This window comes from Cervus elaphus, chromosome 9 (genome assembly GCF_910594005.1).
Source record: "Cervus elaphus chromosome 9, mCerEla1.1, whole genome shotgun sequence".
Classification (NCBI taxonomy): Eukaryota; Metazoa; Chordata; class Mammalia; order Artiodactyla; family Cervidae; genus Cervus; species Cervus elaphus.
Genome location: NC_057823.1, coordinates 23,274,202 through 23,344,830, shown reverse-complemented (window position 1 = coordinate 23,344,830; position 70,629 = coordinate 23,274,202). Strand labels below are relative to the sequence as shown.

The following is a 70,629-nucleotide window of genomic DNA, read 5'->3' as shown; positions in this document are numbered from 1 at the left end:
GTGGCTCCCTGGCTTCAGTGTGTAGCCGTGCTCACGGCTCTGATTTCTGACCACGGGAATAAAGCAGAGTCAGCAGGAGAAAGGTGCCCAGGCCAGTTCCTGAGGAGACTGAGTGCAGGATCCTAAGGGCTCCCCACTCACCCCAACAGAATCACACAGGGCAGGCTTCCTTCCCCCACCGCCCACCCCCAGCCTGTGGTGACAACATGGTTGACATGCCATCCACCCGGGACACTAATGAGAGGCTCAGTTACCAGGGTTGTGTTGGGGTGGTCATGTAGACACCCTGTGATTAGTCTGAACTGAGATTCCAGACTCCCAGAAGGAAAGCTGGTCTTCAGCATAAACCGTATTATTAGCATAAAAGGGCAGAGGAGCCACTGCTGTCAAGGTGGTGAGAATGCTGCCCAGACCCAAGTTCCCACATGCCAGCAGAAGGCCAGCCCTGCATGCCAGACTGAAGAAAGACTGGACAGCCCCTTGCCCTTCGCTTTGTCTAAACTTTTGCTTCAGCTCTAGGAACTGGTTTTTTTTCCTCCTAATGCAGTACAGTCTTCTAACTTTTTTCCCTCACCCAAAGCTCACTTTTGGGAACTTGAGGGGCGTTTCACCTCCTGCCCAGAAGAAAGCAAAAATCTGAGATGTCACCTGGGCTGGACTTTGATTGTCCTCTCACTTGGCCAGCATGGCCACTGGCAGCTGGTATATTCAGTGAGCTGGCCCTCCTGGAGTTGGATCGCTCATTTTCACCATGATCAACTTTTAACCTCACAGCAGGCAGTTCAGTCACCTTTCATACCCCAGATGACCCCATCGTCATCCCCTCTTCCTTCTTCCTCCACTTCCCGGACAGTGCTTTTCCCATATTTTAGTGAGTCTGGATTGTTTCAGCAAATCCCACTTCTGATGTGTCTAGTGACCACAGGACCCCCTGTGGTTCTGCAGGTAGGACTCACATGACTCAGCACAGAGTTGTACTAATGATTAGAATTTATCACAACAAAAGGACAAAGCAGACTCAGCAAAGGGAAAGGGGCCATGAGGAGAAATCTGAAGAAAACCACGTGCAGGCTTTTAAGAGACCTTTCCCAGTGGAGTCACACATAACACACCTCACAGCCAAGGTTGTGACAGCACGTGAAATACTATTTCCTGGAGGCTCATTAGGGACTCAGTGCCCTGGGGTTTTTATTGATAGCTGATTGTGTAAGCATCCTCTGCCCAGCATGGACCCAAAGCCCAGATGCCCAAATAAAAAGCAGGTGCTCAGTATTAACTATCAGTTTACAGATAGGGAGTAATAATTTTGGCAATGTGAAACCTTCAAAAATTAAGTTCCCAGACGCCAGCCAAGGCCAGCGTTGCCTCCTCACCAGCAGTCATTGCCAGGGATCAAGTTAAGGTTTGCAGTGTCCACTCTTTTCCTGCACGTTCAATAGAGGAAACACTACAGGCAACTGTATCATGAGTAACTCACCTGACTCAAGAAGCTCCTGTACAATAGGGATATTCCTGTTTTGCTCTGCTGAATAGGTACTAAATTCTGGTATCAGAATTGTTGCAGGAGAGTGTTTTCTTTCCTCTGTTCATGGAATGTCACTGGGTTGATGAACTTTAAAAACAAAAGGAAAAAAAAAAAAGAAAGAAACATGGCTTAAGGGAGGCATGCAGCTCAGTGGTTCTTGTGCTTAGGAGTTGGCCTTACTTGCTCATGTGCCCACCAGGGGAGGGACGTGGACATAAGAGAAACTGAGAGTGCAGCCTCTAGGTTGGTTTGTGTGGAATCACTGTCTCCTGGAACTTGAGGCAAGGCAGTGTTTCCTTTGTAGGAAGGCACTGGACTCCTTTATGTATTTTATAGTCAAGGGTAAATTCGCTGTCAAATGTTTCTGATGTTAAAGTCCATTGCAAAGTAGGACTCTTAACCTTTGCCTCAAGGTCATAAGGGTACTCTTTTATGACTCCTGTAGAAGAGCATCATGGAACGTGTGTGTGTGTGTGTGTGTGTGAGCTCAGAACTGCTGAGCAGCAGCACTGGCTCAGGAGTGTAGAGAATGTATGGAGTTTTTACTTCCTATCATCATGAAAATAGAAAAAAAGAGTAGAAACTGGGCTGGTGATAACTGTTACACAGAAAAGTTAAAATTAATGCATATTCAAAAGAAATATTTTATTCAGCCAGTTGGACTGTCCTTATGACCTGGAGTTCTTTAAGACAATATGGCTAGTTGGCCCTTGCAGCACATTGGGTTCCCACAGGCCCATTGGCCTGTCATATTTGGTTGGGGGAAAAGAAGGAAATATGTCCAGTCCTTCATTGTATGTTCTTAAAAATCATTTATTTGTTTATTTTTGCCCACGCCATGTGGCAGTGTGGGATTTAGTTCCCTGACTAAAAATTGAACCTGTGCTCTTATGAATTGCAAGTGCAGAGTCCTAACCACTGGACTAGGGAAGTCCCACCTTCATTGTGCTTTTATTCCTTTGAACCTCATTCAGGCTGACCTTGAGCTTCATATGCTTATGAATGGTGTGCTGTAGGAAGAAACTATAAAGTCTCTTGTGTCGCAAGGGGGTTGACAGTTCTTAAAATGCAAATATTGTAATGGACACATGTATATGTATGGATGGGTCCCTTCACTGTTTACCTGAAACAATCACAGCATTGTTAACTGGCTGTGCGTGCATTCTAAATTGCTTCAGTCATGTCTGACTCTTTGAGATCCTACAGACTGTAGCCTGCCAGGCTCCTCTGTCCAGGAGATTCTCTAGGCAAGAATACTGGAGTGGGTTGCCATGCCCTCCTCCAGGGGATCTTCCTGACTCAGGAACTGAACCCATGTCTCTTATGTCTCCTGCATTAATAGGTGGGTTCTTTACCATTCGCAGCACCTGGGAAGCCCTTAATTGGCTGTACTGCAATATAATATGTTTTTGGTATTAAGAAAATAAATAAAAGTTTAAAAAAATGGAAATATTGTTTCATTTGTATAGTACTTTCATTTCTCCAACATGATTTGAATCCTTTGGTTAGAGAAGAGTAAGACTTGAAGTGGTCACAGTAGAAATGTAGAGGTGCCGGGCCTGCAGGCTAGATGAACGGGTCGAGGACGCAATCACCAGAGCACCTGAGAAATAAAAGACTAGGAAAGATGGGGTTGAGAGGGACGGAGTCAGCTTGTGACTGATTCCGACGACTTTATTGAGGGGTAACATACATATATATACTAACAGGATTCACCAAATTTTAGATCAAAGACTTGCATACGTGCAGAACTGCAGATACTAGTTTTAGGAGTTTTATCTTAACTCCAGCAGAGCATGGCACCAGCATCTTACAATCAGGTAAAGACTACCCTAGACATAAGCCATTCACAGGAGCCCGATAATCTTATCAGAGTCAGGAAAATAGACAAATGGTGGCTGCAGCGATTTCCTTGAGGGAGGTGAGAAAGGCCAATTTGCACTTTAACAAATCAGGGGTGGCGGGACAGAGAGGGACCTTTTGATCTCTCTCAGGGCCGAGAAGGGGCCTGAGCAGTCAGGCCGGCTCCCCGCATCTCCCCCTTTTCTTTTGACTAATGGCCATTATATCTCCCTCGAAGGAAATGGCCGCGTTTGCAAACGGGAAAACATCAGCAATCTTTTATTTATCATCTCAGATATGCATTGACAAATGCAAGGGCCAAAACACAGCAATAACAATATGCATATAATGATGAAAATTATAGATTTCCACCAACCACTATGAAACCAGGCAGATATCTGACTCCAAATGCTGGAGTCAGAAAAATCCATAGCGGCTACTTGTTGTTTCATACCTTCTAAAGCATCAGAAACATTTGAGGAATAATCAGGAATATATATACAACACTCCATTTTTATTAAGGCACATGTTCCCCCTTGAGAGGCTGTTAGAATATCCAGAGCCATACGATTTTGTAGAACGGCTTTTCTCATCTGTTTTTGTTCTTCATTAAGAGCCTCTAAAGCTCTTATAGTATCTGTCAATGCCTGTTTTGTAAAACTGTTCAAAGCCTCTACCCTGAGCATAATATCAGTGGCTCCTAAAGAGGGCACAAAAATTGAGGCTAAATAATCATACCAATGAAAAACAGAGCGTGACCACCGGGCTTTAACATAAGGTAAATTAACAGGTTGACTAATTTTTTGCTTATGAATTCTCCCAGGGGCAAACACAAACCCTAGGGTACATCTCCCCACCCATCCTACAGGGAGCCAGGGCCAAAGGTTGTATCCACAAATCCATCGAGTGTTATTTGGGGCTACCCACCTTATACCAGGGCTATTTTCCCAATCTGTCCCTGGCCAAATAACAGACTTGTTGACAATAAACGTTACATCCATTACAGTCTTACATTTGTGGGTAGGCAATAGTCCCATATGTTTCATGTAATATCCTGGAAATTCTCGGCCTCCAAATGTTGGTACATGAGTCTTTTGCTCCCAGCAAATGTCAGCAGGGGTCAGTAGCTGTCCTTTTTCAGGGGTCATCCAGAAATATTCATCCCAAACTTGGTAGTAGTCACCCTCAAATCGATTAAAATCATTAGGAGAAGAAACAGATCTATTTTCGTAATATAAGTATGCATTAACACTCATGCATCTGCTGATTTGTCGGGAGAAGATTCCTCTGCTGTAAAGTCAGCCGACCTAATTGCTGATTTCAGTAATCTTCTCCGTCTGGCGTACCAGCCTTTCCGGGAGCCAGCGCGGTGCTTCGGCATCCTGTGGAAAAACACATACCTGACCCCTCCCCCAAATTAACACGGGAACTGGGCCATGCCAGTTATTATCCAGCGGGTCTTTCCACAAGACCATCGGCTTTCTGCTGGAAATCTGAGGGTCCCAAAATCTCTGCGCGGCTGAATGTCCTTCTTTATCTAAAATTAAAAAATTTAAAATATATAAAGCGTGATTAAGGTAATTTCTGGGTAGAAGGGGGTAGAGCTCCCTCCTCTGTATTTTTTGAAGCTGTAGTTTCAAAGTTTGATTAGCACGTTCCACGATGCCTTGACCCTGTGGATTATAAGGAATGCCTGTTTTTAGGGTGATAGAAAAAGAGGAACAAAAATTTTTGAAGGCAGAGGAGACATAGCCGGGGCCATTATCAGTTTTTATAATCTTTGGCGTGCCTAAAATGGAAAAAGCATAAAGACAATGTGAGATAGAATGTTTTGCGGCTTCACCAGTCTGTAAGGATGCCACAATATATCCTGAAAAGGTGTCAATATATACATGAACGTACTTTAAACGACCAAAGGAAGGGACATGAGTGACATCCATTTGCCAAAGATGATTCGGTAGAAGCTCGCGAGGATTAACGCCAAGATGTGGAACTGGGAGAAACTTAGGGCAAACAGAACAAGATTTAACAATTTGTCATGCAGTCTCTCGAGGGGTTTGAAACTGCAAACGAAGAGTATTACTATTCTGGTGATGTAGCGCATGTGATTGCTGTGCTGCTTTCACCTGTGAAAGAAAAACTCTAGTGTGAGAATCAGCCATCTGATTTCCCATAGACAGAGGTCCAGGAAGCCCAGTGTGGGCACGTAACTGTCCAAAGAAGCAGGGTAAGGTGCGCTGTTGCAGCAGAGACTGAATTGAACGTAACAAATGTTGAATGTTAGAATTCACAGTAGAAATAAAGGGAACAGTTTCTATATATTGCAAAGCATGAGCAGTGTATTTGCTATCAGTAAACAAATTAAAAGACTGTGAGGAATATTGTGAGCATACTTTATGGACGGCTGAAAGTTCTACTTCTTGAGCCGATGTATAGTTCGTCTGCCAGGAGAAAGGGGTATCATTAACCACAAAGGCAGCAGTTCCATTGGAGGATCCATCAGTAAAGATCGTAAGAGCATCTTGAATAGGAACATTAGAAACATTCTTTGGAAAAATAAATGAATGCTGGCTGGCAAAATGCAAAAGTTTATCAGAAGGTAAATGATTAATAATTTGACCTGTAAAGGAGGAAAATGCCAAAGCCCACGAGTCATTAAACTGAAAAAGCCATTCCTGCTGTTCTTTGGTATAGGGCACATAAATGTAAGCAGGATCGGCTCCCAACATTTCTCTGGAAAGACGCCTTCCTTTGGCAACGAGGAGGCTAATGAAATAAAAAAAAGGAGTAAGAACTTTTGAAGGTGATACAGGTAAATGGATCCACTGTAAGGGAGCATTTTGATATAACACTGCCGTCGGGGTATGTTTAGAGGGAAACACATATAGTCCCCATGGTTGAGAAAAATCACAGTAGGCAGCAAAATGTTGAGAGAGGGCCTTTTCAACCAATGCCAGAGCAGCTCGCCCCTCATCGTTTAATATTCTAGGGGAGGAAGGGTCAGTTGTTGATTAAGGTCTCTAAATTGTCTTTTCCTCCATTAGCATGTCAAAAGTAACCTGCAGCCCATTACGGCGGTTACGGTCTTCAATGATGTTACAGACCTCGCTGTATTTTGAGCGCCACAAGAGATTAGGAGGCAAGTATTGAGATGAAAGACTTTCAATTATGGCTAGAGTAAACGGCGCAGTAGGCCAGTATTGAGCGCAAGCTTGTTTCAGTTGTTTAAAAGGCAGAGGCTCATGATACCTCCGATGATTAGCATCTTGAAAAACAGGGAAAATCATAGAATATCCCTCAAGATTTTCACCCTGTTCTCGGGCTGTTTTCACAGCCATTTGTAGTAGTGAAAGTACTGGCCTTTTTAGGCTAGATGGAACATATACTGGCGCTGTTGGAATCAAAGGCGCTTCTGCGAGAGGACGGGAGGGAGCGGGACGGGCGGCGGCAGCGGGTCAGGATCTAAACCGGCTATAACAGATGGCGTTTTAGAATGCAACGGCTTAGTTGTATTTATGGGCGATAAGTCTAGTTGTTCCATTCTCTGAGATATGGATGTTAGCATCTCTCTAAGTTCAGAAAAAGGGGAGCCTTGGTCTTTATTCTTTTGTTGAGTTACTATAAAGGCATCCCATCCTTCTTTGTCATGCTCAAAAGCCTGCTCTTTTAAATCGTCTTCCTCATCAGGAGAAAGTTCTGAATCTGAGTCTTGTTCTAGAGCAGTAGTCTCATTATCATTTTTTCTGGAACCTGAAACAATTGGGGAGTCATATATGTGCTCCGCTACCCATTGGGGGGCACCTGAACACTTGGGTGTTATAAATTTCAAGGCTGTTTCAAATTTCCTACTCTCGTGTTCTGGGTTTAAACAATCTCTTATTAGAGTCCATAGAGAATAAGCATCAAGAGGAACTTTGTCTGGTCCACAGAGGGTATAAACTGTTTGAATTTGTTCTCCCACCTTTACCCAAGTTTCAAGGCTAATAGTTCCTTCCTCTGGGAACCAAGGACAAGTTTCCTCCACAAAGACAAGAAATCTTTCTAGTTTCTGTTTAGAGACAGAAATTCCTCTAGCTTTTAGCATAGTTTTTAACATAGAAACAAAGAACTGTCTACTATTACTTTGCCCCATAATTTTTACTCTCAACTATACCCTCTCCACCCACAGTTTTCCAACGATACCTGAATAGGTGAGGCTTTCTCCCGGGATCACTTTCAATATTTTTGGGTGGCTGTGCTCTGGGATCCGCCCACGTTCCTCGTTCTGGCGCCACTTGCCGGGCCTGCCGGCTAGATGAACGGGTCGAGGACGCAATCACCAGAGCACCTGAGAAATAAAAGACTAGGAAAGATGGGGTTGAGAGGGACGGAGTCAGCTTGTGACTGATTCCGACGACTTTATTGAGGGGTAACATACATATATATACTAACAGGATTCACCAAATTTTAGATCAAAGACTTGCATACGTGCAGAACTGCAGATACTAGTTTTAGGAGTTTTATCTTAACTCCAGCAGAGCATGGCACCAGCATCTTACAATCAGGTAAAGACTACCCTAGACATAAGCCATTCACAGGAGCCCGATAATCTTATCAGAGTCAGGAAAATGGACAAATGGTGGCTGCAGCGATTTCCTTGAGGGAGGTGAGAAAGGCCAATTTGCACTTTAACAAATCAGGGGTGGCGGGACAGAGAGGGACCTTTTGATCTCTCTCAGGGCCGAGAAGGGGCCTGAGCAGTCAGGCCGGCTCCCCGCATAGAGGTAAGTTGAATGTGTTAGTGGTAGTGGTTTAGTTGCTAGTCATGTCTGACTCTTGCAGTCCCATGGACTGTAGCCTGCCAGGCGCCTCTATCCATGAAATTCCCCAGGCAAGAGTACTGGAGTGGGTTGCCATTTCTTTCTCCAGGGGATCTTACTGACCCAGGGATCAAACCCAGGTTTCCTGCATTGCAGGCAGTCTCCTGCTTTGCAGGCAGATTCTTTACCAACTGAATCACTAATCTATGAGGGCGGGAGTGTGGACATAAAGTTAGGAGGTATGACGACTGAGTCACAGGGTGAATGTTTGGTGACCACAAAATCTTGTTTGAGCTTCCTGTGACTTGAGCCCAGTTGCTCAGTGTCATGAATCACATCCAAGCTCCTGCACATATTTTGGTTGTTTCAGGACTCAGTGGTCTTCGAGGATGTGGCTGTGAACTTCACCCTGGAGGAGTGGGCTTTGCTGAATTCTGCTCAGAAGGAGCTCTACAGAGATGTGATGCTGGAGACCTTTAGAAACCTAGCCTCAGTGGGTAAGAATGATGTCATTCTTTCACTTAGTTATTTAGAGACAAGTATATCTGGCACATCACTGTTCTGAGATGTAGAATGTAGAAAGGAAGTATGTTAACTAATAAGACAGATGTGGTCACAACTGCCATAGAATCTACCCACAAAAAATGTGATTCTATGTATTAAACTGAAACTAAAGCTTTCTGTAAAGAAAGCTCCCTTAGTATCACTAGTAGATACAGGTTTCATGGGGCCTTGGAGATCCCAGTAAGTTCTATTTTAGAACCTTGAGAGAATTTTACTGTGTTTATTAAAGTGCTCACTATTTTGACCCCTTGTACTGTTTTTGATGAAGTCTTGACACAGATAAATGCCTCAGTTTCTTTCTTGGCTAATAGGTAGCTTCTTTCTTGTAAGATTTGTTCCCTTTTTGCTTTCAGATGATGAGACTCAATGTAAGGCCAATGGGTCAGTTTCTCAGCAGGATATTTATGGGAATAAAATATCCAAAGAACATAAAATATCAAAGTTCACTGGAAGTGATTCCTGGCCCTTTGTCTTAGGAAAAATTTGGGAAGAACTCAGCATTGAAGATCAGTACACATACCAGAGTAGACACCTGAGGTGAGTTGCACTCAGAGAAAGCAGTATTTCAGGAGGGAATCTTAGCATGTCATGAAGTTTAAAAAGCAAACAAAGCACATGTAAGTCTAGGTCAGATTTGTTTATTCATAGAGATTTTCATGAAGATTTTTTTAAATTTGACATTCATGTTGTGCTAGAAACAGTTGAAAACAATCAGCAGGAGAGATCATGTTTAAGAAACACTTGTTTTTGTAATGGTTGCAGTTGAGCCCCCTTTCGTGGCATTGAGTTCATTCCACTTTAAAGGAAGTCAAATCAGTGAGAAAATTTACCCATTCAGTGAAATCCATGATAGTGTAATCCTTGTGTGTATGTGTGTGTGTGCGCTCAGTCATGTCTGACTCTTTGCAACCCCATGCACTGTACCCCATCAGGCTCCTCTGTCCATGAAATTCTCCAGGAAAGAATACTGAAGTGGGTAGCCATTTCCTCCTCTAGAGGGTCTTTCCAACCCAGGGATTGAACCCATGTCTCTTGCGTGTCCTGCATTGGCAGGAAAATTCTTTATCATTGCACCACCTGGGAAGTCCTGTAATCCTTGTACTTACTAATAAATCATTATTAGTCAAACCATTTATAACATGCTTCTCATGTTTAACAGAAATCATGTGGTGGAAAGACTCCATGAAAGTAATGATCAATGTGGGGAAGGCTTCAGTCAGATTCCAAATCTTAACCTGTACCAGAAAACTCTCACTGGAGTAAAACAGTATGAATACAGTGCATACAAAAAAGCCTTCATGCATTGTTCACTCAAGAATCACAGCACTGCTCGCACTGGACATAAACCGTATCAATGTCAAGAATGTGGGCAGGCCTACAGTTGTCATTCACACCTAAGGACGCATGTGAGAATCCATAATGGAGAAAGGCCCTTTGTATGTAAATTATGTGGAAAAACCTTTCCGCGTACTTCTTCCCTCAACCGGCATATCAGGATTCATACTGCTGAGAAAACCTACGAATGTCAGCAATGTGGGAAAGCCTTCATTGATTTTTCAAGTCTTACTAGTCACGTGAGAACTCACACTGGAGAGAAGCCATATCAATGTAAGACATGTGGGAAAGCTTTCAGCTACTCCTCAACTTTTCGAAGACACATGATAACACACACTGGAGAGAAGCCCTATAAGTGTATGCAATGTGGGGAAGCCTTCAGCTACTCCTCAACTTTTCGAAGACACATGATATCACATACTGGGGAGACACCACATAAATGTAAGGAATGTGGGGAAGCCTTCAGTTATTCCTCGGCTTTTCGAAGGCACATGATAACACACACGGGAGAGAAGCCCTATGAATGTAAACAGTGTGGGAAAACCTTCATTTATCTTCAGTCCTTTCGAAGGCATGAAAGGATTCACACTGGAGAGAAGCCCTACGAATGTAAGCAATGTGGAAAAACCTTCATCTATCCCCAGTCATTTCGAAGACATGAAAGGACGCACGGTGGAGAAAAACCCTATGAATGTGACCAGTGTGGAAAAGCATTCAGCCACCCATCCTCCTTTCGAGGACACATGAGGGTGCACACTGGAGAGAAACCTTACAAGTGCAGTCAGTGTGGGAAAACTTTCAACTGGCCCATATCCTTACGAAAACACTTGCGAACTCACACTAAAGAGAAACCCTATGAATGTAAACAGTGTGGAAGAGCCTTCAATTTGTCTGCTTACTTTCGAGAGCATGTGAGAATGCATCCTGGAGACAAGTCTTATGAATGCAAGCTATGTGGGAAAGCCTTCTATTGTCACCTCTCCTTACAGAAACATATGAGAAGGCACACCGCTGAGAAGCTTTATGAATGTGAACAATGCCAGAAAGCTTTCAGTTGGCCTGAACTTTTGCAACAGCATGTGAGAACGCATACTGCAGAGAAACCGTACGAATGCAAGGAATGTGGTAAAGTCTTCAAGTGGCCCTCATCCTTACCAATACATATGAGAATGCACACTGGGGAGAAACCGTACGAATGTAAGCAGTGTGGGAAGGCCTTCAGTTGTTCCTCATCCTTAAGAAGACATGTGAGGATACATACTGTGGAGAAATACTACATATGTAATGGGGAAAATCATCCTGCAAATGAATTCATGCACAGTGCTTCAGAAAATTCACATGAGGAGAGAAATCTTATAAAAGTTGAAAATCTGGTATTGCCTTTATGAGTCCCTCGTCATGGAAGTGGATCCATATGGAGTGTATTTCTAGTTCTTTTTGATGAAAATTAACTGTTAAAGTACTCTCTTAACTATAGTACATAAATTTTGTAGGTAGTGGGTGTTTTTTTTTTTTTTTTATGTTTTAGGAAGTAAAACATTTATCTTTCCAGTTGGACTCATGGGTGATTTGCAGTGTATTTTTAATATATACACTATATTAAATATATAGTTTAGAGCAACTACCTAATGTGGGGCTCAAACCCATGACCCTGGGATTAAAAGCCCGATGCTCTACTGACTGAGCTAGCCAGGCAGTTAAATATATAGTTTAATATCTTAGTTGTTTAAATTGTCCTTTAGAGGGTCATTGGAAAAATGACCTTGTGGTATTTGTTGAAATTTTCCTACTGGCTTAGTGTGGCAGATACTGGATAATCAACTATTACATATTTCCCACCATGGTATTGAGACAGGCTTTATTTATTTAGGCCAGTGGAGTCTTATTCCATTTTTCTTAAAAATGGTAGAAATTTGTAATTATGCAGAGTTCTTCAAAGTGCGTAGTCTCATGTGAATTGTTACTTTCAACTTTTATGCTTTGCTTTGTCTTTGCTTATGATTGCAAATTAAAACTAGGTTTTTTATTTAAGAAACACTTATGATGTCACCATGAGATATCAAGTTCTGGATTGTGTTACATCAGCATGAGTAGTGTTAGGAACTACAGTTCCCCAGATCCCTTCCCTTTATGATTCTGTGTCCAAATATGCCAGAAGCCTATTGATGTGAGATATGGAAGGCAGAAGTGAAGCCATTACTAAGATTTTGCAGTTTGTTGTTGTTGTTTAGTTGCTCAGTTATGTCTGACTTTTTTGCGACCCCATGGACTGTAGCCCACCAGACTCCTCTGTCCATGGGATTCTCCAGGCAAGAATACTGGAATAGGTTGCCATTTCCTTCTCCAGGGGATCTTCTTGACCCAGGCATGGAACCTATGTGTCCTGCATTGGCAGGTGGATTCTTTACCACTGAGCCACCAGAGAATCTATAGATACATTTACTTACCACTAAAATAATCATTTTGGTTTCCTAACTTATATTTTGAGGCATATTGTTGGGGAAAGGTCAAAGAGCTGCTTCTAGAACTGTTCCTTAAGATAGTAAGCCTGAGGCAACACTCACTTATGGAAGAATTTCAGAGATTATTGCTGCTATCAAGTCCCGGGGGATACAGGACTTTTTTTTTTTAACTAAACTTTTCTTTCAGTTTGGTTGTTATAAAAGCTATGAAAGGGGAGTTTGAAATATCACAGTCCTTTTTAAGGTGCTTTTTAAAAACTTGTAGTTGATTTACAATGTGTTAATTTCTTCTGTATAACAGTGATTCATTTATATATATGTGTATGTGTGTGTGTATTCTTTTCATTTTCTTTTCCATTATGGTTTATCACAGTCATTGAATATAGTTCCCTGTGCTATAGTAGGACCTGGTTGTTTATGTTATTATTGATACATTATTATTGGCTAAAGTCCTTATAGGCTAGTGCTGAAGTTCCAACTTCAACCCCAGGTATTTTGATTGGCAAACAACCTGATACCCTATGAACCACATACACCCAAATCAGGTCATATGATTTAATTCTATTTGTGAACTTGCCTGACAGTGCAGTGATTAAGACTCTGCGCTTCCATTGCAGGGGCACTGGTTCATTCCTGCTTGGGGAACTAAGATCCTTCATGCCACATGGCACCCCTACACCACCCCCACCCAAAAGGTATTTGTAAGTCATGCTACCATGCCCACCCTTGTCTTCAGATTCTGCAAGTGGCTCAGCCTCTATGGCTGTGTCGTAGAACCACAAAAATCTGATGCATAGCAACCCAGGTTGGTATCCACTGGGGTATTACCCCAGGCCACATGGCCCTGAAACCAGGCCCTCCAGAAGCTGCAGGAGTCATCATTTAAGAAATGTATCTAGGGCTTCCCTGCTGGCTCAGTGGTTAAGAATCTACCTGCCAACGCAGGAGACACGGGTTTGATCCCTGGTCTGGGAAGATCCCACGTGCCAGGGAGCAACTAAGCCCATGTGCAACAATTACTGAGCCTGTGCTGACCAGTTAGTGAAGCCACTGCAATGAGAAGCCACTGCACTGCAACAGGAGAAAAGCCTGCCGCAGCAAGGGAGACCCAACACAGCCAAAAATAAAGAATTTTTTAAAAGGAAATTGTCTAATAAAAACAAGTGTATCTGATTTTTTTAAAAATCTATATAGACTTACTAAAGAGGAATCTTATTCACAGAGGGCTGCCAGAGGACCGGGGCCCGGGCCTGAGATGGGCCAGCGTCTCCAACCACAGAGCAAAGGGCTTTTCCCATCTGTGTGAAGAGGGGAAGCAGGATGAAAGTTGGGCTAGTGAGGGGCTATGCGGATTCTGAGACCAGTAGGACTGGACGGGGGCCTCCTGGGTACCTTGTCTGGAAAAGCTGACCCAGGGCTTGTTCAGAACCTCACTGTTGCTCAGACAGAGGTGGTGGGTGAGGGGCTGCGATCCAGCGTTCCCATTCCCTGTGGGGAGAGAGCCTGATACCGTGGGTTATGAAATAGGACTCAAAAGAACTTGGTCAAGCCCATATTGGGAGCCGGGTCAGGAGAGCGGGGCCTCCTGATGCCAAAGGCCACATGTCAAACACAGTGAGATCCTGGCTTATATGCGGACGTGAATGTCTTTGTTCTTAAAGAAATGGCACAGACTCACAATGACTTCACCCCCGGACCACTGGCCCCTGAGGTCACCAGGCTCTCCTGTCCCATCTCATCCAGTCCCGACCCTGGACAGGGGTCTCTCTGCGAGGCAAGTAAGTCAGGACTTCTCGATCCAGGTCCACCTGCCCGGGAACAAGTTCTGCTAGGAACCCACGTCCCGTGCTAGCGAGTCCAGGTATCTAGAAGGAGCCCAGGCAGGGATGGGCTGAAGCTGAAAACCGCACTTCCGCCCGGCATAAGCACTTGACGAAGGTTCAGACTAAACATTGAAGCCTGGAAGGACAGTAACACTGTCCAGTCAAGGGAGGCGGGGGCGAACCCAGGAGAATAACCAGAACTGCAGGGGAGGTGTCAGGGTAACAGGGTCTGAACAACTGTCCAATCAGGGCCCGGAATCTTGCCTGAGCATTATCCTTTCGGAGTCCTGGGGTGAGTGTCAGGAGTACCATCCAATAAGATCGCCACTTCCCGGAGAACCATTCAATCAAGGGCTGCGGGGGCGGGTATTACATACACAAGAAGCATCTGGGAGAGGAGTGCGTGGGACACCGTCCAATTAGAGGGCGGAGGCCCGGAACTCCGTCCAATCAGGACCGGCGGCGGCCACCCTCCCCGCCCGCGCAGGCGTCTCTCGCTTCAGACCTGGGCTCTCCAGCATGCCTGAGGGTTGCGGCCCCAGGTGTCCTGTTTTCGTGGCCTCGCGGGCTCCGGGAAGGATGCTCTGGAGATCCAGGAACTGGCAGATATGGTGAGTTCTCTGACCGGAGCCGGAGACCGGCTGGGGCTGATTAGGACCCGCTGGGAGTTGAGGCAGGCCCGGGTCTCCGGCGCCCGCTCCTCTAGATAGCGACCCAAGTCTCCCCCTCGACCCCGTTGTCCTGTCCCTTCCCGTCCCCTCTTGAGTGGAAGTCTCGGCCTGTGAATGCGCCCCTTGGGGATCCCGGGGAGGACCGAGTGACCCGGGCAGTGGTCAGGGGCTGGGGTAAGGGGACCCGTCCTGACCTGACAGATGCAGTCATATCCCTACCAGGTAAGAAGGTGTTTTATTCCCATTAAAAAACAGAATTCAACGAAGTAAGTTTCCAAGCTCTTACTGGTTTTATTCATTCATTCATGAATCTGGCAGCTTCCCATCCAGCACAGAAGGGCGCTGCGGGTTGAAAGTCTCCTGTAGGCAGAAGTGAGCGGGTCGAAGGAAGCAGCGAAAGTGGGTTTTGTCTGTGGCAGGTTCCTTTACTCTAGGGAGGGCGCGGGTCTGCCAGGCAGATCGCCTCCCTGTGCCGACCAGGTAATTCCTGATTGACTGCTTTCAAATTCCATTTCTGGGAGAGGCTGAAACTGAAGTTCAGCCAGCTCGGTGTCTTGGGACTCAGCATAAGTGACTCCATTTAGGGCTGTGGGCTTGTTTTAATATTCCAGAGATTTGGAGTAGGGACAGGACTCCTATCTCAACATATATCCCAGGGTCTCAGACGAAACAGAGACTGTTTTTTGTTCTGGGTGAGGAGGGTGAGAGCGAGGCTGTTTGACACCCTGGGGGCTCTCTGGGGTCAGTGCATTCTCAGCCCAGATGGGAAGAAGGGGAGCTTTATTCTGCATTTCAGTGCTTTTTGAGGATGGACAGGGGGAGCTGGTGACCAAAAAGTCAGGGGAAAGTTTGGGTTAGAAATGGGCAATTGTGAACACTTGGTCAAGTGAAAAATTCAGACTTCCTAAGCATGCACTTTCATACTTTCATTCAAGTATGTTATTGCCGGGTGCAGAGGTGGGGGGGGGGGGCGTCTGTAAGTGTCTCAAAAGGTAGACAGAGTTTATTTTACACAGAGGAGTAATTTGCTCTAGCAAAATAATGGAACCTGGGACTTCCCTGGTGGTCTAGTGGTTAAGAAACCTCCTTCCAATGCAGGGGTTGTGGGTTTGATCCCTGGTCTGGGGATTAAATCCCACATGCCACAGAGCAACTAAGACCCAATTAAGCCAAAAATAATTAATTAATTTTTAAAAAATAATGGAACCTCAGGAGACGGGTCGTGGGAAACTGATCTACAGCTGGTAGATCTGAAGAAGCACAGGTGACAGCCTGATCCTGAGACTGGCATCTGAAGTGTGTGTGTATGTGTCTGGGGGTTGGAGGCAGTCTTGAGGGACTGAGGTGATTCCACAGGTGGAATCCGATGCCATCTCCAGGTAGAGTGTGTCAGACCCCAGTTTCAAGGGTAGGAAACCCAGCTGGAGTCACAGAGAATTACCTGGTATAGGGAGAAACCACGACATATTGGTGACCAGGAGTTTCTGAAGTGATATGGTCTCCGTGAGGGTAAAGAGACACAGAGGGAAGAAACACACAGGAGGGAAAACTGAGTTTTCCTCAAACACGCAAGAAGGAAGAGCTAGTTTTCCCTTTACCAAGCTTCATCACATCACCGACCACATCCTCTGGGAGCTTCTCCTTGCTAACTCCATGTGTCTCCCAACTCACAATCTCTGGCTTTTAAAAGTTCTTTCTTATCTTTTTTCTTACTTGATGGGGCCATGTTGGGAGTTTCCACAAGAATGATATGGCTTATGGATGGTTCAGGATGGTAGGCGGACTCTTCTGCAGGCACTGTCCTTGGCTGATGCAAACAGTACACAGGTGGTGATGGGTGAGCATGGCTGACCCACTCTGCTTTAAGCCAGCACCTCCACGGTGGAGTGTGGGGCCACGTTTCTATCCAGGAAACCTCTATTAAGGCAACTGTGGGATCACCATTTTCACTCTGTAGTACTGAAAACAAATCAGACTGAATTCCCAAAAGTTTCCTTGCATTTCCCTGATGACTCATGTTGAACATCTTTTCATGAACATTTGTTTTTTCTTTTTTTGTTTTCCTTTTCATGAGCTTATTGATCATTTATATTTCTTCTTTGGAAGAGTATCTGTTCAAATGTTAGGTATCAGCATCTCCTGGATGCCCTTTAGCATTTCATTCACTCTGTTTCTAGTTTGCTGAGTATTTTTATCAAGAAAAGATGATGTGGGGTTGTTTTTCTTCCCTTTCTTAAAAAGCATTACGATGAAATATTTTGCATTTTTTTTCAAAAATTTTATTTATTTATTTTTGACTGTGCTGGGTCTTCACTGCTGCTGGGACTTTTCTCTAGTTGTGGCCAGCTGGGGCTACTCTCTAGTTGTGTGTGGGCTTATCATTGCGGTGGCTTCTCTTGTTGTGGTGCATGGGCTTATTTGCTCCACGGGATCAAACTAATGTCTCCTGCATTGGCAGGTGGATTGTTTACCACTGAGCCACTTGAGAAGCCCTTTCTGAGTCCTTTTCTTTTTTTTTTTTTTTTTTTTGATCTTTTTTTTTGCCTATCCACATGGCATGTGGGATCTTAGTTCCCCAACTAAGATCAAACCCGTGCCCCCTGCATTGGCAAAGCAGTCTTTTTTTTTTTTTCCCTTTGGTTGTGCTGGATCTTCGTGGCTGCTCTTGGGCTTTTTCTAGTCGCAGCAAGCAGAGGCTGCTCTTCATTGCCCAGGCTTCATATTGCAGTAGCTTTTCTTGTTGTGAAGCACAGGCTTTAGGCACTCGACCTTCAGTAGCTACAGCTCGTGGGCTCCAGAGTGCTGGCTCAGTAGTTACCCATGGGCTTAGTTGCTTCACAGCATGTGGGATCTTCATGGACCAGGGTTTGAACCCGTGTCCCCAGCATTGACATGCAGATCCTTTACCCCTGAGCCACCAGGAAAGTCCCAAAGTTGATGTGTTTTCACAGATACCTTTTCTGAGTCTACTGGGGTGATCGTGTGGTTTTTGTTCTTTATTAATAAGGTATATGATACCTTATTGGATGGAAGAGTCTGGTAGGCTACAGTCCATAGGGTTGCTAAGAGTCAGACACGACTGAGCAACTTCACTTTCACGCATTGGAGAAGGAAATGACAACCCACTCCAGTGTTCTTGCCTGGAGAATTCCAGGGACGGGGGGAGCCTGGTGGGCTGCCATCTATGGGGTCGCACAGAGTCGGACATGACTGAAGCAACGCAGCAGCAGCAGCAGCAACTTTGTTTCTTTGAACCAAACTTTTTATTCCTGGAATAATCCCACTGGGTCATGGTGTTGAATCCTTTTTATAGCTCTCTAGATTTGGATTGCTGACATTTTGTTGAGGATTTTTTTTTGTTTGTGTTTATATGGGATACTGCTCTGTAGCTTTCTTTATGTGTGATGTCTTTTTCTGGTTTTGGTATCAGCATAATGCTAGCCTCCTAGAAGGGGTTGGAAAGTGTCTCCCCACTATTCAATTTTGTATATGGATTCCCAATTATTAATACTATTGGTGTTTAACATCTTTTCATGTGGTTATTGGCCATTTGTATATCTTTGGAAAATTCTCTACTCACATTTATTGCCCCATTATTGGGTTGTCTTATTTGTCTTTTATTTTTTATTGTTGTCATGTTGTTTAGTCACTAAGTCATGTCCGACTCTTGCAACCCCATGGACTGTATCGTCCATCAGGCTCCTCTGTCCATGGGATTTCCCAGGCAAGAATACCGGAGTAGGTTGCCATTTCCTTCTCCAGGATTGTTGTTATATGAATTCTTCACATATATTTCTGATACAGTGCTCTCATCAAGTATGTGACTAGCAAACTCAGTTGCAACCCTAGTTGAAGTAACTTGGCCTTCTTTGTAGCTGATGTTTGGGATTTCTTTTTTCTTCACATCTTGAACTCATATTTTTTTTGCTTAAAAAAACTCTTAGTTTTTAGTTTTGTACTTGTTATCTTTTTATATCAATGTAGAGTAATCCCATATTTCTCTAAATACAATAATTAGGTTCTTCATTCTCCCTCTTAGAGTCACCTTTGGTTTGATCACCATCGGATTCTTCAAAAACTCTTGTTTGTGGACATCTTCCTTGAATTCCAAGCACTCTGGTATTTATCTGAGAGGCCCTGCTGGCTTGACAGCTTCCTAAGGAACCAGGCCCTTTCTTACCCAACAGATATGCTGAGCCCTGCATCCTGGATGGCCTGTATACCTTCAGTGTCCACCTCATCATAGGAGGGGTTGTGTCTCTGCCTCTGTCGGATATGAGGGGTCCAGACCAGACTGCTTGTTGCTGTTGCCTTCAGGTTCATGGTTATTCAGATCCAGAAGCACTGATGTTCTGATTCCAGTTCTTGAAGGTGACAAGACAGTGATAACTTTCGACCAAGCCAATGTCCATTTCCATGTTATCTGAATGACGGTTTCATTTATCAGTCTTTACCATGCCTCAGAATCTAGTATCTCAGTAAGAACAGTTCTTTTTAGTCCTGTCTGCATTAGTCCATGTCTACTGTTGCTGTCACATTTTGCTTCAGTGTCCAGCACTTTGCATCACTGAGGAACCTGCATTGGATTTGCTGGCGTGTGGTCATTTCCCACAAGAGTGTGAGTTCAGGAGTCCTAGAAATTGAATCCAGTTCCCACCTGTTGGTCTCCCCATCCTCCCACACTCAAGGGTGAAAGGGGAGCCTCACTGACCCAGAATATATGACTCTTTCAGGACTCAGTGGTCTTTGAAGATGTGGCTGTGAACTTCACCCTGGAGGAGTGGGCCATGCTTGACCCTGGTCAGAGGAAACTCTACAGAGATGTGATGCTGGAGACATGCAGGAACCTGGCCTCTGTGGGTGAAGACAGCTTCCTCCCCGCACTAAGTCTTTAGGGAACAGTTATTTCTTACAATGTCGTTTCTTACGAGGGGCAGGGATGGGAATATGTTGGAAAAAAGGCAGACATGGCCCCTGTCATTATAGAACCTACCTATAATCAGGTTTTGCTTTTCCATGAAAACAGTTTCATGCATTGATTGACTTTTTGTCACTCTTGAGCAGAATCTCAAGGTTCCCTAATTTGGGCAGTGAGAGAAGCATAATGGTTTCACCCTATGAAAGTTATACTTGTCAATACACATTTGACACGTTGATCTTGCTACAGTTAAACCCACACTGACCCATTGTCAGTGACATGAGGACTGTAGAATCAGCCCATCTCATGAACAGCTTGCTGTTCTCCACCCTCCCCATGAGGAACTTTCTCCACTAGCAGGATGGCAGCCACACACTATCCAACATCCCAAGGGCTGCTGGGTCTGTGGACACAGGCCTCGTCCAGGGCCTTTGTACCTGAGATCACCAGGGAGCTCACCTCTTGGGAGGAGCAGGTTCTGGATCAGGCAGCGATGTTTGGACATACCCATTAGGAACATGACTAGGTCTCTGAGAAGGTGATGGGTATAATTAACCTGGCTTCCCTCTTGGAGTTTTCATCCATCCTTGCCCACTCAAGAAGTCTTTTTGTACCTCTCTGTACAAAGGGAGGATTTGGGAAAGTGTGTTTTGCCCCATTTCTTCCTACTTTCCTTCTTTGATAATATTGATCAGATATCAGTCTCCATTCTTTTTGAAATATCTGAGTGAACAAAGCTGCCACTTTGACTCATTTTTCCTGTGATGGCCAAAATTCCAAATAGTCAAGGTCTTTTCTTTGTCCCCATGTCTATTTTCCCTTATAAAATTTGTTTACATTTTTGAATCTGTATATGGAAAGTAATCTACATATGGTTTCTTTTCTTTTCTTCATCCCACTGTTTCTTTCCTGAGAATTTAGTTACACTACCAATTGTTACAGGTTCTTGCCTTCAAGTTAAAACTAGATCAAGTACTCAGTGTGATATTGTGAAGAATGAGCTGTGCAGTGAAGAGAAAAAAGTAAGAATCACAAGAAATGATTTCTGGTCTGTTTTTGGAGAAAACTGGATGTTTCTTGACATCGGAGGTCACCAGACCCTAGAAAGGGATTGGAGGTGAGTGGCACTGCCATGGTGGCTGGGGGATACCTGCAGCCTGTTAGACTCACTTGAAACTAAAGGAAAGGTGTAAACCTAGCTAACCAAATTTGTACTTAGAAAAATTTCGAAGGAAAATACTTTCCTAAATTTGATGTTGAGTATCTAAATCATAATGAGGTTGGAAACAAAATGATGGCCAAGATACCCTGTATTTAAGAAACACAGAAAATGTTGACTCTGTTTTAGCCCTCAGCCAGAGCATTAAATTTGTTTCACTTTGTCACAATGCAGAGAGTATAAAAAATATGCTCATTCATTGAAAATGGCAAATATGTAGTCAAAATAATAATGAGCAATCATCAATAAATCATTAGTGAAGAAATCACTAATGAATGATTAGTTCATCTCTAATACTGTGTTTCCCATTTTGAACAGAAATCATTTGGTGGAAAAGCTCTTCATAGTTAATGAAGGTCATCACTGTCTGGAAGCCCTGAACCAAATTACAGATGTTACTGTGCATAAAGGATATTGGCCTGGAATTCAGCCCTGTAAATGCAGTAAGTGTGGAAAAGCCTACAGGGGTTGTTCTTTCCAAAATCAGCAGAGATCTCTCCCTGGATACAGACATTATCCATGTGAGGAATGTGGGGAAGCCTGCAGCTGTGTCTCATGCCTAAGCCATCCTAGGGGAACAGACATTGTAGAGGAACCTAATAAATGTCAGGATGCTGGGAGAACATCTAAGAGATGCGTGAAGAGTCATGGTAGTAAACGGTCTTCAGATTGTAAGAAATCTGGAAAAGCTCTCGCTTTTCCCTCATCCTTTAAGGGACATGAGAGAGGTCAGCATGGACAGAAAACCCACATGTGTAAAGTCTGCGGGAAATCCTTTACCTATCATTCGTACCTTGCATGGCACATGAGAACTCACACTGGAGAAAAACACTGTGAGTGTGAGGATTGTGAACAAGCCCTCCGATATTCCTCATCCCTGGTTGGACATATGACGATACACACCACTGACAAACCTTATGTGTGTAAGAAATGTGGGAAATCCTTCAGTTGTCCCAAATACTTCAGAAGACACATGAAAACATACAGCGGCATGAAACCCTATGAATGCACAGAATGCGGCAAAGCCTACAGCTCCTCCTTATCCCTCAGGTAACATGCAGGAACACACAGTCAGGAGAAGCCCTATGAATGCCAGCACGGCAGGAAAGCCTTCAAGCATCAGAGATATTTTAAAAAGCACGTGAGGATGCATGGTGGAGCAAAGCCCTACGAGTGCACAGAATGTGGCAAAGCCTACAGCTGCTCCATGTCCCTCCGGGAACATGAGAGAACACACACGGGGGAGAAGCCCTTTGGATGTCCACTCTGGAAAAGCCTTCATGCATCAAGCCTCCCTTTGTGGACACCTGAGGACACATAGCAGGGAGAGAGCCTAGACATGCACGCAGTGCCAGAAAGCTTTCTGTTGGCCCTCCTCCTTAAGGAAGCATGTGCGAATGCACAATGAGGAGAAGCCCTACGCATGTCAGCAGTGTGGAAAAGCTTTTTGGTACCCCACAAACCTGTGAGGACACACACCAGGGAGCAACTCTGAACACCAGGCCTCTGGGAGAGACTTCACTTTCACTTCAGACTTGGAATGTGAGCAGCGCCCTGGAGCAGAACCTTGTGAATGGGACACTGTGGGAAAACCTTCAGCTCTTCACTCATTTCATACACAAAAACTCAGGGCATGACAGAAATCTCTTAATGGATATAAATATGGTTTTCCCTTCCTAAGTGCCTCATCCTCAATAGGGATCCCAGGGTATTCATTTCTAGTTCACGTTGCTAATCTGAACACTTAAGGTAAATATCCCTCTGTCTCCTTCATCTGTACTAGTTATATTTCGTTACCTTTGATTTTTCATCATCATGCAGTCATATAAAGTTTATCTCATTTCTATTACAATGTGTTTTGGGTGGGAGGACTATGTCTCTTGGCTTGGGGGAATCTTAGTTTTCTAACCAAGCATGATATCTGTGCTTTTGCAGTGAAAGTGCAGAGTCCTAACCATTGAACTGCCAGAGAATACCTGTTACAATGTCTTTTTAAAAATTATTTTTGACTGTGTTGGGTCTCCATTGCTGTGAGAGGGATTTCTCTGGTTGTGGCGAGTGGGGGCACTCTCTTGTTGCAGAGCATGGGCTCAGTAGTTGTGATGCACAGGCTTAGTTGCCCCGAGGCATGTGGGATCTTCCAGGACCAGGAAATGAACCCATGTCCCCTGCATTGGAAGGAGGACCCTTAACCATTGGACCACCAGGGAAGTCCCTACAAAGTCTTTTGAACGCAGGGGTGTAAGTGGTTTTCGATTTTCATTTTGTGTGTGTGCATGTGTGCAACTTGGTATGTTTAGGTGAAAAGTTTTTGATTCTTTCTTTGTTTTATATTCCCAGTATGCAGTCATGATATGCGGTCTGTATTGTTGAAAAGTATTTCCTGGTCCATTGTTAGTCATACAAGAATTTTCTGGCTCAGTATTTACCCTCCCCTAGAGCCTTTATACTGAAAGTTGTGTCTTCTATGTTTCTTTGTAGACAATGGATACCGTATCTGTGTTCTTCACAGTAATTAATAATTGTGGAAGGTCTTGAAAGGCCTTCTGCCTTGCCTGGTAATGTTTGTAATTTGGCCTCTGTTCATTATCCTTGACCTTGGTTAGAAATTGGACACAAAACACTGAGTTAAGAAGAATGACTTGTTGGCATGGAGATGAAAGCTGCTGTCTAGATGATTCTACTGAACTGTGTTGTCATCTTGGGTAAGGTGGGAAACTGTATATCCAGAGTCCTTCTGTTAGTGATTCTGAATTAAAGTTCTTGAGAAGAGGAAGATGCATGAAGTCTGGAGCTGGCGTGAGGAAGCCATGATTCTCAGCTCTTCTGTACCATCAAGAGACAGAGCTGCAGGGCAGCCTGGTGGCCTGAGCTCCAGCACTGCTTTCTCACCTCTGGCTCTGCCTGTGTGGAACAGCCCCGGTCAGACACATGTTTGATGTTAGTTTACCTGCTGGGCAGCAGCATGGACTCTGCTCAGCAGTGTGGACAAGGCCCCTTATCATGGGTCCTCTTTGGTTTTCAGGTTCACACAGTTCCCTGCATGTTCCTGTGGCTCTTTGGGGTCCATCAGGCCACTTCTTCAGGCTTCAGAAGATCCCTCAGTGATTTTCTCATATCCTGTGACCCTCTTCACGTCCAGGGATTCTAATTACATGATTTCTGTGGGAAACATCTTGTTCCTCTAATAGGGGATGTTTCCTTCCTCCACCACGGCAGATGTAATATTGCAGCCACAGATGGAGGAAACCTACTTCCCTAGTTCCATTATGAGAGTCTGTAATGACCCTGCATTTCTTGTTCCTCAATACTTCCAAGACTGAGATAAGCTCCTGTGAATATATATAGCAGTTTGTGGCATTTTCTCTTACAGGGGTCTGCTCTCTAAGTGATTAGCCCAGTATGTTTAATTAGTCCATTTTTATATGTGATTTCCCGTTGCTTTATATGTGATCACCCAGGATGATTTAAAACAATGTGCATTGAAAAATCAAGTTCAGGAACTTCTCTGGCGGGCCAGTGGCTGAGATTCTCAGCTCCCAACACAGGGGGCCTGGGTTAGATCCCTAGTCAGAAAATAAGATCCAGCATGTCACAATTAAATATCCTGTGTGCTGAACTAAGACCTGGCACAGCCAAATAAATAATTTTTTTTTAAAATAATCTGATTTAAAGTGTTAGAGGGGTACCCACTGAATGCTTATTTGGAGGCCGTGAATCTGTACCTGTCTTGTGTGCCTTTAGGGGCTGGCCATGTGTGGCCACAAGAAGGGGATCCAGGAAGGCCCAGGGAAAGCTTACTGTACTGAGGGCCTAGTGACATAATCACTGTGCAACAAGACAGGGGTGTCACTCGGGGAACACCAAGGCAGCTATCTCACTTGAGCCACAGGGGAGCAGAGCATATAAGGACCCGTGGGCAAACATCTGTATTCGTCAGGGGCGTAATTGTTTGAGCCTAGAGTGCATGGCGTAAGAGGGACAGTCAATATCTAGCACCAGATTATGATTGTGGACTTAGAAATAAAGGCTTAATTGGAGTCAGGACCCTTAGAAAATGGAAGAGAAAAAGTGGGTGTTTGGTTTGAGGACTTGCTTGATTGACCTGCCTGGTGATCACAAGCTCCTTACTGGTTGCCCAACAAGCCCCTCTGCACTGGCCCGTCTGTGTATGGTGGCTCCAGATCCTGAGAGTAATTGGTTTCTTCATTCACTAGTACCTTCCAAACATCATACAAGTTAGGCTGCTGGTGAATTCTAGCCTGGAATCATAGAGACGGGGATTCTGGGAAATATACCTCCCAGTCACACGCACAATGAAAAAAACAATCCAGCACAAACATATCTACCTGTTGGTTTCATTGACCTTTCACAATCATACCAAGAAATGTAGCACAGTGATGGGGTGAGAGGGCTTCCCTGGTGGCTCAGACAGTAAAGAATCTGCCTGCAATGCAGATGGTGGGCTGCAGTCCGTGGGGTCACAAAGAGTTGGACATGACTGAGCAACTCAGTATGCACTCATGAGGGGGTGAGAGGGATATGGAGAAGATTTAATTAATTAATTCATTCAGTCTCTCCAGTGAATATTATAGCAGAAGAGTAAACTATTTCAGCTAACACTGGCAGTTGAAACCTAAATAGATTATTTAAACTATATACAAGGACATGTATGTACTGTGGCCAGCACAGCAGGTGAGGATCAAAAGTGGCTGACACAGTTTGGAAAAAAGAAACTAGAGACAGAATTAAAGTTTCAAAGATGAAAAAAAAAAAAAAAAGTTTCAAAGTTGGGAGTGGGGGACTCAAGACCTCTAGGATCAAGAACCTTGTTCCTCAGAGCCACATCCCTTTTATTTAGTGTTTTGGCAAGCAGGAAATATCTGTTGTGCTATGATAAAATCAGCCTCTTGTGTCCCCGGTCACGTCTCCCATTTTATTGATTACTTTGAACTACCTTTGTTATTTTTTTGTACAAGGGGTATCACCCAGCTGGAGGTCATAGACCCGCATATGCGCTGGAAAAACATCTTGGTATGTGCACAAGCAGCGTTCTGAACTTGCGCTGACCCAGCATTCCAAGGTCCACACTTTTTTCCCTTAGCTTAGCAGGGCGTGATGACCCCAACTAATCAACCCGATGTACTTTTGTTTGGATTATACTTAATTGTTATATCTTACTTTTATTCTTTTCCCACGGTGATTTTCTCATGGCTTAGCCAGAGCAACAGTGGCTGACTATTAACCCATGCGTGTATGCATATATACTGAATTCAGTAATATCTCCTCCCTCCCTCCTGCCTCATCACCACCAATTTCATGTCCACCTGGACTCTCTCATACAACCTGTGGATTTAAAAGATATTCACAACCTAAAAGTTGAGAGTTTTGTTTTATCCAGAGGGAATTTTAGGGACTTAAGCCCTGGAGGCAGCATCTCAAGTAAACCTGAGAACTGCTCCAAGGAGGTGGGAGAAGGAGCCAGGTTATATGGAAGTGTTGCAGCAAAGGGCAGGTAGTCAGAACATCAAAAACTGACTGTTAATTGAAGAAAATAAAATATCCCAAGTTAAGAAATTTAGCGCTTTTCTGTGTACGAGAAGATGCAAAAGTCTGGGCTCACTGAAATCATTCCTTTGATATGCATCTCAGCTACCTGGGGCCAGTATCCTGTGTTTTCACATCCTGAGTTCTTCAGGGCTCACTGTGGGGAGTGGATGCAGTCTGATGGCTGATAGATGGCAGATATTCTTCCTGATTTCCTTCAGGTTCAGTGGCTCTCATTGGAGGGCTGCAATCACTGACAACTGATATCCTTGTTTACTGATGTGGTAGGAAATACTCCTTTTCTCAAACCTGATTTAGAAATAAGGTATGTGCAGATGTAATCAGGGTGTGGCCATAATGGATTAGAGTAGGTCGTAATCCAGTGATGTGTATTGGGACACAGACACTTGCCCAGGAGACAGACATGTCTTAGCTGTGTAAAATCAGAGCAGAGGTTGATGCAATCTTCCTTTCGTTTATTTATTTTATTTTTGGCCGCGCTGGATCTTTGTTGCTTTTTGCACAGGTTTTCTCCAGTTGAGGTGAGCTGGGTCTGCTCTTCATTGTGGTACTTGGGCTTCTCATTGCAGTGGCTTCTGCTGTTCCGGAGAACAGGCTTTAGGACCACAGGCTCTAGGTACGTGGGCCTCAGTAGTTGCAGCACATGGGCTCGGTAGTTACAGCTCTCAGGCTCTAGAGCATGGGCTCAGTAGCTGTGGTGCTCTGACTTAGTTACTCTGAGTCATGTGGGATCTTCCCAGACCAAGGATCGAACCCGTGTCCCCTGCATTGGCAGGCGGATTCTTATGTACTGCACCACCAGGGACGTCCCTGGTGTGATCTCTCTACAAGACAAGGCATGCAAAGGATTGTCGGCAGTCTCCAGAAACCTGGAGACATGCCTGGAACCAGGTTCCTCCTCAGAGCCTCCAGAAGATCCAGCTCTGCTAACAACTTCATCAGGTAGGTCCAGCCTCCCAAACCATGAGAAAATAAAGTATTGTTGATTTCAGCCCCGCTGTCTCCAGAACTTTTTTGGGTGGCCCAAGCAGACTAATGCAGCTCCTAAGGCGGGAGTGGGCCTTGGGTACTTGAGGGACAGGGAGATGCCAGTGTTTCTAGAGGAGAGTGAGATGGGCGCAAGAACAGCAGGGGCAAGAAGAGAGCACTGTGTGTAGGCAGGCATGTCATATCCTGATGCCTGGCTCTGAAGGCACTAGCAACACAAGACAAAATAGATCAATTGGACTCCATGAAAATTAAAATGTTTTGTGCATCAAAGGACACTATCAAGAGAGTGAAAAGACACCCTACAGAATGAGAGAACCCATTTTTGAATCATATATGTGACAAGGTTTTATTATCCAGAATACCTGAAACAACTTTGTATAACAAAATGCCAATGATTCAGTTTAAAAAAAAAAAATGGGAAAAGAACTTGAATCTACTTTTCTCCATGTGAAAGTGAAAGTGATATTCACTCAGTCAAGTCTGATTCTTTGCAACCCCATGTGTTATAGCCACGCTTTCCGGGAAACAGACTCACTCAGAAGGACAATGCAGATAGTGGAGTGCAGTTTATTACACCGGTGAGCCCAAGGCAGAGTCTCCTCTTAGCCAAGGACCCCGTCCAGCATTTGTGAAAATCTTTTATACCCCATGTGTACATGTCCAAACCCACCACCTACCCCATCATTCACGTGTTATGTGTTCAAACAGTCAATAATCAATAAGCCCGCAGTTACATTCCAAATAGTTAATAACCGATAAGCCTGTGCTTACATTCTGATAGATAGTGTCCGGAGGCAGGGGTGATTAGTGTCTGTTTTCTCTTAGGTGATGAGTAACCTGGATATGATCTTCAAGATTCCCCTGTCTGGAGGGGGTCTTATCCTTCCATTGTCGTCCCCACAGGCACTAAGCAGAGAGTTCAGAGTCCACTGGAGAGGCAGCCTAGCACGCGATCAGCACAGACAGGCCTGAGATGGAGTCCAGGCCCTATGAATTCCTTCTTCATTCCCCCCTCTTGATGCTCTTAGTTTCCATAACGAGCATCACTCATTGAGATATATTGTACCTTAGCCCTCCTGTCACCCACATGAGAGAATGCTATCAACCTCTGGGTTACAAAATTCACAAGACATTGTAGGAAGCAGGGACCACAGAGCAGTATGATTAAGATTACTATAACAACAGTTACAATGGTTTTCCACCAGTCTCCCTTTACCCAGGAGAGAACTGAAGTCCAAAAGGGAATATTTTCATTAGACATGGCTTTCACTTGATTTTGCATATCCTTCAAGGCAGTAGATACATTTCCAGACAGGTCAGGGATGTACACACAACATTCGACTTTAATCACGGTGCAAGTCCCTCCTTGGGCTGCTGTATGTCTAATGCCATCCTATTTTGAATTACTGCCTTCCTCATCTGAATTTGTTCCTCGTTCAAAGCTTGAATGGCTTTTGTACTGTCTAAGAGGGCCTGTTTAGTGAAATTAGTTAAGGCCTCTACCTTAACCATGATATCCATTGTCCCTACAGAGGGTACAAACAAGGCAGCAAGATAGTCATACCATTGGAACACAGATCGTGTCCATCTTGCATGCAGATAAGGCAGGTTTACTGGAGGCTGGTGTAGGCCAGGCTTAATGCTGCCATGGGCGAAAGCAAATCCTAATGTGCAACGCCCCACCCAGCCAACTGGTAACCATGGCCATAAGTTAAGCCCACAGAGCCACTAGGTCCCATTGGGGGCTACCCAGCAGATTCCAGGATATATTTCCAGTCGGAACCGGGCCACTGAACAGACTGATTGGGGTGATAGGTAACTTCCAAGATTTGTTTACATTGTTCAGGGGGCAAATAACCCATATATTTTAATTCTTTTGGGTCTAGGGGGTGGTCTCCAAATCCAACTTTCTGTTCTTTTTGTTCCCAGCAAATAGTAGCAGGGGTAATCAACTGTCCTTTCTCAGGAGTCATCCAGAAATATTCATCCCAGACCTGGTAGTATTGCTCAAGGTACCGGGAGGCCTGTCCCCCTTTTGTTAAGGGAGCCCTTTTCCTCTTTAATTTTCATATATGAGGTATAAGCCTTTGTTATCTCCATAAGGCTGGTGTTCATGTTAAATGTAACCCTATGTCCCTGGCCCATTGATGGCTTCTTCTTACACCAGGAGAGCAAAGAAAGGTTATGGTTGGTGAGAGAGAGGAATGGAGTGGCGATACCCAGCAGGGGAGTCCGTCCATTACTGACAGGGGCATAGCCCCACATACCCAACAGTTGGCAGAGTTGTGGCCCACGAGATGAAGACGTTGTCCTGTGCAGGAGCAGTGGTCAGGTTCAGAATTGTATTGGTGAGGCCGAGCAGCAGGAGTCGTTTACCCAGCTCCATCCTGTAGAGGGCTCGTCCGGGACCTCGTTTTCTCCTTCCTCCTCAGAATGATCTTGGTTTCCCATGGGTCAGTGGGGTCCTTCTGGGTGGTCCACTTGGTGTCCTCCAGGTCAGCGTGGTATGCCTTCTTTGCTCTGGTGTGATGGATCAAGGGACAATACCTGCAACTTTAACTGCAGTAGGGGTAGTTAGAATAACATAAGGGCCCTCTCACCAAAGGGCTAGCAAATCATGTTCCCAATCTTTGACCCATACTTGGTCACCAAGTGTAAACTCATGAATCTGTTCCCCAAGGGGGAACGGCACCCTTTCTTGTACAAACTTGGTTACCCGATTTATTACCTTACCCAGTTCCATCTGCTGTGAAATCCTATCCCCCCTTACCTGAGGCAAATTTGTTGACACCTGTTTTATTATGGGAGGAGGCCTCTCATACACAATTTCATATGGAGAATAGCCTTGGGACTGTGGGGTCATCCTGAGTCTGAGCAGAGCCATCGGAAGCAAGTCCACTCAGGAGCAGTCAGTCTTTCTGATCCACTTGGAGAGTCTCTTTAAGTGTCCAGTTGGTTCATTCCACCATCTCAGAACTCTGGGCCTATATGCAGTGTGCAGTTTCCATTTGATGTTTAAGGTTTTGCTTACTTGTTGTACTAAATCAGCTGCAAAAGCCGGGCCATTGCCTGATCCAATGCTGGTAGGAAATCCAAATCTGGGAACCATTTCCCTAAGCAGGCACCGGGCTACTTCTGATGCTCTTTCAGTCCAGGTAGGAAAAGCTTTTACCCATCTCTGGAACATACATACCGTGACCAGCAGATAATGGTAGTGTCGGTGAGGTTTCATTTCAGTGAAGTCCACTCCCAGGTGTTCAAGGGGCAGTGTGCCTTTCAGCTGAATACCCGGAGGTTTTTGTCTGAATACCCGAGAGGCAGCATTAATCTGTAAGCAGGCAGCATGGCCTAGGTGGGTCGCTTGCTGTGTTTGGCTTACCAGAGTGTGTGCCAGCTCCTCCGGTACCAATAATTTGTCACTTGACAATTCCCACCATCTCTTTTCAGTCTTGATGGCCCCTTCTGCTGTGGCTAACCCAACAGCTGTTGTCCTTGTTTTATCAGGCTAGTGCCATCAGTATATAGGACCCAATTAGGGTCTGGAACCTTGAGCCCTTTTTAAAAACAAACCCCAGATACCTTACCTCCTCTTTGTAGATTCTGCCTTCTTTTTTAACACCCGGTAACCTGCTTCCATCAACAGCTGGAGCAGGGCATTTGTCTCTTTCCAGCATTTTTCCTTGGTCTCAGGCAGCCAGCAGCAGTTCATCCCCGTATTGTAGGAGCTGACATCCATACTCTTCCGGATGGAATGAGTCCAGATCAGAAGCCAAGGCTTTCCCAAAGATGGCTGTGGAGTTAGCCTTTGTTATCTGGTGCTCCTGACTGAATCTTCCCATTCAAAGGCAATGATGGGCTGTGATGCTGGGGCGAGGTGTATGCAGAAGAAGGCATTCTTGAGATCTAGGCAAGTGTAAACTTTAGTCCTCGGAGGGAGGAGGCTAAGCAAGGTATAGGGGTTTGGAACAGTGGAGTGTAAAGTCACAGTAGCCTGGTTGACTAGCCTGAGATCTTGTACAGGCCTATAGTCCTGTCCTCCTTCCCTTTTGACTGGCAGGATTGGCGTATTCCAAGCCGACTGGCACTCTACTAGAATGCCTGCTTGTTTCAATCTATTGATGTGGGGCAATATGCCAGTTCAGGCTCCATCCATAGCGGGTACCGGCGCCCTCTAACCGGGATGGTGCCTGGTTTGAGTTCCATTATCACTGGGGCGTGATGTTTAGCCAGCCTGGGGGGAGGGGGTGTTGTCTTCCACCCAGACCTCAGGGAATAATTGAGTTAACTCCCTCATGCTCTTCTGGCCCACCCGGTTCTGCCTTCAGAGGCTCATGCAACCTCCACTCATCTTGGGTTGGCACTGAGAGAGAGGGCAAATAAGTCATAGAGTCCGTCCAGAAGGTGGGCCTCTCCTCAGGGGAGAAAGTCACCTGTGCTCCTAGTTTGGAGAGCAAGTCTCCTCCCAACAGGGGTACTGGGCACTCAGGAATGTAGAGGAATTCATGAATCACTTGGTGCCCCCCCCCATCTGACATTTTCTGGGCTGGCAAAACGATTTAATCATCTCTTCTCCCGATACCCCAGTAACAGCGGTAGTCTTTTTGGAGAGAGGTACCACAGGTTTTGTTACTACCGACAGTTCTGCTCCTGTATCCACCATGAAGTCAATGTTTTGGTACTCCACTTTTAAGGTCACCGTGGGCTCTCAGGGACCTGATATCTCTGAGCCCTAGCAGCCCTAGTTAATTTCCAAGTCAGCAAGCCCCACAACTGCGGGAGCTTTCTCTTCCTTCCTTGCCTTAGGGCATTCATTCTTCCAGTGGCCAAAAGCTCGGCACTGGGCACACTGGTTTGGCTGTAACGGGCCCAGGGCCTCCCTTGGAACCGGCTGAAGGACTGTCCTGTCCCTGGGGCAGATGAGGTTTTCTGGAGGGCCCGAGATAGACTTTCCCAGAGCAGCAGCTTGCACTGTAAGTCTCTTGTCTGTTCTCTTTCGTTCCCTCCAGCTCTCTGGCAGAGCGCGGTCTCTGCTTAATTCCAACGTCTCCCTCCCCCTCTTGTCAGTACTCACCAGAAGAGGCGGGTATAGCTTGGGCGGTTCGGTTGGAGCGGGATCCTGGAAGTGCTGGCCAGAGGCTTCTGTCACCGGGATCGGAGCCTGCCCAAACGGCGGCTCTACGAACTCCGGGAAAGCTGGCGGAGGAGTAGCGGCTGTTGCAGAAACTTCACCTGGCCCTGGATCGGGCATTAAGGCGGCCTCCGGTCCTGGTGAAGCACTGGGAGGCAGGCGTGTCATTATCCAGCATGGGGGAGGGGTCAGGTCATCCCCGTCTAAATCCTGTAGAATTTCCTTTTTTATCATCAGTCAATTTTTGTGCCCTTAATATTTTTCCCTTTCCCTTCTGGATACAGAACCTTGTCCAAGTAGGAGGGTCTCACGCTAACCCTAGCCATGAGTCAATAGATGGATATTGATCCAGGTGTCCTGGCTCTCCTGTGACTACTGGATAGACTGCTTCTACTATTTTTAAGTTCACGGTGTTCTCTGGTGGCCATCCTGCTCCCATAGGGGTCCATTCGACCTCACAGAGTATGTGGAGGCAGTTAGGCTTCATCTTTACCCCATAGTCTCCTCCTAATCCCTTCTTTAAATTTTCACTCCAATACAGTTGCCTTAGATTCACTTCCCCCATCTTGCTTACCTTCTCAGACCTTCTCCTACTTTTTCTTTTCGTTCTGTCTGTGAAGTTTTCAGTACCCTATGTACTTCTGATATTTCCACTCAGTGACACTTAAATTGCCATTCTGCCTCCTTCCTAACTGGGGTGAGAAGAGCCTTACCTGCCATATCCCAGAGGGAGAAGGGGGATCAGCGTGTCTTCACCTGCTGGTCAGCACAGCTGAACCAGAACATCACATGGTCCGAGACTGTTTCTCCCTTAAAGTCTATTCTGCCTTGGTGGGCTTGATCAGGTGCGGATGAAAACACAGATGGGTTAAATATCTCATGTCCCAGGCCATCTCCGGAAAAGCCAATTCATACTCACTTCTGAATTCCCCTCCTTCTAGCCTAACAATTCCGAGGGGGTCAAGAATTTCACAGCAGATGGGACACCTCCTGGGAGAGGGCAGAATACGAGCATACAAGGACCAGTTTCTTATCCTAAAAATCCCCTGGCGATCGCTTGGTAATAATTTTCCCCGAGACGGCGTGGACACACCTCCTAAATGTCCTTCACAAATTTCCTTCCTAAACCCTAGCATGCTCGTCGACCTGTGTACCAAGCAATCGCCACCTGCCTATTCCAGGCTCCTGTGGGTCCCCGCTCCTTCTAGTCCCTCCCAGGGGGGTGATCAGGCCCCCTCTTCCACCCTGCTGGGTGGGTTCCTCCTCACCTGAGCGCTCAGTTTCCCTGCTGCCGTCCACCACCTGCTAACGTGAAAGGTCCGGGCGTTGAAAAGCAGAATCCTTCCAGAGGGGCGAGGCGCCTTCCCCCCTCTAGGAGATTCAAGCTACAAAGCCTCAGGGTGGCCTCAAATGAGACCTGTCTCCTCAAAGCGAGGAGTTTCCCGGCCAATGCACCAAATGTTATAGCCACGCTTTCCGGGAAACAGACTCACTCAGAAGGACAATGCAGATAGTGGAGTGCAGTTTATTACACCGGCGGGCCCAAGGCAGAGTCTCCTCTTAGCCAAGGACCCCGTCCAGCATTTGTGAAAATCCTTTATACCCCATGTGTATGTGTCCAAACCCACCACCTACCCCATGTATACGTGTCCAAACCCACCACCTACCCCATGTGTACGTGTCCAAACCCACCACCTACCCCATCATTCACGTGTTATGTGTTCAAACAGTCAATAATCAATAAGCCCGCAGTTACATTCCAAATAGTTAATAACCGATAAGCCTGTGCTTACATTCTGATAGATAGTGTCTGGAGGCAGGGGTGATTAGTGTCTGTTTTCTCTTAGGTGATGAGTAACCTGGATATGATCTTCAAGATTCCCCTGTCTGGAGGGGGTCTTATCCTTCCATTGTCGTCCCCACAGGCACTAAGCAGAGAGTTCAGAGTCCACTGGAGAGGCAGCCTAGCACGCGATCAGCACAGACAGGCCTGAGATGGAGTCCGGGCCCTATGAATTCCTTCTTCACATGGACTGTAGCCCACCAAGTTGCTCTGACCATGGGATTCTCCAGGCAGGAATACTGGAGTGGGTTGCCAGGGATCAAACCTTCGTCTCTCATGTCTCCTGCATTGGCAGGTGGGTTCTTTACCACTAGTGCCACCTGGGAAGTCCCCTAATCATTGTACTACCAGGGAATTCTCAGACAGAATGTATTCTAGTGGTGACCAGGAGGTGGGGTTACCAAGGTTATACTGGTCTTATCATTTGTTTTTAAATGAATATACAATTCACATTCTGTAACGGTTACCCTCTTAAGAGCGAAAGTCAGTGGCTTTTTGTACATGGCATAGCAGTACATCCATTGCTATACAATTTTTAAAAGGAAGTGCAGCTGTTCACATTTCAAAATTCACAGACTGACTAAAAGCTGGTATGATATGAATTTCCCTGCAGTATAACACACATACCTGAGGCTTGTGATATCTCAGTGACACAAAGTTGATAACCTTACATTGGACATACAAGCCAAAATTATTGGCATGCAACATGCATCTTTAAGCTGTTACCCCATACTGAAACCTTACAAGGTATAGCTGATGGACTAAAAGCACTGAATCCTTTGGAATGGATAAAAGGTATAGATGGCAGGCTTATAGGCTGCTTATAGGCTTATATCTTTTTGTTGTTTTTTGATAATCTTGTGTTTAGTCTTCAGATGCACAAGAAAAGTCCTCAGAAAATTAATGAAGAAAGAAGTGGCCCAGTCAGCCTACCTACTGTTACAAAAACAAAAAGGGGGAAATGTGGGGAAACATTCTCCAGATGTCTTTGCAAAACCATGAGAAAAAATAACAGGAAACAGCAACAAAAAATAACCAGAGTACATGGGCTGATTGGCTGGGGTCAGAGTGACCTGCTTGAGCAGATGGAGAGAGAGGAGTGCGGACTTAGCAATGCCCCGTCAGCGCAAGTCAGAAAGCTGCTTGCATACGCACTGGTTGTTTCTCTAATGTTCCTGCGGGGATCTTTGGTCCCAGCCATATGGTGCCCTTTGTACAGAAAATAAGATAGAAGTTCAAAAGAAAAACATAAACTGGGGACGTGACCGGGAACATGGGAAACTTATGTTATCTTAAAAAACAGATGCTTTCTGCATACCAAGAAGCTCAATATAAGTGATGTGACATTGAATGTTGGGGCTCTTGATCCTCGAGGTCTTGAGTTCCCCGGTCCCATCTTTCTTTCTATTCTCTGTGTGTGTGTGTGTGTGTGTGTGTGTGTGTGTGGTTTTTTTTTTTGGTCTGTGTTTTCTTATGCCCTGCCGGCACCTGTCTCTCGCTCTATGTTGCTGAGCTGGACTCAGCAATGGTGACCTTAGTCCACGCTGTGTCCTGACACTGAAGGTCGCCAAATTGATGAAACAGATATTCATCTATTGAGGTCTGGGGAAGTCATTCTGATGCATACCTGATTCAAGTCAAAAGTGAAAGTGTTAATGGCTCAGTCATGTCCAACTCCCTGTGACCCCGTGGACTATAGTCCACCAGGCTTCTGTCTCTGGAATTCTGGATTGGGTAGCCTTTCCCTTCTCCAGGGATCTTCCCAATCCAGGGATCGAACTCTGATCTCCAGCATTGCAGGTGGATTCTTTACCATCTGAGCCACCAGGGAAGCCCGATTTAAGTCGAATTTTTTGTTAAAACAATGTTTGTGGCCTATTTAACATGCATTGTCCATCTGCTTTAAATTATTAAAGCACCCACTGACCAAAAGTAAAATATGTTTTAAAAATAAAGATTAGGGGCTTCCCTGGTGGTCCAGTGGTTAAGAATCTGCCTTGTAATGCAGAGGACACAGGTTCAATCCCCTGTCTGGGAAGATCCCGCATGCCCAGGGGCAACTAAGCCCAGGGGCCACAACTAATAAGCTGGAGTGCCCGAGAGATGCCACTACAATGAGAAGCCCTCGAACTGCAACTGAGAGTAGACTCCACTTGCAGCAACTAGAGAAAATCTGCAAACTCCAAGGAAGACCTGGCACAAAAATAAAAATACAACAATACTTTTTTTTTTTTTTTTAATGAAGATTAGCTGCCTCCCTTCCTGGGGCATCAATGCTGGTTCTCCTTCAATATAAGACTGTTTGCTTTTTGAAATCTTGGAAGAATGTTGCCCTGACTTGTTTGATGTACTATGTTCTGACAAGAGAGGAAACTGTGTTAAAAACCGTGCTTCTCCTGAGCAGTTCCTCTGAGTTATCCGAGAAGCTGTCTTAAGGGCTGTGGTCTTCAGTTTGGCTTAAATAAAAGTATTTATTCGCTTAATTTTATTTCCATCAGCAAAGCGCTATGACCCGTATTTTCTCGTCCACATTCCGTGAACGGAGCAATCTGCAGGGAAACTGAGTCTGGACTTCCGGGTGCAGGAGAAGGACACCGGGGAACCGCGGAGCGGACACCATGGGGTCCGCCGCCCCCAGAACTGGCTGTGCGCGCAGCCCAAGTCCCAGGTGGGCAGATCAGCCAAACATGTCTCCGTGGCCTGTCACTGGGCAGGGGCGGGGTCTTGTTGTATTCTCCAATTAGCAGCGGCTGGGCGGAGTCCAGACAACCAGAATCAGGATAGGATGGGACCAGGAGAACTGTCCATCAAGGCAGGGGCGGGGAAGAATTACTGTCCAATCAGAGCGCGGGCCCTGGAAAGCCGTCCAATGAGGGCACGCGACGGGTGCGCTTCCAGCCCCGGGAAGTTTCTCTCAGCCTCCGCAACACTGGTGTGAACGAGTCCCGGCGTTATCTGGTGTCCTGTCCCAGTCGCTCTCACTAGCCGAGGTCGCAGGGCATTCTTTGGAGAACCCGGAACGAGGAGAAGATGGTGAGTGCATGGCTCAGGGCCCTAAGAGAGAAAAGTTCCGGTTTGCACGGACCGGAACTTTCCGAAAATGACGGCTGGCCGGGGTCTCTCCCACCCACGGGGTTCCAACCCAAGTTCCCTCCTCGACCGCGGGGTGGGGACCCAGAGTCCTGTCCCGGGGTCCCGACCCGAGTCTCCCTCTCGGCTTCAAGGTGGGGTCCTGACGTCCTGTTCCGCGTCCCGACACAAGTTCTCCCTCGGTTGCGGGGTGGAGACCCAGCGTCCTGTCCCGGGGTCCCGCAAGGAAGGGACCCGATGTCCTGTTCTGGGTCCCGACCCATTTCCCCCCTCGGGGGGGGGGTGCGGCGGGGACCCGGCGTTTTATACCGGGGTCCCGACCAGAGTTCCCCATCTCGACCGTGGGGTGGGGGGACATAGCGCTTTGTCCTGTTATTGCGCGGGGTCCAGGGCGTCTGGACACAGCCTGTGGTCCCGTGGGCGTCGGAGGGAGGACAGGACGGCTCCCAACGGGCCGTTAGGCTCAAAGGGCGGGGAATCCTCCCTGAACCTCACAGATAAAGTCAAGCCCGGACTAGTAGAGGAGACTGTATGATAAAGAAACACTGTTGCGATAGGGCAGACGCGCCAACCACACCGCAGAGGGCTTTCGTCTTCAATGAGAGGAGGGGGACCAGGAGGGAAGCTGGGCGAGTGAGGCGCACGGATTCCGAGACCAGCGTGGCTGTGCTGAGTCCAGCTCAGCAACACAGAACGAGAGACGGGTGCCAGCAAGGCATAAGAAAACACAGACAGAATAGAAAGAAAGATGGGACCGGGGAACTCAAGACCTCGAGGATCAAGAGCCCCGACATTCAATGCCGCATGACTTATATTGAACTTCTTGGTATCTGTTTTTTAAGCATCTGTTTTTTACGATAACATAAGTTTCCCATGTTCCCGGTCACGTCCCCAGTTTATGTTCTTCTTTTGAACTTATATCTTATTTTCTGTACAAAGGGCACCATATGGCTGGGAGCAAAGATCTCCCCGCAGGAACATCAGAGAAACAACCAGTGCGTGTGCAAGCAGCTTTCTGACTTGCGCTGACGGGGCATTGCTAAGTCCGCACTCCTCTCTCTCCATCTGCTCAAGCAGGTCACTCTGACCCCAGCCAATCAGCCCATGTACTCTGGTTATTTTTTGTTGCTGTTTCCTGTTATTTTTTTCTCATGGTTTTGCAAAGACATCTGGAGAATGTTTTCCCACATGGTTGGACTGGATAGGGCTCCTGTTCTCTGATAGGTTGCTGTTCTCTGAAGAAGCTGACCAGGGGCTTGTTCTGAACCTCAGTGTTGCTCAGACATGGGGGCGACCCAAAGTTCAGGAACCTGTGGGGAGGACTGTCCTAATGTGGGGTTAGAAATGGGACACAAGAGAACTTGGTCAAGCCCAAATGTGTGGGACCACGGACCTCCTGGTGTCAAAGGTAAAATGTCAAAGTGGGGCTGGCCTCTGCATTCCTGCAAGGAGCACCACAGAGTATCTTGTACTTTGGGAACTGATCCACAGTGACTTTCCCCACAAGTTGATTTCTGCCTCAGGAGGTCCCAATGCTCTCCTGTCTCCTGTAGAACAGCAATCAGTATTGAGTCTGCAAAGAAAAGAGTTTTATTTGGGGTCTTAAGAATTGCAATTTGGGGGAACATGGGTTTGATTTGATGGAATACTATTTATGTTTTTGAGGCATGACAAGAAGATGTAAGCATATTGGGCTCTTCCTAATGTTGATTTGTGTGGCTTCCTTAACCAGCAGACCTTCTCAAAGGGAGGAGTGTCTGCTCCACAAGAAAGACTTTAAAAAAAGTATTCCTCCTCCTCCCACCAGCAGTGTAACTCCAAGATAATATTCCTTTCCTAATCCTGTCAGGGGTCATGCTGATCTCCTGCAGATTTAGACTGTATTTTTGGTGAACTTGATGAGAAATGTCATTGCATCATTTTGATGTATGTTCCTTTGTCTCAGAAATGTATATGACTTATGACTTCCCTGGAAGTCCAGTGGTTAATAATCCACCTTTTAATGCAGGGCACTCAGGTTCATCCCTGGTTTAGGGAACCTAAGATCCCACAAGCAGCAGAGAACGACCGAAAAATTAAAAAAAAAAAATTTATATGACTGCCTTAGACTTCTAGCAAGTGGAACCGTCCTCAAAGTTTAATAAGAAACTATCTCCTGGGTTATAATCCTCAGATTGGCTTAAATAAAATTCTCTTATCTTCTCTATTCGATTCACTTAATTTTTCATCAACAGCGTAAAACTGAAAGAGTGTTGTAGGGAGGAGAAAGAGTATCAGGCTTATTAAAGGAAAAGCCACAGGGTTGTTAAAGTTGCCTGGAATGAATTATGGTAGACACTGACACAGGGAACCAAATATTTGTCCTTGAGAGACAGGCTGTCATGAGTTATTTAGGGGAAGGGTCCGTTTAAGTATCTTGACTTTCTGAACCACTGGGCAAATGTTCTGGAGCCCTGCATTAAGGCAGTAAGTAGTGAAAAGTTCAGATTCCATCTGGGCTGATTCCTGCATAAACCCCAGTTCTTCAGTGGCCTCCTGGCTCCAGTTTATAGCGCTCCCTTAGTAATACTGACTCCATTTTATTTTTCCTTTCATACCTGTCTCGTCCTTTCCTGGCTCCCGGACTTTGGGGGTAGCCCTGAACAGGGAGCACTGAAAGGAACTGAGTGGCACTTTTATGTTCAGGAAAAGGGGAATGCAACCTGTGAAGTGATGCTGTGTCCGTCTGGCCAAGGGTAGATTCGGCTTGGAGTTCACCGGCGCTGCCAAGTGTCCCGGAACATAAGCCAGGCAGTAAAGGGCTGAAGCCGACTACCCGTACTTCCGCCCTGCTTGGCCACGTGGCCTCCAGCCGGCCTGTCCCTCACAATCTAGTCCTTCATTTGTTGTCAATCAAGGCCCGGAAGGGGGTGTTCCCAGAGGTATATCCAATCAGGGACGGGGGTGGGCACGTTCGCTGACATGGTGACGTCGCTCTTTGCCTGCCGGGGCGTCCCATCGCACCTACCTCGCTGGACACTTGGTGTCCCCTTGCTGTCGCTCTGACCTGCCTGAGCCATTGGGCTGCAGGGCCACGGAGAGAGCCACCTGAATGCGGGGGGAGGGACTGAAATGGTGAGTGTATGGGGCTGGCGCTGAGACTGGCTGGGGCTGGTTTGAACTGGTCGGACGGGACTCCCCGCCCCCGGCTGGACGGTAGTCTCCACCGTCCACTTCGTTTCGCGTGCCGGCCTCCTATCCGGTGCTCGCGGGGCTCCCGGGTCCCGACAGCGATGTGGGGTCTCGTGAGTTCCAACCGGGTCCTTGGTCTGTTGGATGTCTGGCTGAGGACGAGGCAACGTCCGGAGCGGGTCGTCGGGTTCTGGGGTCCTTCCCGGGACCTGACAGATGAAGTCAAGTCCACAGTTGGTCAGAGAGACTCTATTGCAAATGCTGTTGCCAGAGCGCCGAGGCTTGGGTCTCAGGGATGTGCCAGCGTCGCCAGCCACACGGAAAAGTGCTCTTCTGTGTGAGGAAGGCTCGCTGACAGAATCAGAGATCCTGTGGTCAGGGCATCCTCGGCCCAGGTCAAGGGGGAACTTGATCTGCCGCTCAGTGAACCTCAGTTTGGGAGTTGTAGAGGGGAGTGACCCAGAGTTAGGGGCATTTGGGAAGAGAAGGTTGGAGTAAAGTTTGGGTAAAAAAAAATGGATTTATTGGGGAACAACAAAAAACTGCAATTAGGGACAGACGAGGTATAGCAAAAGCTATAAGCAAGTCCAACAAACTTATGTATTGGGGGAAAAGGAGGGAATTGAGAGGGGTTGTATTGGTGTAATAAAATCCGTGGGGAAAATGGAAAATTCAATTTTTCTCATTGGCTAGTTGCTGGGATAGCCAGTTTCTTGAGAAGATGCAGTGTATGTACATGTTTTTCTGCTGGGTGCTGTAATTGATGATTCTTTCTTGTTTTCCATTTTTCTCTTGGGGTCCACAGTCCGCATTTCTTCCTCTAATTGATGTCAAGTGGTACTGGGTGAGGCTCTCCCTTCTGGCTCCACCCTTGATTCTTTTTAGGTAGTTTTCAGTTTCTTAATTTTCACATAGGCCATTGAGAACACCTGGTCAAGACTGTGGCATTGAAACAACCCAAACCTTCTAACAAGAAACCTTTATTCAAATGAGTTATTCCAGAGGGAGAAGGGTCTGTTCCACCAGACACAGGAGGCCCTGCAGGAGGGAAGACATGTGACCCTAAGATCTTCAAGTGTCTCAAGAGCTGTGCAAGGAGAATTTTCCTTTTACAGAGAGGAGTGACCAGAACCAGGAAGGGCCAGGTGTGGTGCTTGGACGGTAGATCCCTGAGGCCAGCCTGTCCTTAGGAATCTGTGTGCTGGCTGGGGTGAAGTAGGCCAAAGTTCAGGGGGAAGTCGAGGGGCTGAACCAAAGTTTGGCCAACAAGCACTTGTTCTGCGTGGTCATTGGGGCAAGCAGGTCCCCTAATCACAGTGAGGTGGAAATGGGGCTTTGGGGTTGGGGGGCAGTATTTGGCCTTGCCCTGAATAAACAAAGGGTCTCCTTGTGAGTCTTTCTGAATCAAGTGGGGCAGTTTCTTGCAGCTTCCCATTTTCCAGAACACTGAAGTGTGGGGAGTCCTTTCACCTTCCTTATGTGTTCCCAGGAGAACAGAACTCACAGAGGGTTCAGCGTTGTCCCCTGACATGGGGGAGCAGCCTCCTCTGGTCCAGCTCTGCACGAATAACTTCCCTTCCTCCAGCTTCAGGTTTCAGCAGGTGTAAAATATTGAATTCTTCTTGCCTGCTTCTCCTCAGTGAGGGTGGTAACATCTCAGGTCTCTGCTCTTTCCTGAAGGCTCGGGTTCTCCCGGGTCTTTGGGCCCTAACCAGAGATGCCTCTGGGGAGAAGGGAATGTTCTGTCCTCCATTAGAATGCCGGAAATGCAGGCATTCCCACCCCTTCATGTGAAGTGGGTGGAGATGTGAATGAAGAAGATTCTTAGGAATCTTAGCAACTCTTCCATGAAGAGTGTCTGGTGCTGGTCCACTTCCTGTTATTAGTCAGTCAGCAGACATAGAAATTCTGGGAACAGTGACCTGTGCTATGGAGACTTGCTCACTTCTTTTTAGATGAGTCACAGCTTGTTGTTATGAGGAGTTAGTGAACTGATGCCTGTCTTCCCAAAGGGATGAGCAGTAACCAGTTTCTCGAACCAGAAACCTGCCCTAAAATTTCCCTCCCGTGCGTTATCCAGGAACACAGGCGGAAGCAGCAATTTTGCAGATCCTCATTCACACACGGAGATGGAGCATCATGTCTGCTGTAAATGACCTAAAGCTGGTGCATCCCCTGGGGTTGGGGACAAGCTGAGCCTGGGAAGGAGGGGAAGGAAGGTGCCCTGGGGTCTTGCTGGTACCTTTTCCCACATGGTTGGCCTCAGACCATAGAACCACCACAGAAGGAGCTGTTAATGGCAGGAGGGTGGGGGAGGGGATCTGCCTGCAGAAGTGCTGGGGGTGATGTGTCCCCTAAGGCTGGCTGTTTCCTGACCTTTGCTTTGGGCCTTATCCAGGGAGGACCAGTCAAGGGAGTTGGCGGATTGTGAGGTGTGCGCCCTGAGTGAGTGTGACTGTTGGACATGGTGAAGTCTCCTTGGGTTCAACTGCTGCTGAGAGGATGGATGAACTTGAGCGTTTCCTCCTGGTGAAAATTGAAGCTCAGAGGAGGGGCCTTTTTTTTTAACCACCACGGGGAAGCTCAGTCCCTCCCCCTGCCCTGGGGGCACCCCTTGGCCCCCAGTTCACACAGCTTTGACCTTCTGACTTGGGGTCTCCTGTGCACCATGGGCAGCAGGCTGCTGATCTGAGCAGCTCACACTTGGCTGCTCTCCCCTTTTGTTTACTCGATGAGAGTCTTCTGCCCTGTCACTCAGTGTACAAGTGTGTAAGATATTTTTCTTCCATTACATGAAGGTGTAGGATTTTGTTTTTTCAGATATACTTGCTTATGTGTGTGTACAGTTTTTAAAAGAATTCTTTACTCACTTTGGAGCTGTGCTGGGTCTTCATTGCTTCGTTTGGGCCTTCCCTAGTTGCAGTGAGCAGAGGCTTCTCTTGTGGTTCCCAGGCTCTAGAGTGCAGGCTCAGTTGTGGCTCACAGGTGTAGTTGCCCCTCGGCTTGTGGGATCTTCCCAGACCAGGGATCAAACCCATGTCCCCTTCACTGGCAAGTGGATTCTTAACCTCTGGGCCACCAGGGAAGTCCTTTAAATCTATTGTTAATTTCCTATTGTATCCTCTTTTCCTTTCTTTCTGGGACTCCAGTGATACTAATGTTTTGTGTTTGTCCCACAGGTCTCTAAGACACTTGTCATTTATTTTTTTGTCTATTTTCTCTCCGTTGTTCAGATTGTTGTTATTCAGTCGCTCAGTCACGTCCGACTGTTTGTGACCCCATAGACTGCAGCATGCCAGGGTTCCCTGTCCTTCACCATCTCCCGGAGTTTGCTCAAACTCATGCCCATTGAGTAGGTGATGCCATCCAACCATCTCATCCTCTGTTGTCCCCTTCTCCTCCTGCCTTCAATCTTCCCGAACATCAAGGTCTTTTCCAATGAGTCAGTTCTTTGTGGCCAAAGTATTGGAGCTTCAGCTTTAGCATCAGTCCTTCCAGTGGATGTTCAGAGTTGATTTCCTTTAGGATTGACTGGTTTCATCTCCTTGCAGCCCAAGGGGACTCTCAAAAGCCTTCTCCAACACCACAGTTTGAAAGCATCTGTTCTTTGGCGCTCAGCCTTCTTTATGGTCCAACTCACATCTGTACATGACTACTGGGAAAACCACAGCTTTGACTAGAAGGACTTTTGTTGGCAAAGTAATGTCTCTGCTTTTTAATACACTGTATAGGTTTGTTATAGCTTTTCTTCCAAGGAGCAAGAGTCTTTTAATTTCATTGTGGCAGTCACCATCTGCAGTAATTTTGGAGCCCAAGAAAAGAAAGTCTGTCACTGTTTCCATTGTTTTCCCATCTAGTTGCCATGAAGTGATGGGACCAGATGCCATGATCTTAGTTTTTTGAATGTTAAGTTTTAAGTCAGCCTTTTCACTTTCCTCTTTCATCTTCATCAAGAGGCTCTTTAGTTCCTTTTCACTTCCTGCCATAAGGGTGGTGTCATCTGCATATCTGAAGTTATTGATATTTCTCCTGACAGTCTTGATTCCAGCTTGTGCTTCATGCAGCCTGGCACTTAGTGTGATGTACTCTGTAAGTTAAATAAAAGGGTGACAATATACAGCTTTTGATGTACTCCTTTCCCAATTTTGAACTAGTCTGTTGTTCCATGTCTGGTTCTGTTGCTTCTTGACCTGCATACAGGTTTCTCAGGAGGCAGGTAAGGTAGTCTGGTATTCCCATCTCTTTAAGAATTTTCCACAATTTGTTGTGGTCCGCACAATCAAAGGCTTTGATGTAGTCAGTGAAACAGAAGTAGATGTGTTTTTGGAACTCTCTTGCTTTTTCTGTGATCCAGCGGATATTGGCAATTTGATCTCTGGTTCCTCTGCCTTTTCTAAATCCAGCTTGTATATCTGGAGGTTCTTGGTTCACATACTGTTGAAGCCAGTCTAACTGAAAGGATTTTGAGCATGACCTTGCTCACATTTGCTTGTGAAATGAGTACAACTGTGCAGTAGTTTGAACATTCTTTGGCATTGCCATTCTTTGGGATTAGAATGAAAACTGACCTCCAGTCCTGTGGCCCCTGTTGAGTTTTCCAAATTTGCTGGCATGTTGAGTTCAGCACTTTAACAGCATCATCTTTTAGGATTTGAAATAGCTCAGCTGGAATTCCATCACCTCCACTAGCTTTGTTTGTAGTGATGCTTCCTAAGGCCCACCTGACTTCACATTCCAGGATGTCTGGCTCTAGGTGAGTGATCACACCATTGTGATTATCCAGGTCATTAAGATCTTTGTTGTATAGTTCTTCTGTGTATTCTTGGCTCCTCTTCTTAATATCTTCTGCTTCTGTTAAGTCTGTACTGTTTCTGTCCTTAATGGTGCCCATCTTTGCATGAAGTGTTCTTTGGTATCTCTAATTTTCTTGAAGAGATCTCTAGTCTTTCCCATTGTGTTGTTTTCCTCTGTTTCTTTGCATTGTTCACTTAGGAAGATTTTCTCCTTGCTATTCTTTGGTACTCTGCATTCAGATGGGTATTTCTTTTCTTTTCTTCATTGCCTTTTGCTTCTCTTGTCTCAGCTATTTGTAAGGCCTCCTAAGACAACCATGCTGCCTCTTTGCCTTTCTTTTTCTTGGGGATGGTTTTGATCACTGCCTCCTCTACAGTGTTATCCATAGTTCTTTAGGCACTCTATCAAATTTAGTCCCTTAAATCAGATTGGTTAAATTCTGATGTCCTACTGTCAAGTTGATTGATTCTTTTCTCTGTCATATTCATGCTGTATTTTAAACCATCCAGTTTTTTAGTTCAGTTCAGTCACTCAGTTGTGTCTGACTCTTTGCAGCCCCATGAACTGTAGCACACCAGGCCTCCCTGTCCATCACCAACTCCCAGAGTCCACCCAAACCCATGTCCATTGAGTCGGTGATGCCATCCAACCATCTCATCCTCTGTCGTCCCCTTCTCCTCCTGCTCTCAATCTTTCCCAGCATCAGGGTCTTTTCATATGAGTCAGCTCTTCGCATCAGGTGGCCAAAGTATTGGAGTTTCCGCTTCAGCATCAGTCCTTCCAATGAACACCCAGGACTGATCTCCTTTAGGATGGACTGGTTGGATCTCCTTGCAGTCCCAAGGACTCTCAAGAGTCTTCTCCAACACCACAGTTCAAAAGCATCAATTCTTCGGCACTCAGCTTTCTTTATAGTCCGACTCTCACATCCATACATGACCGCTGGAAAAACCATAGCCTTGACTAGATGGACCTTTGTTGGCAAAGTAATGTCTCTGCTTTTTAATATGCTGTCTAGGTTGGTCATAACTTTCCTTCCAAGGAGTAAGCGTCTTTTAATTTCATGGCTGCAATCACCATCTGCAGTGATTTTGGAGCCCAGAAAAATAAAGTCAGCCATTGTTTCCACTGTTTCCCTTTCTATTTGCCATGAAGTGATGGGACCAGATGCCATGATCTTAATTTTCTTTTTTTTTTTAATTTTCTGAATGTTGAGCTTTAAGCCAACTTTTTCACTCTTCTCTTTCACTTTCATCAAGAGGCTCTTTAGTTCTTCTTCACTTTCTGCCATAAGGGTTGTGTCATCTACATATCTGAGGTTATTGATGTTTCTCCCGGCAATCTTGATTCCAGCTTGTGCTTCCTCCAGCCCAGCGTTTCTCATGATGAACTCTGCATATAAGTTAAACAAGCAGGGTGACAATATACAGCCTTGACGTACTCCTTTTCCTATTTGGAACCAGCCTGTTGTTCCATGTCCAGTTCTAACTGTTGCTTCCTGACCTGCATACAGGTTTTTCAAGAGGCAGGTCAGGTGGTCTGGTATTCCCATCTCTTTCAGAATTTTCCACAGTTTATTGTGATCCACACAGTCAAAGGCTTTGGCTTAGTCAATAAAGCACAAATAGATGTTTTTCTGGAACTCTCTTGCTTTTTCAGTGATCCAGTGGATGTTGGAATTTGATCTCTGGTTCCTCTGCCTTTTCTAAATCCAACTTGAACATCCGGAAGTTCACGGTTCACATACTGTTGAAGCCTGGCTTGGAGAATTTTGAGCATTACTTTACTAGCGTGTGAGATGAGTGCAATTGTCAGTTACTTATTTCAGCTCTAAACTTTCCATTTGGTGGTTCTTTGTAGCTTTTATTTCTTTGCTGAAATTTTCAATTTTTTTATTCATTTCAAGTGTGTTTGTAATTACTCGTTGAAGTATTTTCTATAGCTTTAAAATCTTTGCCAGATAATTCCCTGTGTGATTTTGGTGTTGGTGTCTGTTGGTTGTCTTTGAGGTGTAGGTTTTTATTCATTGGTTGGTTGATAGCACCTTCCAGCAATCAGCCCCCTGGATGACGATTGTCCTGATCTTTTTTTATTCTTTGCCGCTTTGTAGGTGTCCCTCATCACCAGCAGTGTTTTATATGGTTTTGCTTCTGCTGCATTTGTAGTAAGTGAAGGTGACCAGTTCCACACCAGTAGCGGCACACAGAAGGCTTCTCTGTGGTTCTCAGTCCGTCTGTTTCAAACGTGCTCATGTCAGAGGAATGGCTCCCCCAGTTCACTCCTCCATCCAGTCCTTGTGGGGCTTGGGTTGTCTCACATTTTTAAAAAAGTTTATTTGGCAGCACATGGGGTCTTTAGTTGCACCATGTGAACTCCTAGTTGCAGTACGTGGGACCTAGTTCCCTTGCCAGGGATTGAACCCAGGTCCCCTGCATTGGGAGCATGGAGTCTTAGCCACTACACCACCAGGGAAGTCCCTCACATTTATTTTTGATTTGTCAGCAGTGCTGTTATTCTCCTTTTTGTCTCCCAACTCTAAGTGCAAAGTGTGAATATTTTATATCTAGGGGAAAAATTGTGGGATTGTAGATTATGGATAAGTTAGAAATACTAGGAAGTGTAGAGGGGTGACTGGAGTTGAGTGTTGATTCCATGCCATTTCTAGCACTTGGACAATCCAACTTAATTTTTTTTATCTTTTGTGTCCGTTTTGTGTGAAATGGGGTCTGCTTGTGATTCTAAGTTGGTTTTTACTGATAACCATTGGTGGTGAGCATTTCTTTCAATGGGTAATTCATCTTCTGTGAAATAGTTTCCTCACCTTGAACTCATTTGTATGTCTACTGATTTCTTATGTTTTATTTACATACTGTGGATATTCATCTTTTTTCATCTCTAGGTATGGCAAATATGTTCTCCCAGATTGTGAGTTATCATTTCTCTTGATTCTTTACTTTTTAAAATTCATTGTTAATTGGAGAATAATTGCTTTACAATGTTGTGTTGCTTTCTGCCTTATAAGAAAGTGAATCAGCCATAAATTTACATATATCCTCTCCCTCTTGAACCTCCCTCCCACCCCCACCCCAATGCTGGGGAATTCTTAACTTTAATAGAGTTGGATGGAATTTATCCATCTCTTCCTTTGTGGCTTACTTTTTTCCATATATAAGAAAACTTATCCTACACTCAAGTCATAAATGCGTTTCCCTGTAGTGTCTCATAGAGTGTCCTACTTTCTTCTTTCACGGTTAAGTCCACAGTGGATCGGTTATTACACATGTAGTTACAAGAGAAAAGATTTCTTACTTCCCTGGAGATAGCCGGTGCTGCTGCCCCATGTGTCAGTCGCCCCCTCCCAGCAGCATGTGCCCTGGCATAGATCCAGCTGGGCCTGTTTCTGTGCACTGTGGTTTTTTCCATAGGTGTATCTGTCCATCCCTCTGTTAACACCATCCTGTCGTAATCACTGTAGTTTAAAACATTTCAGTGTGCATTAGGAAACATCCCACCACCTTACTCCATAGAAAATCTTGGTTGTTTTTATTTTTTTGGTTGTTTTTAGAAATTCGTCTTTTATTTCAGTTTTTAGAAGTGGTTTTTAAGTCAAACAAAGCGGAACAAACCAACCCTAAAAGAAACCTTGCTGTGCACTGGAATGGTACTTTCATAAAATTCTTAAATGGGAGAAGGTGACATCATGGTCTCTTCTGTGGATATGGCTCATCTCTCCATTTCTTTCTTTCTACTGTCATTAAATGTTTTGTAATTTATCCACTAAAATATTTTATAGACATAATTGAGAAAGAAAACTAGTATTAGTAACAATCAGTTTTTACTTTTAATTAAAAAAAAATTCTTTTTCCTGTGGCATGAGTCTAGCCCTGTTGTTTTAGGTTATTATCCCAGTGTCATTTTGACAGTCTCTAACCTTCCACCTATTACACTACCAGTGGTAGCCCTGGTGCGGTGCTGGGTGGGTTAAGGAAGGGGCCAAGTGAGACAGAGATGTGGGGAAGGCAAGGGCGTCTGGGCTGGGTGGCAGTGAGAGAATGGGCTGGATGGCTCATGCTGGGACTCTCACTCGTTTGGGGAGCTCATGAGGCAGTGGGGAGGGCTGCCTGAGATGGAGGAGCCAAGGAGGGCACATGGATGTGGGGGGGACACTTGGGATGAGGGCCAGATGGTGGCCTTCTGCTCACGGGACATACACACACTCAGACACCACTCTCAGATGAACACTTGGACACACATACCAATACGCTTCTTAACCTCCACCCTGCCCCCAGCTCCCTGCCTCTCACCCTGCTCTCCTTTTCCATCCCACTTACCCAGCATAGCCTGATAACATTTATAGTGTTGTTTATGGTTTGTCTCCCTGCTGGAAGGCAAGCTCCAGAAAGACAGGGTGCTTGACCTGCCTTGTCCACTGCTATATGTCCATCTCCTTAGGCTTAAGTGATCAGTAGGTAAGAACCTGGTGGCTCAGGTGGTAAAGAATCTGTTTGCAATGCAGGAGAATTGGGGGAAGATTCCTTGGAGAAGGGAATGGCAACCCACTCCAATATTCTTGCCTGGAGAATTCCATGGGCAGGGCAGTCTGGCGGGCTACAGTCCATGAGTTGCAGAGTCAAACACCACTAAGCACGGATGCACGCAGATAAGAACTGAGCAACAAGTGAACCCTGCAACCAGTGTGTGCCACCTGGTGCCTACGCAAACATGCCCAGTGGCCCACAATACTGCCACAGATGTTCTCAGACGCTGATGTTCTCAGTCACATGCATACAAGCGCTTGCTTACCCCCAGACTCACACATCCATGCAACACACAGCTACACGGACCTTGCTGCCACTCACAGGTTCTTTCAGATTCACACCCAACCGTCTAGGTTCCAAGGTTTGTACTCCTGCAGACACACGCCAGCATGTCCCTGCTCCCCACCCTCTCAGCTTTTAAAAGTTGATTATATTTTTAAAAGATCTGTTTAAACATTTACATTTCATCTGCTTGTTTTGCTTGATCAAAAAACACTGAGATTTGTTTTTGTGAGTTTCCAGTCTGCAATGATATGATACTGCCAGTGGGCATTTGTGAGTTCTGATAATGTTTTTAAAGTTCATTGATTTTTTTTTTTTTTGCTATGGATCAGTACTTCCTTCCTCTTATTGCCAGTAATATTCCATCGTGAGATTAGACTGAATTTGTTTATCCAAGTCAGTTCATGGCCTTCTCAGTTGTTCCCATGTTTTGGCTGTCACAGCTCATGTGGCTGTGAATGTTTGTGTGTATTCGTTTTTGTGTTGGTGTTTTACTTTCGCCTCTCTTGGGTAGATAGATAGCTAGAGTGGAATTGCTGTTATATGGTGCTGTGTTAATAATCTTCAGGATTTGCTGGAGTGTTTTCCAAAGTGGCTTCACTATTCTACCTTCTCTCCAGTGGTGGTTGAGGGTTCCAGGTTCCTCACATCCTCCCCAACACTTGCTTGTCTGTCTTACAGCTCTTCTAGTGGGTATGAAGAAGTATCTGTGGTTTTCATGTGCATCTCCTTGATGACTAATGTCCCATTCCCCCCCCGCCCCCCCCCCGCCTTTGGCCACACCGCACAGCTTGTGGTATCTTGTTTCCTGACTAGGGAGCCAACTGAGCAACCAGGCAGTGAAAGCGCTGAGTCTTAACCCCAGGACTGGTAACAAACTCCCTAATATTCCACATTTTTAGGAGTTTGATTAGCAAGCCCCAGTTGCAGCCCAAGGTTAGGTAGCCTTGTCTTTGTAGCTGATATAGTAGTAATTTTATCATCTAGATTTCCAGAATATATCTTTGATTAAAATTCTAATTTATAAAAATAATCATTTGCTTTGTATTTCAGGGGTGTGGTGTCAGCCTATATTGTCCTAAAGATAATTAGGTGTTTTTTCCTCTGTGTTCAAGTTACCTTCGACTCTGTTGCCATCAGGTCTTCTGCAGCTATTGTGGGGCATCCTCCTTGTACTCTGGGCACTTGGTTATTTATCCGAGAGACCCTGCTGGCTCCACCAGCCCCTCAGGAGCCAGGCCTCCTCTTAACCCCACGTTAACTCCACAGGTGTCCCAGGCCCGGGATCCTGACCTGTGCCTGTGCCCTTGGTGTCCACTTCATCCTGCAGAGGGCTGTGTGTTTCTGTCAGATATGAGGGGACCAGACCACGCTTTTACATGCTGTTTCAGTCAAAGTGAAAGTTGTTCAGATGCAGTGGTCCTGGAAAATCTGTGTCCACAACCTCCTGACAGTATGCTCCCATCCTTGGGGAATCAAGGAAGTAACTTACAAGTAGGCCACATACCCATTTCCAAGTCATCTGAATAATTATTTCATTTTCAGTATTTGTCCAGCCTCATGATCTGCTCTATTTCATTAAAAACAGTTCTTTTTCATTATGTGTGTGTTTATCAGTTATTGCTGTTACATGGTTTCATTGTCCAGCACTCACCATCACTGAGAAACCTGCATTAGATTTGCTGGCATGTGATCACTTCCTGCAAGAGTATAAGCTCAGAAGTCCTAGGAACTGAGTCCATTTCCCACCTGTCGGCCTCCCCAATCCTCCCACACTCGGGGGTGAAGGAGGAGCCTCGCTGACACAGAACATGTGGCTGTTTCAGGACTCAGTGGTCTTTGAAGACGTGGCTGTGAACTTCACCCTGGAGGAGTGGGAACTGTTGGACCCTGCTCAGAGAAAGCTCTACAGAGACGTGATGCTGGAGACCTGCAGGAACCTGGCCACTGTGGGTGAGGATGGCTTCCTCCCTGCACTGTCTTTAGTGAAGTTACTTCTTACAATGTCCTTTCTTATGAGTGATGAGGATGGGAATATTTTGAAAAAAATATGGTCCCCACCTTTTTAGAACCTACCTAGAGTAGATAGCTTTTCCGACAGTGTGACTGTACTGAATTGATTTTTATTACTCTTGATCAGAATCCTGAGGCTCCCTAATTTCAAAACTGTGAGCACGGTCTCCAGTGTCACCTTGGGGCAGTGAGAGAAGCATAATGGTTTTCACCCTGTGAAAGTTATCCTGTGATCAGTACACATTTGAGATGATCTTGCTGCAGTTAAACCTACACTTAACCTGTCCTCCACCCTCCCCAGGAGCAGCATTCTCTAGGAGCATTTTGGCAGCCGCACTCTGTCCCACCTCCCATGGGCAGCTGGGTCCATGGACTTCACCCAGGGCCTCTGTACCTGTGATCACCAGGGAGCACACCTGCTCGGGAGGACCAGGTTCTGGGTCAGGGAGGGATATTTGGACTTATGCGTTAGCAGCACAGCTCAGGTCTCTGAGAAGGTGATAGGTGTCATTAACTTGGCTTCCCTCTTGGAGTTTTCATCCATTCTTGTTCACTGAAGTCTTTTTGGAGCTTCTCTGACAAAGGGATCATTCGGGAAAGTGCATTTTGCCCAGTTCCTTTCTACTTTGCTTCTGTGAGGTACTTATTAGTGAACAGACTGCCATTTTGACTCATTTTCCCTATGATGGCCATCACTCTCTCCTTGGGTTGTTAATTATTAACATAGCTCACAGAACTCAGAGAAACATGCTTCTTACTAGATCACAGGTTCATTATTAAAGGATATAATTCAGGAACAGCTAGATGTAAGAAATGCATCTAAATTTGAGGAGGAGTTTCTGTGCTTCTCCAGGTGCCAGTTTCACCACATCTGTTTGTGTTCACCAACCCAGAAGCGCTCCAAACCTTTTTTTCATGCCTTCATTACATAGGCATGGTTGATGAAGTCACCAGCCATTGCCAGTTGCTTTGATCTCTAGCTGCTCCCCCACCCCCAGAGGTTTGGGGGTGCTGGGGGATATGGGTGGGACTGAAAGTTTCAACCCTTTAATCAAGTGGTTGTCTTTATTGATCCGATACTCAGGATCTTTGCAACAGTTTCTTTCATTAATATAAACTCAATTGGGATGGAAAAGGCTTGTTATGAATCATAGGAAACCTATTTCACCTTTCTGATCCTGAAGCATTTTCTGGAAATGAGCACAAGAGACCACATATTGTTACTTTTATTGCTCAGGAAATTCCAAGGGTTTTGGGATCCCTCAGCAGGAAACAGTGGATAAGGACCCAGTTTATTTGAGAAGTACATGTTGGTCATCTCAGTGACCAAATGTGTGTGTGTGTGTGTGTGTCTGATAGATCGCAATATCACACATCTCCTTGCTTCCTTTATAAAATTATTTTACATTTTTGAATGAGTCTATGGAGAGAAATCTAGATATGGTCTCTCTTTCCTTTCCCCCACCATTTCTTTCCCAATGATTTAATTATGCTTCCAATCATTGCAGGTTCTTGCCCGCAAGTTAAGGTCAATATATCAAGTCCTCAGTGGGATATTTTGGAGACTGGACTGTGCATTGAACAGGAAGTTGTAAGATTCACAAGAAATGACTCTAGGTCTGTTTTGGGAGAAAACTGGGCATTTCATAACCTGCGAGATCAGCATCTAACTGAGGAGAGGCATGTGAGGTGAGTGGCACTCCCACAGGGAGAAGGGGGATGAGGGATCTCAGCAGAGTGTTAGACTCATGTGATGGTAAAGAAAGGTATGAAGTCGCTCAGTCGTGTCCGACTCTTTGCGACCCCATGGACTGTAGCCCACCAGGCTCCTCCATCCATGGGATTCTCCAGGCAAGAATACCGGAGTGAAAAAAAATAAAAGAATAGAGGAGTGGGTTGCCATTTCCTTCACCAGGGGATCTTCCCAACCCAGGGATTGAACCCAGGTCTCCTGCATTGCAGGCAGATGCTTTAACCTCTGAGCTACCAGGGAAGCAGCTAAACAATTGTAAAGTTAGCTAATAAACAATTGTGTACTCAGAATTTTTACAAAACAATACTTTTATAAATGTGCTATAGATACTGAGCATCAGAAACTTAATTCAGTAGGAAACAATGATTAGAAAACCTCGTGTAAAAAACACTGAAAGTTATGGCTCTTTGAGCCCTCAGCCAGAGCATTAACCTTTGTTGCACTTTGTCACGTTGCAGAGAGTGCTGAAAACATGCCCATTCATTGAAAATCACAAATATATAGTCAAAATAATCATGAATAACCATAAACAAATCATTAATCCCTAATAATTCACTTCCTGTTTTGACCAGAAATCATTTGGTGGAAAGTCTCTGTGAAGGTAAAGAAGATCATCAATCTCTAAAAACTCCAAACAGGATTATAGATCTTACTGTGCATGAGAGTTATCAGATTAAAATTCAGCCTCATCAATGCATTACATGTGGAAAAGCCTTCAGGGATCATTCCTTGAAGAAGAATCAGCAAAAGTCTCACACTGGACAAAAACCTTATACATGTGAGGAATGTGGACAAACCTGCAGCTGTGTCTTGTGCCTCAGCCCTGCTGGGGAAACAGACTTTATAGAGAAACCTGATAAATGTCAAGATGCTGGGAGAGCATCTAAGAGATGCATGAAGAGTCACAGTAGTAAACAGTCCTTAGACTGTAAAAAATCTGGAGAAGCTCTCACTTTTCAGGGACATAAGAGAGGTCAATATGGCCAGAAAATCTATGTGTGTGACGTGTGTGGGAAATCTTTCAGTTATTATTGCCAACTTAAACGGCACGTGAGAACTCACACTGGAGAGAAACCCTACAAATGCAAAGAATGCGGGAAAGCTTTTACTGGCATCTCACACTTCCGAGAACATGTGCGAATGCACACTGGAGAGAAGCCCTATGAGTGTAAGCAGTGTGGCAAGGCTTTCAGCTGGTGCACTTACCTTCGGGAACACATGCGAACACACAGTGGAGAAAAGCCCTATGAATGTAAGCAGTGTGGCAAAGCTTTCCCCTATCTCAAATCCCTGCAAGGACATGTGAGGATACACACAGGAGAGAAGCCTTATGTGTGTAATGATTGTGGGAAATCCTACAGTTGTCCTAAGTACTTCAAAAAACATGTGAAAACACACAGTGGAGTAAAACCCTATGAGTGTACAGAATGCAGAAAAGCATTCATCACTTCTTCATCCCTTCGAGAACACATGAAAACACACAGTGAAGAGAAGCCTTATCAGTGCCAGCAGTGTGGGAAAGCCTTCAGGTATCCGAGATCTTTGCAAGGACACATGATAACTCACAGTGAAGAGAAACCGTACGAGTGTCAGCAGTGTGAAAAAGCCTACAGGTGTCTCATATCCCTGCAGAGACACACAAAGACGCACACTGGAGAAAAATTCTGAATATGAAGACTGGTGGGAAAGCCTTCTCCCTTAAAAGCTTATAAATGAAGCAGTCAAGGGGGAGAAACATTATGAATGGAAAGAATGCAGGGAAAGCCTTCAGCACTTCATTTATTTTGTACTTGAAAACTCAGGGTAGGATGAATTTTTTTAATGGAAATAAATATGGTTTTTCCTTATAAGTGCCTCATCTTGAATAGGGATCCCAGTGTATTAATTTCTAGTTTGTGTTGCTGATCTGAACACTTAAGATAATAACCATCCCTCTATGTTCCCATCATCTTTACTACTTGTGTGTTGTTACCCTGGACATTAAATACACAGTTATATACTACATGTCTCAATGTCATTACAATGTCTTTTGAACCCAGAGTGAAAGGTTTTTTTTTTTTCTGATTTGTGTTTTTTTTCTATGTGGTATCAGTTTAGATGAAAATATTTTTGATCTTTACTTTGCCAAATGTTCATAGTATGTGATCATAATATGATCATAATATTGTTGAAAAGTATTTTCTCATCCACTGTTATAGATACTGGAATTTCCTGACTCAGTATTTACCCTCCTCTGGAGTTTTTATACTGAAAGGTATATATCTTCTATGTTTCTTTTTTGCTAGTGGATACTATATCTGTGTTACTCACAGTTCAGTCACTCAGTCGTGTCCGACTCTTTGAGACCCCATGAATCGTAGCATGCTAGGCCTCCCTGTCCATCACCAACTCCTGGAGTTTACTGAAACTTATGTCCATCGAGTCAGTGATGCCATCCAGCCATCTGGATGGCATGGATGGATCCAGCCTCTGTCATCCCCTTCACCTCCTGCCCCCAATCCCTCCCAGCATCAGGGTCTCTTCCAATGAGTCAGCTCTTCACATGAGGTGGCCAAAGTATTGGAGTTTCAGCTTCAGCATCAGTCCTTCCAATGAACACCCAGGACTGATCTCCTTTAGGATGGACTGGTTGGATCTCCTTGCAGTCCAAGGGACTCTCAAGAGTCTCCTCCAACACCACAGTTCAAAAGCATCAATTTTTTGGCGCTCAGCTTTCTTCACAGTCCAACTCTCACATCCATACATGACCTCTGGAAAAACCATAGCCTTGACTAGACGGGCCTTTGTTGGCAAAGTAATGTCTCTGCTTTTTAATATGCTATCTAGGTTGGTCACAACTTTCCTTCCAAAAAGTAAGCGTCTTTTAATTTCGTGACACTGTTTCCACTGTTTCCCCATCTATTTGCCATGAAGTGATGGGACCAGATGCCATGATCTTAGTTTTCGGAATGTTGAGCTTTAAGCCAACTTTTTCACTCTTCTCTTTCACTTTCATCAAGAGACTTTTTAGTTCATCTTCACTTTCTGCCATAAGGGTGGTGTCATCTGCATATCTGAGGTTATTGATATTTCTCCCGGCAATCTTGATTCCAGCTTGTGCTTCCTCCAGCCCGGCGTTTCTCATGATGTACTCTGCATATAAGTTAAACAAGCAGGGTGACAATATACAGCCTTGACATGCTCCTTCTCCTATTTGGAGCCAGCCTGTTGTTCCATGTCCAGTTCTAACTGTTGCTTCCTGACCTGCATATAGGTTTTTCAAGAGGCAGGAAAGGTGGTCAGTAATTGTGGAAGGTCTTGAAAGACCTTCTGTCTTGCCTGGTAATGTTTGTAATTTGGCCTCTGCTCATTGTCCTTGACCTCAGTTAGAAATTGGACACAAAACACTGAGTTAAGAAGAATGAGTTGTTGGCATGGAGATGAAAGCTGCTGTCTAGATTCTACTGAACTGTGTTGTCATCTTGGGTAAGGTGGGAAACTGTATATCCAGAGTCCTTCTGTTAGTGATTCTGAGTTAGAATTCTTGAGAAGAGGAAGATGCATGAAGTCTGGAGCTGGAGTGAGGAAGCCATGATTCTCAACTCTTCTGTACCATCAGGAGACAGAGCTGCAGGGCAGCCTGGTGGCCTGAGCTCCAGCACTGCTTTCTCACCTCTGGCTCTGCCTGTGTGGAACAGCCCCGGTCAGACACATGTTTGATGTAGTTTACCTGCTGGGCAGCAGTGTGGACTCTGCTCAGCAGTGTGGATAAGGCCCCTCATCATGGGTCCTCTTTGGTTTTCAGGATCATACAGTTCCCTGCATGTTCCTGTGGCTCTTTGGGGTCTATCAGGCCACTTGAGGCTTCAGAAGATCCCTCGGTAATTTTCTCATATTATGTGGCCCTCTTCATGTCCAAGGATTCTCCTAATTACATGATTTCTGTGGGAAGCATCTTGTTCCTCTAATAGGGGATGTTTCCTTCCTCCACCATGGCAGATGTAATATGGCAGCCACAAATGTGGGAAACCTCTGCCTTTGGTTGCATTGTTGAGAGGCTGTAATGATGCTGCATTTGTTGTTTTGAATACTTCCATAATTGAGATAAGCACTTTTGCATATATTTGGCCCCTGTGAACATTTTCTCTTATAGCTGGCTGCTCTAAATGATAAACCTACTATGTTTAATAGCTTTACATTTTTAATATGAACTCTCCTATTTTCTGTTGTCAGATGTTTTCTTCACGTGTATCCTGCTGAGAAACTGACTCACTAGTTTTAGCCATGTCTCAATTTGAAACAAAAGAAAAGGGGAATTTATTCCCAATTATAGATTGAGACAGGTTTGGACCTGGGCCCCTTTGCTGCAGTGCTTTCACCCTAACAGACATCTCCCTGGAACAACAGGATACAGAGAAACTACAGGGGAAACTAAAAATAACTGCACACATGAGCAGTTGGGGCAAATTACCAAGAACAAGATACAAAATGAACAAAAACCCAGCTGCCACTTACAAGGTGTTGGGGTCAAAAGCAAGGTCCTATGCATGATCCCTGCCCACACCCCCAGGGGGTGAGACCCACTAAGCCACTCAGGGCTGAACTCATGGACCTGCCCCCACCCTGACCCCTTTTAAGGGACCAGCCCACCACCCCTCCAGGATCCAGTGAGGGCACCTGTTACTTGTTTTCACTCCCTCCTTCTGCAGCTGGAGTCCCAGTAATTCAGTCCTTGCCTGAATTCCTCATCTGGCCTTTTAGCAACTTCTGTTGAAGAGTCCAAGGACCTGAATCAGTAACAAAAATAAAAACATTGAGAAAATTGAAAATATGGTCAGAAAGAAAATGGCTAAATATGGCACATACAAAGCAGATGTCAGCAACTAATTACATCTTCATGTATAAACTGGTTCTCCACCAGGAGTAATTCTGCCCCTGGGGGGTAGGGGGGACTTTGGTAGTGTCTAGAGACAATTTTGGACATCATGATTGACTGGGGAGGGGCTGCTGCTGGAGCGTGCCTAGGGGCTGGGATTGCTGCTCCACACCCTACAGCGCACAGGACACTCCCACCAAAAAGCCATCTGGTACCAAATGTTGAATCTGAGAAACCCTGGTGTATAAAAACTGAATCTTTAAAATAACATTGCAAATACTTCCTTGGCATTCCAGTGGTTAAGACTCCCCACTTACAGCACTTCCAGTGCAGGGGCATGGGTTTGATACCTGGTCCCAGAGCTGAGATCCCACATGCCCCATGTTGCAAAAGAATTAAAAAAACATTGCAGGAAGAGGGGGGAAAAAGCTGGAGGTGACTATGCACAGGATTGTTAACAGCAGTTTTTGAACACATTTAAAAAGAAATCTTATGTACACACAGACTACAAGACAACATGTCAAATTAGAAATGGCCACCTCTAGGGGGAGAGGAGGAGGAATTTACTGGTTTACAAATGTGTGTGACAAATATGGCTGAAAGATAAAATGTGTAATACTTCTCTATACTTCTTTATTTCATTAAAAAGCAAATATGTAAATAGTGTTTCATTGAGATTAAAGAATTACTTTGGATCTGAAAGAAAATCATTTCTCTCTGAAAATTCACAATAATAAGGGGGCTCTCCTGGCGGTCCGACTCTGCACTTCCACTGCAGGTGGCACAAGTTCAGTCCTTTGGAAAATAAGATCCCACGTGCTGCCCAGTGTGACCACAGGAAAAAATAGTATGATACCTAATGAGTATCTGGGGTTTTTCTAGCGGGTAAAGAATCCACCTGCCAACGCAGGAGACCTGGATTCGATCCCTGGGTTGGGAAGATGCCCTGGAAGAAATGGCAACCCACTCCAGTAGTCTTGCCTGGAGAATCCCATGGACAGAGGAGTCTGGCGGGCTACAGTCCAAGGGGTCTCAAAGGAGAGGGACACGACTTAGTGACTAAACAATGAATGTTTGCTCCACATCGTGCATTACTTAAACAGGGTTTCTTGGTATCTGCTGTATTAAGCACTGGAGATAATTCTGAGTGATAAGTGCAGCCCCATTCAGTATAGGGTGTTGAGAAGCACCTCTGGCTTCCACTAGATGCCAGTAACACCCCACCTCCACCTGTCACGTGAGAGAAAATGTCTCCAGGTAGTGTCAAGCCTGTGGGTGGGATGGGATAAAATTGCCCCAGGGATGAGAAGTCACTGCTTTAGACCATTCATTTGATACTAGTCTTTTCTCCAAAATCCATGGTCAAAACTGCTGTCCTGCTGCCTGCACTTAAGAGGGTCTAAGACTTTAATATGAGGATGACCACCACGACGACGAACTGACACTAAATAACACTTTACATCACACTCAGTACTTCCTAAAATGCTGGTACTGTTATGTACTCTCGATACACAAACGACAGGCATCTTATCTTTGTGGTTCCCAAGGAAATAGGACCTGAGTCCACGATGCCGCCCTCCAGAGCCGACGTTACATTTGCACGTGGCTTGCTTTGCTCTGAGCCAACGGAAACGACGCTGTATTTACATCTCATCTACACGCACACCCCCGAAATCCTAAAGTGGGTCAGAAAATCTCGCGCCCCCAACCAAATCCACGGGGGTTCATTCCCGTGCTACCAGCCTCCAACCGACCAGAACTCGGCAATTCGAACTTCCAGCAACAATTCTGCCCTTTGAACTGTGCCCCGCCCTTTGACGCATTCCCGGCGCCGCCGGCCGTTCCTCCAGACTCGGCCGGAGCAGACACAGGACCAGGCCTTGAGGTGGTGACAGGAAAATCCTCCCTCAGAGGAAGCAGCCTGGCCGGTGAAATTAACAGCAGAAGCTACCGCCGCCGCCGCCGGGTCCCAGAACACCGCTCCTGCTTCCGGCTCCGGGGCTGCTGGTAGCGGAAAAAAAGGCAGGCCCAGGGCTTGGGATTAGCGGAGCCTCAAGGATGGGTGGGCCAACCGCGTCCTCCAATCGCCGAGCAGAGAAACTTGATTTGTGGGCAGTTCCTGACTGTGAGCTGTCATCTCAAATCACAGCTCACTGGGACGCAATAGGGCCCAGTGCCTGGCCGCGCCCCTCTCCGCCGCTGTGGGCGTGGTTATTACCGGAAGGGTGCCGGGCGTCCCGCTTTATCCCTGAGCGCGCAGGTTACTCTGATAAGGAACGGCCACTAACAAAAGCAATAAATGTGTATTTCTCCGAACACTTTCTTCATGCTAACACACGCCTATAGAAAACATTCCCATTGTTGGAATGTTTCTTCCCCGAAAATCTGTTTCTTCCAGACATGGGGTCATATTTTATTCGTTTCTCTACGTTTTACCTTTGTTAATACCAACTATGTTGGTAATAGCCTATCGTGGTCACTGGATGGCGACCTAGCTCGTGTTTTCACATTTGTGACTACTTTGTTTTTTGCACTGGGTGTACGCCGGAAAAAAATAAAGCATGTGGATTCCTCAAAAAAAAAAAAAAAAAAAATGCTTGGAGAAGGAAATGGCAACCCACTCCAGTATTCTTGCCTGGAAAAGTCCATGGACAGAGGAGCCTGGAGGGTTGCAGTCCATGGGGTTATATGACTGAGCACGCGGGCATGAGGGTGGAGGGAGATGGGCTGGTAGCAATAAACTGGTAGAACTAAAAATTTTTTTAAAAAATTGCTCATTAAGCATTTCTGTATTCCAATCTCTGTTCTCTGCATAGGGGAAGAAGAGTAAACAAAGAAAAAAATCCTTGCCCTCATCCTTCTTAGATTCCAGTGGGGAGGGGCAAAAAATTTAACCATATTGATAAAGAGCATATATATAATAGATATAATATATCTCAGTGTCAACAGGAGAGTGGCAGTGAGCACCTGTCTCTTCTGCCTCCCTAGACCCTGCACAGATCTTTGATTCTCATCACATACAAAGAAGCCTCTACTCTGCCCTAACCACCCCTTCTGAGGACCCAACCCTAGCCTTGTTCCAGGTTCTAGGCAGAATGCTTCTGGTACTGGAGGGCTGCCAGAATGACTGAGGTGAGGCTGGGACAGGCCTGGGGAATCTATGGGTAGTTCATAGCTGTAAGTCTGTCATCTCAGGCATTTAGAGAACCTCAGATGTGTGGTGAATGGTGGCCAGTATGTGCTGCAGTTGGTTCAGTTCAGTTGCTCAGCCGTGTCCAACTCTTTGCAACCCCATGAACCGCAGCACACCAGGCCTCCCTGTCCATCACCAACTCCCGGAGTCTACCCAAACCCACGTCCATCGAGTCGGTGATGCCACCCAACCATCTCATCCTCTGTCGTCCCCTTCTCCTCCTGCCCTCAATCTTTCCCAGCATCAGGGTATTTTCAAATGAGTCAACTCTTCACATCAGGTGGCCAAAGTATTGGAGTTTCCGCTTCAGCATCAGTCCTTCCAATGAACACCCAGGACTGATCTCCTTTAGGATGGACTGGTTGGATCTCCTTGCAGTCCAAGGGACTCTCAAGAGTCTTCTCCAACACCACAGTTCAAAAGCATCTATTCTTCAGCGCTCAGCTTTCTTTATAGTCCGACTCTCACATCCATACATGACCTCTGGAAAAACCATAGCCTTGACTAGACAGACCTTTGTTGGCAAAGTAATGTCTCTGCTTTTTAATATGCTGTCTAGGTTGGTCATAACTTTCCTTCCAAGGAGTAAGCATCTTTTAATTTCATGGCTGCAATCACCATCTGCAGTGATTTTGGAGCCCAGAAAAATAAAGTCAGTCATTGTTTCCACTGTTTCCCCATCTATTTGCCATGAAGTGATGGGACCAGATGCCATGATCTTAGTTTTCGGAATGTTGAGCTTTAAGCCAACTTTTTCACTCTCCTCTTTCACTTTCATCAAGAGGCTCTTTAGTTCTTCTTCACTTTCTGCCATAAGGGTGGTGTCATCTGCATATATCTGAGGTTATTGATATTTCTCCCAGCAATCTTGATTCCAGCTTGTGCTTCCTCCAGCCCAGCGTTTCTCATGATGTACTCTGCATATAAGTTAAACAAGCAGGGTGACAATATACAGCCTTGACGTACTCCTTTTCCTATTTGGAACCAGCCTGTTGTTCCATGTCCAGTTCTAACTGTTGCTTCCTGACCTGCATACAGGTTTTTCAAGAGGCAGGTCAGGTGGTCTGGTATTCCCATCTCTTTCAGAATTTTCCACAGTTTATTGTGATCCACACAGCCAAAGGCTTTGGCATAGTCAATAAATCACAAATAGATGTTTTTCTGGAACTCTCTTGCTTTTTCAATGATCCAGCGGATGTTGGTAATTTGATCTCTGGTTCCTCTGCCTTTTTTAAAACCAGCTTGAACATCTGGAAGTTCACAGTTCACGTATTGCTGAAGCCTGGCTTGGAGAATTTTAAGCATTACTTTACTAGCGTGTGAGATGAGTGCAATTGTGCAGCAGTTTGAGCATTCTTTGGCATTGCCTTTCTTTGGGATTGGAATGAAAACTGACCTTTTCCAGTCCTGTGGCCACTGCTGAGTTTTCCAAATTTGCTGGCATATTGAGTGCAGCACTTTCACAGCATCATCTTTCAGGATTTGAAATAGCTCAACTGGAATTCCATCACCTCCACTAGCTTTGATCGTAGTGATACTTCCTAAGGCCAACTTGACTTCACACTCCAGGATGTCTGGCTCTAGGTGAGTGATCGTTTGCATTAAATTAACAGGCCCTCAAGTCTCCCTCCCACCACACAAAAAAAGTAAATTAACAAGCTCAATTTTGGAAGAATTGGAAATTCTTACATATCTTCCTTTTAAGAGCATGTCAGTCTATTCAGAAACAAAAACTTCATCATAATATAGCATATAAGTGTCAGTTCAGAGTGAATCATGGACCTGAATGTGATAGATAAAACACTGAAACATCTAGAAATATAGGAGACATCTTTATGACCTTGGGTTAGGCAAATATTTCTTAGGTAGGATACAAAATGTGCCAAATATACACAAAGATCGAGTTGGTCATTAAAATTTTAAAGATTTGCTCTTTGAAAACCACTGTGAAAAAAGCAAGCAGGCAAGCTACAGCACGGCGCTTTCGTGAAACAGTTTCTGTCCAAGTATTTGTATCCACAATATACGAAGAGTACAGGATTCCCTGGTGGCTCAGACGGGAGAGTCCACCTGCAGAACGGGAGACCTGGGTTCGATCCCTGGGTCGGGAAGATCCCCTGGAAAAGGGAATGGCAACCCGCTCCAGTATTCTTGCCTGGAGAATCCCGTGGATGGAGGAGCCTGGCAGGCTACAGTCCAGGGGTCGCAGAGTCAGACAGGCTGAGCAACTTCACATTATACGAAGAATATTTTCAATGGAGAAAAACTGTGACCACAAGAGGGCGCCCTTTCACTAGCCAAACCTAGTTGTGTGTTTGGGAACAGACGCCGAAGTACTTTAGGATGAAAGCCTTTTACCCAACCAAATTGGGTCTGCTCAGCTGCTGGCAGTAAAGCCAATTTACTGACCCAGGTTATAATGAAAGAAAGGGCATCGTTTATTGCAGGCACCAAGCAAGGCGTCCAGGCAACTAGTGCTGTAAAGACCTGAACTCACTCCCCAATGATTTTCAGGGAAAGAATTTCGGAGGCAGGGTGAGAGGGGATTTGTGGGGATGTGCAATCAACTGGTGGACATTCTTATGATTGGCTGGTGATGAGGTAATCAGGAGTCAATATCATCAGCCTTCTGATTCCAGCCAGTCTGGGGTCTACCAGCTTGTTAGTAGCAAGCAGTTAACTTCTTCCACCTGGTGGAGGTTTCAGTCTGAGCAAAACAACTCAAAGGACCTGGCTTAGAATATTAACTATAACCTTTGAGGAACTTGACTTTTTTTTTTAAGTCCTTGACTTTGTTTAATGACTAAATCGTTATTATTTTGTCTTGCTTGACTGTTTTCCTTTCTTTCTGCATTTTCTCTCTTCTCTGATTGAATTTATTATTGGAATTCAAGGAAACCCTAGGAGGTTAAATGTTTTTTGTTTTGTTGGAGTGCAGTTGTCCTGGAAGGGTCCCCTCGGGTTCTGCTCTGTTCCAGGAGCACAGAATGTACCTCCTGAGTTAGGGGGGGAAATATGCATAATTTTTATATATGTATGTATATATGCATAGGCTTCTGAGGTGGCGCTAGAGGTAAAGAACCTGCCTGCAATATAGGAGATCTGGGTTCGATCCTTGGGTTGGGAAGATCACCTGGAGAAGAGAATGGCAACCCATTCCAGTATTTGTGCCTGGAGAATCCCATGGACAGAGGAGCCTAGTGGGCAACAGTCCGTGGGGTCCCAAGAGACAGACACGACTGAGAGACTAACACACACATACACACACACATATATACACAGAGAAAATGATAACGCAAAAGGGACAAGCTATTAACATTGGGGAAAGTGGGTGAAGGGAATATTCAGAGTTCTTCATCTGATCCTGTAACTTTTTCATAAGCTTGAAATTATATCAAAATAAAAATTACGAAGTTATGCCCTAGTTCATACTAGAAACATAGCCAATCATTGATCAAAGAACATGAGTGATGGATTTTAATTGCCTGAGATCATTAACTTTCATTCGTTTTCCTGTATCTCTGGTTTGACTGCTGTGTTTTCCAAGAATATAACTAGTGATATAATTTCTTTAAGGAATTTTATTTTATTTTCTAAAGATTTATTTATTTTATGTTTGGCTGTGCTGGGTCTTCGTTGCTGTATGAGGGCTTACTGTCGTTGCAGGGGGCAGGGGCTACCCTCTAGTTGTGTGCACAGGCTTCTCATTGCGGTGGTGTCTCCTGCCGTGAAGCACGGGCTCTAGGGGTTCAGGTTTCAGTAGTTGCAGCCCGTGGGCTCAGTAGTTGTGGCTAGGGGGTTCTAGAGTGCAGACTTGGTTGCTCTTAGTTGTGGTACACAGGCTTAGTTGCTCTGTAACATGTGGGATCCTCTTGGACCAGGGGTCGAACCACTGTTCCTGCATTACAAGACGGATTCTTAACCACAGGACCACCAGGGAAGCCCCCTTTAAGAAATTTTATAATAGCTTACTTGTGTTGAAAACAGTGGGTCCCAAATGAAGCTGCTACCCCAAGTCATGTGAAAGCTTTTTGTTTTTTTCATCCCAAATTTTCTTCTCACATTTATTTCCATAAAGGATAAATTGACATACAGATTGGGTCAGTGACCGGGAACATTCTCCGTCATCACGTGGAATTGTCATGTCCCTCACTGTGAATCCATGGAGAACACAGGTTCTTGCAATGGGATGACCAGACCAGCTGCATCAGCCCCACCCCCACCCCTGGTCTGGCTAGAAGTGCAGATTCTCCAGCCCTACACCAGAAACTTCAATGCTAGAGGCCAGCCATCTGTGTTTTAACAACTCTCCCTGGTCCCTACCAGTGATTCTGGTTCACCCGCAAGTTTAAGAACTATTGACTAGGGTTTCCCTGGTGCCTCAGTGGTAAAGAATCTGCCTGCCAATGCAGGAGACACAGGTTCCGTCCCTGATCTGGGAAGATCCCACATGCCAAGGAGCAACAAAGCCCATGAGCCACAACTACTGATCCTGTGCCCTAGAGCCAGGGAGCCACAACTACTGAAGCCCAACCCTCTGTAGAGTCCTGCAACAAGGGAAGCTATGGCAATGAGAAGCCCGTGCACCACTGTAGAGTAGCCCCTACTCTTCACAATGAGAGAAAAGCCTGCTGTCAGCAACGAAGACCCAGCACAGCCAGAAATAAATAAAATTATATTAAGAGAGAGAGAGAACCATTGACTCAAAGATATGAAGGTAAATACTCTAAGAAAAGAAAAATAACACAGCAGATTCCAAGGAACCCCACCGAGGACCCAGTAGAAGATGCTCATTTGTCATTTGAGATCTTTGGGTTCTCTTTGTTTCATTTTATTTTGTGAGTATATTTAATTGAAATCTGGTTGATTTACAATATTATATCAATGTCAGGTTACAGCATCATGCATGATTGAGTGTTATTGCAGACAACACACCATTAAAGGTTATAGACTTCCCTGGTGGCTCAGACGGTAAAGCGTCTGCCTACAATGCGGGAGACCTGGGTTCGATCCCTGGGTTGGGAAGATCCTCTGGAGAAGGAAATAGAAACCCACTCCAGTATTCTTGCCTGGAAAATCACATGGATGGAGGATCGTGGTAGGCTACAGTCCATGGGGTCACAAATAGTCGGACAAGACTGAGCGACTTCACTCACAGAAGAATGGATTTATTTCATGTTTAGAAGTAATGCATCATGGTACTTCTTTGTGGAACTTTTTTTTTAAGTATCCTAGATGCTAAATAATAGAAAGATGGATAAACAGATGAACTGAAGGGTCAGGGGTCCACCCACCACAAGGACCCAGACCCATTTGACTCTGATTCTGGTGTCCAGCGTCAGAAGATGGGCAGAAATGAGCTTCAACATTAAGGCTGGAGCTGGACAGCCTGGAGGCTGATGAGGACGAGCTGGCATCTGGCCACCAGGAGACTCTTTCTGAGAAGGACAAAATTCCTGCTACCAGGAATCCCCTAATGTAAGAGTTTTTCCCACTGGGAGGATGTGGAGCAACTGGGCCTTCAGGCGCTGCTGGTGGGGAAAGAAGATGGGGCACCCACCTCAGAAAGAGCCTGGCAGCTTCTGAAAAACTTAAACAGACACCTGATCCTACCATTCCTTGCTCATAGGCATCCCCCAGAGAGAGATGAAAGCAAATTCTAACACACATACCTGCACACAGATGCTCAGAACAGTTTTACTCATGATCACCCCAAACTGGAAACAATGTCCATTTGCAGGTGATTGGATAAACAAAGCAGTCCATTATGCAGTAGAATAAATAGCACTAGGCCATAAAGAGAAATCAAGTATGGACACACAAAAACATAGATGAACCTTAAAAAATTATGCTCAGTGAAAGAAGCCAGACACAAAAGATTACAACCTTATGACTACATTTAGATGATCTTTCCAGAAAAGGAGATAACTACAGGGTCAGAAACCTATGGATGGGAGCAAAGGAGAGAGCAATTCAAGAGGGAGGACTTCTCTGGTGGTGCAGTGGTTAAGACACTGCACTTCCAATGCAAGGGGCTAGGTTTCAATTCCTGGTCAGGAGACTAAGACAGACCCCCACATTGCTGTACGGTGCGGCCAAAAAAAAATTTTTTAATCAAAAAAAAAAAAGGACAAGAGGTAAATTTGCTGAAATTGGATCGTGGTGATGGTTATCCAATCGGACAAATTTACTAAAAACCATCGTGGAACCCTATGCTGAAAAACTGGTCAACGCACATTTTATAAATTACACTTCAATGAAGTTGTAATAAAAAGTTTTGCCAGCAGAGGGTATCAGAGACCACAAATTCAACTCAGAACTGGCCTGGGGAGGGGGTCTCCTTTACCGACTGCCTTCTTTTACCACCTCATAGAGGGAGTGAGTAGACTCCCAAGGAGGTGTTCTGCAGCCTCTCCACGCGGTTGGGGTCTCGCTGGAATAAAGTCATCACCTGCCTTTAGATGACGCCATGGCAATGAACAACTGGCCATCTGGGAGGTTGCCAGGAAGCCCTCAGCAGTCTACCAGTCTTGATCCGGATGAGCCCTAAATGTACACCAGGTGGCAGGATGCCTAAGTCTCTTAAGCACGTGATGGGGGAAGGAGGTGATGTTGAGACATCCCATGGATCACACCCCTTCACTAAGTCCCAGAGTTAGGGTCCTTACAGGACAAAATATGAATTGGGATGAACTGACACTCTCTGATTGGCTTCCCTGGTTGGTTCAGTGGTAAAAAACCTGCCTGCCCATGCAGGAGATGCTGGTTTGATCACTGGGTGGGGAAGATCCTCTGAAGGAAGAAATGGCAACTGACTCCAGTATTCTTGCCTGGAGAATCCCATGGACAGAGGAGCCTGGTGGGCTACAGTCCATGGGGTAGCAAAGAGTTGGACACAACTGAGCGACTGAGCATGCAAGCACAAAGATAGATTTTAGTCCTAACCTGCCGCCGCGCGCACACACACACACACACACACACATAGCTGGGAATGGGACTGTGTTTGGAAATAGCACCTTAGCAGATGTAGTTAGTTAAGATGAGGTCCTACTAGAGGGGGCCCCTAAATCCAGTGACTGGTGTCCTTATAAAAAGAGGGAAATTTGGGGACTTCCTTGGTGGTCCAGTGGCTAAGATTCCACGTTCCCAGTGCAGGGAGTCCAGGTTCTATCCCTGGTTAGGGAACTAGATCCCACATGCTACAATTAAGATCGCAGATCCTATGTGACGCAACTAAGACCTGATGCAGTGAAATAAATAAATACCTAAAAAGAAGAGTGAAATTTGCACACAGATCTGTGTGAAGACAGAGGCAGAGCTCTACGGGTGATGCTTCTACAAACCAAGGACACTGAGGAGGCCGGTAAAGCCAGAGGCTGGAGGAGGCAGGAAGGACCCTCCTCTGCTGCCTGCAGAAGGAGCAGGGCCCCAGGCTGCCAAAGCCTTGATTTTGGACTTCCGGCCTCAAGAATGCAAGAGAATACATTTCTGTTGTTTTAAGCCACCCGGTTTGTGGTTATTGGTGACAGCAGCGCCAGGAAACAAATACAAACCTCCTTCCACCAGGTGGCACAAACCAAACCTCAGTCAATTCTTAGTAATTTGATCAATTCACTTTTCCTGGGGCCAGGCTAAGATTAAGGGGATTCTTGTTTACAGTGTCAGACTTTTTTTGGGCTCCAAAATCAGTGCAGATGGTGACTGCAGCCATGAAATTAAAAGACGCTTACTCCTTGGAAGGAAAGTTATGACCAACCTAGACAGCATATTAAAAAGCAGAGACATTACTTTCCCAACAAAGGTCCATCTAGTCAAGGCTATGATTTTTCCAGTGGTCATGTATGGATGTGAGAGTTGGACTGTGAAGAAAGCTGAGCGCCAAAAAATTGATGCTTTTGAACTGTGGTGTTGGAGAAGACTCTTGAGAGTCCCTTGGACTGCAAGGAGATTCAACCAGTCCATCCTAAAGAAGGTCAGTCCAGGATGTTCATTGGAAGGACTGATGCTGAAGCTGAAACTCCAATACTTTGGCCACCTCATGGGAAGAGTTGACTCATTGGAAAAGACCCTGATGCTTGGAGAGATTGGGGGCAGGAGGAGAAGGGGACAACAGAGGATGAGATGGCTGGATGGCATCACCGACTCGATGGGCATGAGTTTGAGTAAACTCCGGGAGTTGGTGATGGACAGGGAGGCCTGGTGTGCTGCGATTCATGGGGTCTCAAAGAGTCGGACACGACTGAGTGACTGAAC

General features: G+C 45.5%; 3 protein-coding genes and 1 long non-coding RNA gene across 10 annotated transcripts in view; 3 read left to right on the top strand and 1 right to left on the bottom strand.

Moving 5' to 3' along the window:
• Positions 1-13,687, top strand: part of LOC122699728 (zinc finger protein 555-like) — a 16,880-nt gene extending 3,193 nt beyond the window's left edge. For 2 of the 3 annotated variants that reach the window (XM_043912036.1, XM_043912038.1), the window contains 3 exons: positions 8,537-8,663; positions 9,084-9,267; positions 9,890-11,616. In XM_043912036.1, coding sequence (XP_043767971.1) covers positions 8,537-8,663; positions 9,084-9,267; positions 9,890-11,453 — 1,875 coding nt within the window. In that variant the 3' untranslated portion in view covers positions 11,454-11,616. Of the gene's footprint in view, positions 1-8,536; positions 8,664-9,083; positions 9,268-9,889; positions 11,617-13,144 lie in introns of those variants that run through there. The other variant, XM_043912039.1, reaches the window with a different exon arrangement.
• A 128-nt stretch (positions 13,688-13,815) lies between these two features.
• On the top strand, positions 13,816-23,254 carry LOC122699734 (zinc finger protein 77-like). Of its 2 annotated transcripts, none has more exons than XM_043912058.1 (4): positions 13,816-14,961; positions 19,755-19,877; positions 20,882-21,056; positions 21,477-23,254. In XM_043912058.1, exons 2-4 carry the CDS (start codon positions 19,859-19,861, stop codon positions 22,210-22,212), a joined length of 930 nt encoding a protein of 309 aa, XP_043767993.1. In that variant the 5' UTR covers positions 13,816-14,961; positions 19,755-19,858; the 3' UTR covers positions 22,213-23,254. The 2 variants fall into 2 exon arrangements, with proteins under 2 accessions (XP_043767993.1, XP_043767994.1); XM_043912059.1 differs by lacking the exon at positions 13,816-14,961 and adding an exon at positions 19,006-19,392.
• A 14,340-nt stretch (positions 23,255-37,594) lies between these two features.
• On the top strand, positions 37,595-56,335 carry LOC122699733 (zinc finger protein 77-like). Of its 4 annotated transcripts, none has more exons than XM_043912054.1 (4): positions 37,595-37,720; positions 52,389-52,515; positions 54,084-54,264; positions 54,901-56,335. In XM_043912054.1, the coding sequence occupies exons 1-4, from the start codon at positions 37,718-37,720 to the stop codon at positions 55,994-55,996; spliced, it is 1,407 nt and encodes a 468-aa protein (XP_043767989.1). In that variant the 5' UTR covers positions 37,595-37,717; the 3' UTR covers positions 55,997-56,335. The 4 variants fall into 4 exon arrangements, with proteins under 4 accessions (XP_043767989.1, XP_043767991.1, XP_043767990.1 ...); XM_043912055.1 differs by lacking the exon at positions 37,595-37,720 and adding an exon at positions 40,732-40,891; XM_043912056.1 differs by lacking the exons at positions 37,595-37,720; positions 52,389-52,515 and adding an exon at positions 40,731-40,891.
• Positions 56,336-57,487: 1,152 nt separating this feature from the next.
• Positions 57,488-61,305, bottom strand: LOC122699736. The gene is made up of 3 exons (XR_006342667.1): positions 60,938-61,305; positions 58,985-59,094; positions 57,488-57,992 (listed from the first exon to the last, which is right to left on the bottom strand). It is a non-coding gene; the product is annotated as an uncharacterized LOC122699736 (long non-coding RNA).
• Positions 61,306-70,629: the final 9,324 nt, after the last annotated feature.

Excerpts from the sequence above, each read along its gene's own strand:
- LOC122699734 (XM_043912058.1), top strand. Across the intron at positions 21,057-21,476 it reads ACCCTAGAAAGGGATTGGAG|AAATCATTTGGTGGAAAAGC; the intron begins GTGAGTGGCACT and ends CATTTTGAACAG.
- LOC122699733 (XM_043912054.1), top strand. Across the intron at positions 52,516-54,083 it reads CAGGAACCTGGCCACTGTGG|GTTCTTGCCCGCAAGTTAAG; the intron begins GTGAGGATGGCT and ends CAATCATTGCAG. Across the intron at positions 54,265-54,900 it reads ACTGAGGAGAGGCATGTGAG|AAATCATTTGGTGGAAAGTC; the intron begins GTGAGTGGCACT and ends TGTTTTGACCAG.